At 36.7% G+C, this 72,089-nt stretch overlaps 1 protein-coding gene across 1 annotated transcript; it reads right to left on the bottom strand.

Moving 5' to 3' along the window:
- Positions 1–62,120: 62,120 nt before the first annotated feature.
- LOC131051068 (ethylene-responsive transcription factor 4) lies at positions 62,121–63,063 on the bottom strand. Its single transcript, XM_057985427.2, has one exon. It carries the CDS (start codon positions 62,887–62,889, stop codon positions 62,356–62,358), a length of 534 nt encoding a protein of 177 aa, XP_057841410.1. The 5' UTR covers positions 62,890–63,063; the 3' UTR covers positions 62,121–62,355.
- Between the last annotated feature and the right edge of the window lie 9,026 nt (positions 63,064–72,089).

Genomic DNA, 72,089 nt, shown 5'->3' with positions numbered 1-72,089 from the left:
ATCACTTGCAATGGAGGATAGGAAAGGTGATTTTTTTTACTAACTCCATTGCAACAACTCTTAACACTACCTATCACCTTTTCTACTCACCAGACAGTGCACTAAAGAAGACTGGGTGGTGGATGGCCAAAGGAATTAAAAAAAAAAACATTCTAACCCCCAAATCGACCCCCTGGATTCCCTATAGATTCAAATGGAGGCATGTATGATGAAAAGCGTGGAGGAGAGAGAGAGACTCCCTGCAATTGGTCTTCTAACCCACATCGCCTCCTTCTAATATGCTAATTCAAACCTTGCACTTAGCTAGGCCAGGCGTGGAAGGAAGGAAGGAAGGAAGGAAGGAGAGGAATAGAAACCGTGGAGGAGAAAGGCATGGGGGAAACCAACCACCGCTTCCCCCCTTCAAATTTGCCATTTCCAATTTTATTAGTAGAAAGGTATAAGGGAGAGGAGGCATCTGCAACCCATTATTGAGCCAAGACGTGGTGGAGGAGATGGGTGATTGTCTTTCATACAAACCCAAATAGTACTCCTTGTAGCGGAGGAAATTTGCTACCTCAAGGATGATGAATCCTCGAGAACAAATTATCCCTTCGATACCTCCTTGAATTGGCACTAAGATGAGCCAACGGATATCATAGTGTAGTGTCATAAAATTGTGACACCAACAATTTTTGACCATATTAGGGTCCTCATGCATGCAAAATCGAATCCCCTAGCCTGATCAAAGATCAGAGACTGGTCAACCCCCAAAAATTGCTTCTCCCTTGCCCTCTGCACCACCCTATCTACACTCTACCCTAAAGAAAAGGGTAGGACATGGGCATGGCGCCCCTATCCCTGCCCTATTTTGGGGCAGGACCCTTCCTAATTCTGCATTGAAGGTTGTGCAGTGAGTAGGAAAACTTCCCTGATGTCAAATTGTGACGAAAATCAATTTCATTAACCCTAATTGACAAGTATAAAAGTTGCATTTACCCTCTCATTTGCATAAGTTGGATGAGTGAGAAATTTACATGTGATCAAGCATTCAAGAGCATTCAAGCATTCCTTTCCAGCATTAAGCATTCTCAAGTCTCCCTTCATGGCTAGGTGTTTCATTCAAGTCAAGGATTCAACCATTGAAGAGGAAATTAATTCCAGCATTCAATTCCACACAAGAAAATATACCTACATTCTATCTACAAACTCCCTTGAGATGATTTACACTACAATCTTTCATTTAAATTTACTTGCAAGTACTTTCTTTCATCATTTGGTTAATTCCAAAACTGGGGTTTGACTCGAAGGTAAACCCCCAATCCCAACCCATTTTCCTCTCTTTTTTGTGTGTAGGTTGTAGGTGTGCAACTATACTTTTGGATTTGGGCTTCATTTGCAGAGGTAGAAAAACCCTTTTCATTTCACAGATTTTTCAGAGGATCGTGTACATTCCCACCACGGTTCGGGCAACTTTTCTTCAAATTCACAAGGCGGCTTCATCTCGATATGTTACTGCTAGATCTAGGTGCATATCTTCATCCCACACTTCACTCTCAAGTTATAATTAGTTCTTTGTCACTTTTAAACTTAGTCTCTATACATAATTCAATCAATTCATTTCCATTCCAAATAGAAGAGGGGGTTAACTTATCATTCCCATTTCATTCAGAATTCTATCTTCTTCTTTGGAGGTTGAATCTAGTGAATTCCCCCCCCCTCTTGCAATGTAATGCGTGAAAAGTGTTTGAAGGGAAATCCGTAGTGAAACTCTCATCTCTCCTTGGAGGGAAAGGGTAGCTTTCCTCTTGATCTCTCATTCACACATTTTTCACCCACCATTACACAGAGTTATGCTAAAGTGTTGGAAAGCCGAGAGGACTCTCTAGATGGTTCCGTTGAACCTCTGTCCCCAAGACGAGCACACAAAACTGGGACACCAGCATAACACACTATCGTCCTGTACGGACGAAGCGCATAGTCCAAGAAAAAATATTTGGGTGCACTGACAAAATGCATTAATTGATGAAAAGGTATTAAATTAAAGTGATAACATGAAACACAAGATTGAACCAAGAGATAAAAAGGAATGAGATAATGTTACATGTGGTCCACACTATGAAGCCTCTCGCAAGTCAATCTCTTCCTCACGATGATGTACCTACACACATGCAAGAGAGAAAATGTTGGGGGTTGTGTTTTGGAGCCTACCTAAGTCAGACCCCTATTTTGGTGTTTTCACCTCCACAGACAACCCAAGAATCCACAGGAATAATAAAGTGATAAATATAATTGAAAAGATGCAACAAGAGATTGGTAAAAGATATTGGAAAATGAAAGAGAGGGATCAAGGAAAGTCCCCTTCCATAAACGATTATTGGAAATGTTGGCATAGAGTGCTTGAAATGCTGCAACAATGGTAATGCTTGTAGAATGTTGTCAAAAGATATCCTCCAAGAGCTTCAACCTGCAAAGATCATCAACTTGCCAAGAGAAATCCCTCCAAATTCCTTTGAAATTTATAGATAAAGGTTCTGGAAGGAAACTTGACGTCAGTGGGTGCATACATAGGTGTTATGATTCCTTCTAGGAATAGGCGTAATGCTCAAATGGCCACCTATGGGTTGTCAGATTCACAGGATACTAGTGCATCACGCGGACGTCTTCGCGCCATGCCTGTGTCCCCAAAGATGACAGGTTGATGACGTTGGTGATACTTCAGCCAGAGATGACAAGGATGGTTTAAGTGGAAAAAAGGATAGGATGGCAAAGCCCAACCTCTGATGACATGGAGGAAGGCGCCATTTGTCACATTAATCACAAGGGATAAGATTTTTGACATTACATTTTAACCCCACTTTAGTGAGCATGCCCTTGCCGAGGGATGTGAAGCTAAAGTAGAGGAAGATACCGAGAAAGAAAAGTCACAAGAGGGAGGCAGATTTTTGTTGATCAGAGGAGGTTGCCCCCAACGAGATGATGCTAAGATTTGAAATAGATATTAGTACTTGGTACATCACAAACACGCCAGTTGCAGACTAGTCTGATGGATGGTAAGGTAAAGGAAAGGATAAGATAACGTAACAAAAACAAACCTCATCTTGGAGGAAAGCCCCTAGTTACGGAAAGATATGAGATAAGCGACCGCCATTGGTATAAGATACACTAGTATGGGTAGCAAGATGCATTATGCTGGATAGCCATACAATAGGGCGTGATATGCCGATATGGATAACCATACGATAGGGTGAGATGATTACCAACATGGATAGCGATATGGTAGATGACCATGCAATAGGGAAGATGGGAGATAAATTTGCGGGCATGGGTAGCAACATGCTAGATAGCCATGCAATAGGGTAGATAAATTTGGTAAGTAGTAGATTGGCCCCTACAAAGGAAACCAAGAGACAAAAATCAAGAATGGTTTGGCCCCCATGAAGGTAATCTTTGGAACAAATTCAGTGGCTTTTGCACCCACCTAGGCGATCTTGGAAAATAAAAAGATCAAGTGGTTTGGCCCCCACCTAGGCAAGCATGAAAAAGCAACTAGCAAAGGAAACAAATGCAAGAGCTAAAAGATAAAATGCAACTATGATGCCCCCCCTAGAATGATATGCCTAGAAAGGCATGTCATTCTAAGGAGAAGAGAAGTTGTGGTACATTAATAGAGCAAGATGTTTATGTGGAATGCCCCCAAGAGCAAGTGGCACATAGATATCCACAACATCAAAAGATGCAATGCAAGGGGACATGGGGATCTGATAGTCTGGCATTAGAACCCATAGTAGTGTCAAAAGGATATATAGTATCATTGCGAGTTTGGTGTATCATCATAGTGCCAAATTTCTTGGATTTGAAGAAGAGCACATGAAGACAAAGATAAAATAAAAATTCAGATCAACATGGAAGAAGGCAAAGAATGCCCCCAACGCTTTGCATTGTTCTTGAATGTCGAAAAGCAAGATACGATAAATAGGAGGAGATAGACAAATAGAGGAATGTCTATGACATAAAATCCCCTGTATCCGAGCACCTATGGATTAAAATAAGGTCATTTAGGGGAGCACAATGGATAAAGACATTCAACCTCCTGTATCCAAGTACCTATAGAGTAACTTGGTTCTTGCGGAAGGGAACAAACAGATAAAACAAGCACGTGGGAACACAGTTGATGAGCCTATAAATTGACCATATTATTTCATGTTTTATGATACTTTACCTCATGTTTATAATGTCCTTCCAAGTCATTTCCAAACATTACCTTGGTTTTGTGAAGCATTAACTAGGATTAATGGTGTTTGATATGCATATGTGCATCTAGCTAGTTGATGCTAAATGATGATAAAATATTATAATAAATGGTTATTATTGAATGTAAAGTAATTAATAAGGATTAAAATTTTGTTTTTAATTGATTTGATTCGTTCATATATCTAGAAGAAAGGAGGAGCAAGTTGACAATTGACAGATGTAGCAGTTGACTGAAAATGCAGAAAAAGTCAAAAAACCAGTTTCAGTAAAACGATCATATCTCACTTGTTTCTTAATAAAATTAATATTTGAAAAATTATTTGGAAATATTAAAAGGAGATCTAAAATGGGTTTAAACCATTTGATCTTATTCACAATATTTAATGAGAAGAATTCACCAGAAGTTGACTGAGACAAACTAGCAGATTTCCAGGCAGTAGTTAAAGATTGAGTTCTAGTTCAACTTGGACTCTTCTACCTCTTGACGAGCTCGTGTATTTGGATTTATTGAAGTCAAGAAACATTGGAGAAGATTGTGGAAACAATATTTGATGATTCATAAATAATTATAACATGTTTTGTACACGTGTTCAACCATGACTGTACTTTATACTTGTAGAGTTCGAAGAGGATTAGAACTCTCTCAGCTCTTGTTAGTTTAATCTTTATTATCAGTCATGAGTAGAATGAGACATCTCCTTGTTGTAATAGGATAAATTAAATTTGTAATAATTTGTTGAGTTTGTAATTACTTCAACTCTCAAGCCTTAAGCATAAATCTGAGATTTTGTTGAGTTGTGAGTAAGTAGTGTTGAAAGTAGTGTTGATAGTAGTGTTAAGAATAGTGTAGAGAGTATCTAGTTAGTGTTGAGTCTTGTTAATGGTGTCCAATTTCAATCAACAAGTCTGATACATGTTCATGTAATATTTGATTTACAATAAGAAGATTATTTGAGCATTGAAGCTTGTCTATTGAAGATGGAATGCTGATGACAAATTGAAGCAAATCAAGCAAGGGGCACTCAAGGAACTGTGATTTCATCATAGTTTAGATTTTTTTTCATTATTCTTTACTTTAATTAGTGTGTTGGTTATGATAGGTTTTGTTTTAAACATATTTGATTTCACTAGTTTTAGAACAGTCGTCCTGCAACCACTGTTGTTGCAAATAACCATTCATCTTGCAACCACTGTTGTTGAAAATAACCAGTCATCCTGCAGCCACTGTTGTTGCAAATAACTAGTCATCCTACAGCCACTACTATTGCAAATAACCAGTCTTCCTACAGTCACTTTTGTGTAGTTAGTTTTATTTCTAGCATTGTCATGTTTTCAATTCAGTTTATTATTCTGAGTTTATTTGCTATACACAATTGATACAATAGATTAGAAGGCTTCCATAGTGCATATACAATGTTGTCTCATTTCAAGTTCATGTCCCTGGGTTTATAATTAAATGTAGCTTCTAGCTCATGAAGGGTTACTTAGTGTGGATAAAATCTCTAAATAGTATTCCAACCTCGATTGCAATTAAAAAAGCTCAACATTTTTGGCACCGTTGTCAGGGATGAGTCAAGCTGTGAGAGTCATTAAGCTGTTTTAGAAGTCAATGAAGCATAATAACCAAGAGCCAATATCATTTGCAGCAAGTTTGGAAATCAATGAAGACATCTTCTCTAACATCATAGAGGAATTTTGTTCATCTATTGATGACAAGGTGCTTGTTTGTGAGAAGGTAAAGGAAGATAACCTTGTTTTGCAAAATGAAGAAGTTACCATACACAAGGTTGCTGAACGTGATGTCACATCAAAACTCTTACTTCAAGAAGAGAGCTGCCATAAAGCTAAATTCAATCCTCTAATGTTGAAAAGTAAAGAAGATATTGATGAAGACATTTTTTGGGATGACTTAGAGAATTTTTTCTTAAATTTGGATGCTAGACAAGTATCTTTTATAGAGCAAAATCATGAGTAGCAAGAGAAAAGTGCAGAAATTTCTATGTTTCAGTCAAATAAGTCACACAAAATGGAGTTTACAAATCAAGAAGAGGACAAAGAGGCAGCCCATCAACACAAAATCACTAAGGAGGGTTCTAAATTTGTGCTTTCATGAGGATGTCCCATCATACATCTAGCTAAGAAGGAGGCAAGAAAATCATCACAACTTATTGCATCCAAGCATGAAGTTGTAGTTGAAGATGAAGCTAAATTTCTAGTTGCAGCTGAAGAAGAATGGTTTCAACTCTCTTATTCACTTCAAAACAACAGTATGTATGGTCAATGTGAAGTTGTAAGAGAGTTTGTTAATATCTTTGAAAAGTCATTGCATCTGTTTGTTAAGTTTCTATTGATATTGCCTCTTTTTGGCTGCACATAAGCATGTGAAGCATTGCAAGTTGTTGAGAAAGGATAGCTATTTCATAGAACCAGTGAATGGTTTTATTTGATTGAGTTTTATTTGCTGGTTAGTGTAGGTTAGGATAGGCTAGGATAGGTTTTTCATTCAACAAGTTCTCTTGTACAATGTCTTAGATGTCTTTTTCTTCATTTGTTCATGCATAGTTAGTTAGGTGTTGTTTACTGCAGTTGTTTCCCCAAATTCTTCTTGTTTAAATGACTCTTTTAGAGGTGTATACAACTGGTTTGTTGGTCATATTTCAAGGTCACTTATTTTTGAAGGTTGTGAGTCAGTCATGTCTTCAATTTTGAAAAAATGTCTTTGCATATATTGTCAAAAAAAAGCTTCCATTAGGTTGTTGGGTCTTCATGGAATGAAAAATGTCTATCCAAATGGTGTAGTCTAGTTGATCTATTCACGTTCTAAGTTACTTGCAGTAGCTGTAGTGTGACTAAATAGTCAACCTATACAATATTTCAAGAAGTCTACAACAACTCTTAATGTCAAATATGCAGCACTCTTCAAGGGACCTATAAAATCAACTCTTTAGGGACCTATACTTTCAGCTCTTCACCAAATTTCCAGCTTTTCATATCACTAAAGGTACTTACATTTATGATTTCCATTTATTTGTAATATTTATCATTTTTAGTTAATTGGTTATCTATGCATTATAATGTGTTTGTCAAATTCTCATTTTTCTTGTTACATGCTTCATAGCTTATTTATTTTTCCACCATCATCCATTCATTGTCATTTGAGGACAAATGACCTTTCAGCTGGGGGGAAATATCCATGCCTTGTATTGTTGTCCTACACCATAGAGATGGTGGAACAAGATCAAGGAATGAATATAAATAGAAAAGCGTGGAAAAATATTTTTATATCCCTTGTAGCAGCAAATACAATGAGAAGAAAAGACAAGAGCCAAGGAAGAGGATATGATAGTCACAAAATTTCATGCATAAACAATGCCTACTTCTTGATTGAGGACAAGCAAGATTTCAGCTAGGGGGAATGATGAGCCTATAAATTGACCATATTATTTCATGTTTTATGATACTTTACCTCATGTTTATAATTTCCTTCCAAGTCATTTCCAAACATTACCTTGGTTTTGTGAAGCATTAACTAGGATTAATGGTGTTTGATATGCATATGTGTGTCTAGCTAGTTGATGCTAAATGATGATACAATATTATAATAAATGGTTATTATTGAATTTAAATTACTTAAGAAGGATTAAATTTTTTTTAAAAAGTGATTTGAGTCGTTCATACAGATAGAAGAAAGGAGGAGCAAGTTGACAATTGACAGATGTAGCAGTTGACTGAAAGTGCAGAAAAAGTCAAAAGACTAGTTTCAGTAAAATGAACACATCTCACTCATTTCTTAATGAAATTAATATTTTAAAAATTCTATAGAAATATTAAAAGGAGATATAAAATGGGTTTAAACCGTTTGAGCTGATTCATAGTAGTTAATGCGAAGCATTCACTAGACGTTGGCTGAGACAAACTAGCAGATTTCCAAGAAGCAGTTAAAGATTGAGTTCTAGTTCAACTTGGACTCTTCTACCTTTTTATGAGTTCATGTATTTGGAGTTATTGAAGTCAAGAAACATTGGAAAATATTTTGGAAACAATATTTGACGATTCATAAATAATTATAACATTTTTTGTACACAAGTTCAACCATGACTGTACTTTATAGTTGTAGAGTTCGAAGAGGATTAGAACTCTCTCAACTCTTGTTAGTTTAATCTTTATTATCAGTTATGAGTAGAATAAATCATCTCCTTTTTGTCACAGGAGAAATGAAATTTTTAATAAGTTGTTGAGTTTGTAATTACTTCAACTCTCAAGCCTCAAGCATAAATTTGAGATTTTGTTAAGAATAGTGTAGAGAGTATCTGGTTAGTGTTGAGTCTTGTTAATGGTGTCCAATTTCAATCAACAAGTCTAATACATGTCCATGTAATATTTGATTTACAATAAGAAGATTATTTGAGCATTGAAGCTTTTCTATTGAAGATGAAATGTTAATGACAAATTGAAGCAACTCAAGCAAGGGTCACTTGAGGAGCTGTGATTTCATCATAGTTTAGATTTGCAATAGTTTATATTTTTATTCATTATGCTTTAATTTAATTAGTGAGTTGGTTATGATAGGTTTTATTTTTAGCATATTTGATTTCACTAGTTTTAGAATAGTCGTCCTACAGCAACTACTGTTGCAAATAACTAGTCATCTTGCAACCACTGTTGTTGCAAATAACCAGTCATCCTGCAACCACTATTGTTGCAAATAACCAGTCATCCTGCAACCACTGCTATTGAAAATAACCAGTCTTCCTAAAACCACTGATGTGTAGTTAGTTTTATTTCCAACATTGTCATGTTTTCAATTTAATTTATTATTCTAAGTTTATTTTCTATACACAACTGATACAATAGCTTAGAAGGCTTCCATAGTGCATATACAATATTGTCTCATTTCAAGTTCACGTCCTTGGGTTGATTATTAAATGTAGCTTCTAGTTCATGAAGGGTTTCTTAGTGTGGATAAAATCCCTAAGTTGTGAATTAGTATTCCAATCTTGTTTGTAATTAAAAAATCTCAACAACAGTCATGCATACATGCAAAAAAATGTAGAGAAAAGATAAAAATCCTAATGAACAATGCTTAGGAGGTGATCGTACCATAGGAGATCATCGTCCTTGAGGAGAGCCTCGTCCTCCCAATCTAAATAATAGGGAGAAGGGGGCATGATCAGAGAGGGACTATTGCAAGGGCCACTCTGGGTGACTCACCAGTAGTGAGAGCAAGAGATGAAGCAACAGTGACGTCTTCGCCTACAAGATTAGAGGAGGCAAGTGTGAATGATCGCGTGAAGATCGTAGACATGGTTGGGATGTCCTCCAAAGAGGTAAACATGCAGGCTTCCATGGAGGAATTAGGTGACTCACTTGGAGAAGATGAAACAAGAATAAGACTGATAGCCTCTAGAAGAGGGGTAGTAACAAATTCGGGAGAAGGCAGGGCCTTCTTGATCATGCACACAAAGATAGGCAAAACAACAGGCACTGAGATAGGTAGAGGAAGGGGTGAGAAACATACCTGCAGAGAGTTGCATCGTCAGAAATCCGGGACATGGCCTTGTTCAAATTTGTGCTTACATAGGATTAGAGTGTCAGACCTCCTATCAACCATAGCAGGTTGAAGGATCCCAGGAAAAATTGGATGCTGGAGCAGTGGCGAAATAGGTGGGGCAGACAAAACTAGGCTGGGAACCACCTACATGTGCAACATATTAAGTGGCCGATACAAGGGAGGTATGTCCAACAAAGAAGTGATAAGATGAGGCTCTAGGGAATGAGTGATGAAGACCTGCACTTTCTTAGGGGGAGGTTGATCAAAATCCCCTGAAGTGGCAAGGAGTGAGACCAAAACAGATGCAGAGACGAGAGCAACCGAAGGGATAGACTCTGAAGCAGCAACACTGGGTGTCGGGGCCACACTAGTAGACTACAAGGCAACATCACACTCTCGAGCTCAGGCCCATCAAAAATGTTTATGCTTGCGTGCATGTTGGTTTTGATAGAGGTGATAACCACCAATCAAAGTTGAGGAGGATTCAGGAGCATCGTGCTCGATAGGAGAGGTCTCCGGAATTGTGTCAAGGATGGGAGAAGGCCTAGCTGACGAAATAGGAGGTGCATCCTGGAGAGGCACCACATGCAAAAAAATAGGTGCCCGACCTTGTTTTGATCAAGGAGCAGTCAGAGGAACAGAGGGTGTTGACGTGGGCTATGAGGAAGGTGCAAGCGGAGACGAAGAAACACGAGAAGAACGCTTCCCTTTCTCGTATCAAGAGGGCCAAGGAATATCGACCATGGTTGGGAGCTCAAAGGTGTTGGGAAAATGGTGTCTCAACCTTGCAATTACATGAGGTTACTATTTATAGTAAGTTTTCATTTGAGCAAGAAATGGTGCGAAATTCTCCTCAAATCTTCTGGTTGGCTAGATAAGCATTTCGGTAAAGTTACGTCGCAAGATCACATCTAGTTTTGAAGATATTGAATTTTACATTTTGGAGGGGTCCAATGCAATGTTTAAATTTGATTTTGAGGACTTTAGAGGCCCTGAAACACCTTGAAAAGTGGGCATAAATGGTGTAGTGTTTTACGATCTTTCTGACGCTTCAAATGGTTCGTGAATAGGACACACGATTCTCAAGTTATGGCCACCGGAAGTTTGTACTCCTGAAATAGGAAATATAAAATACATTGGACACATAAATGAGTTGTAAAAAGGGAGGGACATGTCATAGGGAATCTAGAAGGGAGATAAGGTCAGCTACACCTTATTGGATGGTTTTAGCCCATCGTTTTGTAATATTGTTTGATGATTTCTTGTATTGTATCTCCTATATATGAGGCGCGTGAGATAGAGGTTGTGTGTAGGAGTCTTATGGCTATTGAGTTTCCTCTGAATCTCTGATTAGTGGTACTCCTATGAAGAGATTTCTCTGCAAGTATATTGTAATCTATTTTTTATTGCAGAATAATATATTGGGTGGCTTTTGGAGTGTGGGGTTTTTCTCCCAAAAGGGTTTTCCCCATGTAAATCACTGTGTTATGGTTTGAATGTTATTATATCTATTTCTATTTTCTGTAACTATTGTGATGATCTGTAAAAGTTTTTGCATTACCCTCCTCTCAAGGTTAGTGTAGGAATTTGTTCTGCTACTTAACTTCCTTACAAGTGGTATCAGAGCTTGATCACCTTTGGTTTCAGTTGTGGGTTGTTGGGTTTTATGAAATAATCCAGATTTGAGTGGGAGCTTTTGTAGAAGACACTTTTTGATCTTGTTGCAAGAATTTTCAGATGGCAAGTTCGTAAGGAAAAATAGAGGTGGAGAAAGTTAATGTAATTAATTTTGAGATGTCGAAACTGAAGATGGAAGATCTGCTAATATATCAAGATCTATGGGATGCTATTGATGTGAATGTCCAAAAGCCCTTAGATCCTACTGCGGTGGCTTAGTATGATGTTATGGACTGAAAAGCCAAGGGTCTAATCAGATTATGCCTGGAAGAATCTGTTCTTATCAATGTCCACGAAGAAAATATTGCAAAGAAGCTATGGACTAAGCTTGGTGAAATGTATCAAGCGAAATCATTATTAAATCAGATTTTCTTGAGGAAGAAATTATATTCCTTGAAGATGGAAGAGGGTAGATGAGTTGCAGACCACCTGGAAGCATTCAATATGTTGGTGTCTCAATTAGTATTTGTCAGTGTTAAGATGAACGAAGAGGAGAAATTTCAGATCTTTGTTTGTTCTTTGCCTGATTCATGGGATTCTCTTGTTATGGATATTGGTAGTACTTCTATTGTTTTGAAGTCTGAAGATGTGGTGGGTGCCCTACTTGGTGAAGAGATGCAAAGGAAGGTATCCCACAGTTCGAAGGAAGCCCTAACTGTTTGTGGAAGACCTAAGGAGAAAGCAAGAAGAATGAGAAGCGCGATAAGTCCAAATCGAAAGGGAGATCGAAATCTCCTAGAAAGTCCAAAGTTATTTGCTAGAATTGTGGTAAACTAGGTCACATACATAAGGATTGTAAAAAAGAAAAGAAGAAGATTGATTCCGATTCTGAGTCCGAGAAGGAAGATGGTGATGCATTTATTTCAGCTTTGGTGACTCATGCAAGTAATGATTCCTGGTTAATTGACTCAGGTGCATCTTTTCATATGACTGCCAATAGAGATTGGTTTTCTGAATATAAAGAATTTAATGGAGTTAGGTGTACTTGGGTGATGATTCACATTTAGACATTGCTGGTTGAGTTAAAGTTAGAATCAGGTTTTCTGATGGTAGAATAAAAAGGATTAATGGTGTGCTACATATCCTTGGTTTAAAATGAAATCTATTATCTGTAAGCAAATTGATAGATGTGGGTGTGTAGGTAGTCTTTTCTGAAGAAGGATTTAAGATGATTAAGGGTGCTATGGTAATTGCTAGAGGTGCCAGGTTTGACACTTTGTATAAGCAAGACACATACATTGTTGAGTGTAATAACACTTCTGTAAAAAGTAAATCTGTGGAAGATTTGAGGGTTTCACCTTCAGCAGATGGAAATGGTTTTTGGGTACCTAAGGGTGCTCTTCCTTATGAAGAAAAGTTACCTGCAAAGAAGACTATGTTATGGCACTAGAGGCTTGGCCACATTGGAGAAAAGGGTCTAAGGACCTTGAAAAATAAAACCCTTGTTGAAGGTTTGAATGATTGTAATCTTGACTTTGATTTCTGTGAGCATCACATTTATGGAAAACAAAACCGCATTCAGTTTTACTCGAGTTCTCATAAAACTTGTGGTGTTTTGGATCTTATTCATTCTAATGTGTTTGGTCCTATAGATGTTCCTTTGATTGGAAGATCCACATATTATTTTTTATTTATTGATGATTTAGTAGAAGGACATGGGTATATTTTTTAAAGAGTAAAACTGAAGTTTTAAATCGATTTAAAGAATTTAAAGCAATGGTTGTGTTACAAATTGGAAAGAAAATTAAAAATTAAGGACTGATAATGGCAGTGAATTTTTCTCTAATGATTTTGATAGATTCTGTAAAGACTGTGGTATTAACAAACAGAAGACAACTCCGTATTCTCCACAACAGAATGGAGTTGCAGAAAGAATGAACATGACACTGATGGAAAAGGCTAGGAGTATGCTGAGTAGTGCTGGTCTAGAACAAAAGTTTTGGGCTGAAGCTGTTGCCACTGCTTGCTACTTGATTAACAGTTCTCCTACATCAACCCTTGTTGATAAAACATCTATGGAAGCATGGTCAGGTCAAAAGCCTTTATTAAGACATCTTAGAGTTTTTGGTTGTGAGGCATATGCACATGTGCCAAAGGAGAAGTAGACAAATTTGGAGAACAAGGTTGTGAAATGTATCTTCATTGGGTATAGTTATGGTGTGAAAGGATACAAGCTTTGGGACCCTGTTTCACAAAAAATAATTTATAGTGGAAGTGTTATTTTTTAGAGAAATTAATTCTCCTTCTGTTACATTATAGTCAAAATAGACTAAAAAGGAAGATGTGATTCAATTTTCTTCTACACCTAAAATAGTTAAATTGATACCCCTAGATAGGCAAGAAGTTGAGGAGAGCTCATTTAACTCCGAATCTTTAGAAGAGGAGGAAGAACCTCCAACTCAGCTTGTTCTAAGGTCTACAAGACATAGACAACCACCTGAAAGGTATTCACCTGATGTTTGGAGATGTATTTTTTATTTGAATACTAATGTGGATGGACTAAAATCTGTAGAAGAGGCATTAGGTATGAATGATGCAGAATCCTGGAAGATTGTTATGGAAGAAGAAATGACAGCTTTGAAAAAGAATGATACGTGGGATCTTGTACCATTTCCTGAAGGACGAAATCCCATTGGTTGCAAATGGGTGTTCAAGGAAAAGATTGGTTTAGATGGAAGCATTGAGAAGTATAAAGCAAGGTTGGTTGCAAAAGGCTACTCTCAGGTTGAGGGTGTTGATTATAGTGAGATATTTTCTCTTGTTGCCAAAATGACATCCATTAGATTTTTGCTTTATATTGCTGCTGCTTATGATTTAGAGGTTGAGCAAATGGATGTGAAAACTTCTTCCTTCATGGTGATTTGGAGGAGGATATTATATGACATAGTCGAAGCACTATGTGGTGAAAGGTAAAAGTAATTTGGTCTATAAATTAAAGAAGTCTCCGTATGGCCTCAAACGGAGTCCTAAGATGTGATACCAAAAATTTGATACATATGTGTTGTTTGGGATTTGAGCGTTCTAAATCAGATCATTGTGTTTATTATAAAACTGACGATGATAATTTCCTATACATTGCATTGCATGTTGATGATATTTTATTCATTGGTAAAGGGAAAGGTGTGATTTCAAAACTAAAGTCTCAACTCTCTGCTAAATTTGAAATGAAAGAACTTGGTGCAATGAAACACATTCTTGGGATGGAAATTAGAAGAGATAGAGTGAAAAAAAAGGTATGGCTAGGCCAGAGTAAGTATGTGAATTTAGTGTTACAGAGGTTCAACATGCAGGATTGTAGACCATTGTGTTTTCCTTTTACAGTTGGAACGAAATTATCTGTTGCAGATTGTCCTACATCTATTGGTATTTTGAGTTTGTTGGTATTTTGCATAGAGACTGCATTAATGATATGTTGTCATTGATGTCAATTGAACCTATAATGGTATTCATGTTATTGCTGATATTGTTGTTTTTGATATTGGCTAGTAACCGGTAAAGAGAGCTTTGTGGAAGATGTTATAAACCTGTATGTAAAGTTTATGAGATAAACCGGTGTAAAGGTATAAAGGGTTAAACCTTTCTATGTATTGTGACCAGTAAACCCTATCAGTTGTTAAACCCTAACCAATCAAGTTTGATGGTTTATTATCTGATGAGCGGTAATGATGAAGACACATGTGATCATTGAATGAGGATATGTTCAAATTGTTTTGGTGTGTATGTTATTGTCTAGGGAAGGAGCAAAGTGGATTGCATCTAAAACACAACGTGTGATGAGTTACAAAGTCCAATGAAGTGGTGATGATGGAGTTGTTGGAATTTTCTTGAAGAATGTGAAGAGATTGTCATGATTTCTAACGGTCAAGATTATATCGACTTGTTTGTAACCTCGATGATGAGAATTAGGTTTTTGCTGTGTTACCAACCTAATTGATTTCTATTTAAGGTCGATGAAGTTGTGGTTGTTGGCAAGGTTGGTAGAAAACCTGTTGAGTGTATAGTTTCCCAACCAGTGAATGGATCTGCACTTTGAGTGAAGGTAGGTTGAAGCTTAGAAGGATCTGATCAAGCAAATATAGTGCTACTCAGATAGATCAAGAAAACCTGTTGTTTTCTAACAATTATAGTAGAAGTAAAATCCCTTAACTGGGTAAGCTCTAATAAGCTTGGTTATTCATTAAACACTCTAACGAGGTGGTCCATTAGCTTGGATTCTTAAATCCTCCAGCGAGGTTACTCCTAACAAGGTATTATGCTTTAAATCAAGGCATATTTGTAAATCCCTTAACCGGGTGATTCCTAACTGGAATTAGTTCTTAACAGGACTTATTGTAAAGCTTTAACAAGCTTGGCTCCTAACAGGGCGAACTTCAGAAGAGTTCAGATAGCTATCCTTGTGAGTCTCATCTCACTGTGGTTTTTACCTATTTGGGTTTTCCACGTATAAACATTTGTGTCAAGTGGTGAATGCTTTTGTGGCTGTGATCTTATTTGTTGATATGGTTAATTTCTGATAAGGCATGTTATGTAGAAGCATTGAGAGATGAATATGTTGAGTTATGATGAAGCATCGTTGATGTTTACAAGATTGAAGTTGTTTACTATTAAAGTTGTCATAATAGTTAAACCGGTTGATGTCAAGTATTCTTATGAATATTGATCTTGATTGAGATATGTTTACTTTGTTTGACTAAGTTTGAGTTTGGGAACTTTGTATCAGTTTTTCAATATATTGATTCACCCCCCCCTCTTAGTATTCTACCAGATACTTATTCTTTCATCATACCATCAACATCCCCATCAGAAATGGAAGACATGAGCATAGTGCCTTACCAAAGTGTAGTTGGAATTTTGATATATGCTATGGTATGTACTAGACTAGACATTGCCCAAGCAGTGGGAGTTCTATCCAGATATATGTCTACTCTTGGGTAGAGTTCATTGGGATGCAGTCAAAAGAGTCTTCAGATATTTGAAGGGTACCTCAGAGTATTCTTTGTGTTATCATGGTAATTTAGTTGGAGATGTGATTTCCCTTGATATTCATGGTTATGTGGATTCAGACTGGGCAAGTGATATTGATAGAAGAAGATCCACTAGTGCTTATGTGCTTACTTTATTTGGTGGTGCAATTGGTTGGATGAGTAAGCGGCAGGCTATGGTTGCTTTGTCCACTAGTGAAGTAGAGTATATGGTAGCTACTCATGCTTGTAAAGAGGCCATTTGGCTTAAGAGACCATGTTCAAACATTGGAATAAAACAAAGGAGCCATGACAATTTATTGTGACAGTCAGAGTGCGATATGCCTAGCTAAGAATAGCTAAGAAATTGACATTTCATGCCTAGACCAAGCACATTGATGTTTAGTATCATTTTGTCATAGATATGGTCGAAGATGGTAGGGTGAAGCTAGTTAAGGTATAAAATTAGATGAATGTTGCAATTTATTTAATTGAGGTTGTGAGCATAGAGAAGTTCAGATTGTGCTAGGAGTCTATGGGCCTCATGGCCCCTAGCAATTGATTTATTATGTTGATACACCCTTTTCTCTTGCAAGGTGTTCGACAAGTGGGAGACTTGTTGGGAAAATGGTGTCTCAACATTGCAATTACATGAGGTTACTATTTATAGTAAGTTTTCACAGTACGAAATGGTTTGAAATTCTCCCCGAAGCTTTTGGTTGGCTAGATAAGCATTTCGGTAAAGTTACGTCGCAAGATCACAACTAGTTTTGAAGATATTAAATTTTCCATTTTGGAGGGGTCTAATGAAAGGTTTAAATTTAATTTTGAGGACTTTAGAGGCCCCAAAATAACCTAAAAAGTGGGTATAAATGATGTAGAATTTTATGAGGCAATAGAGAACTTTGTGAGCATTCCGACGCTTCAAAAGATTCGTCAATAGGACACACAGTTCTCAAGTTATGGCCTTTGGAAGTTTGTAATCCTGAAATAAGAAATATAAAATACATCAGACACAAATGAGCTATAAAAAGGGAGGGCCATGTCATAGGGAATCTAGAAGGGGGATAAGGTCTGCTACACCTTATTGGGTGGTTTTAGCCCATGGTTTTGTAATACTGTTTGATAGTTTCTTGTATTGTATCTCCTATATATGAGGTGCGTGAGATAGAGGTTGTATAAGAGTCTTATAGCGATTGAGTTACCTCTGAATCTCTGGTTAGTGGTACTCCTGCAAAGAGATTTCTCTGCAAGTATATTATAGTCTATTTTTTATTGTGAAATAATATATTGGGCGGCTTTTGGAGTGTGGGGTTTTCCTCCTAAAAGGTTTTTCCCCATGTAAATCATTGTGTTATGGTTTGAATGTTATTATATCTATTTCTATTTTCTGTAACTATTGTGATGATTTATAATTTTTTTTGCATTACCCTCCTCTCAAGGTTAGTGTAGGAAGTTGTTTAGCTACTTAACTTCCTTACAAAAGGGAGGGCAGGTCATGGACCTTGATAGCACAAGTGCCTTTCTCTTGGCTACGCTAGGTGCAGTCGTAGGAACAATAGTTATCGTTGGAGGCTGTGCAGTCCTAGGTAGATGCAAAGGTTTGTTTGAGGGAGCAGGCTGAGCCCCGGCCCCTGATGATGAGGAGACATGAGGCACTAATCGCTCCAAGACCAGAATCAATGGAGGAGGGGTCGTTGTAGGAGGCGACAACAAAACACTAGGCTGTACAGATGTAGGAGCCAACTCCCTCACCTTATATTGATAGTAAGAACTATACATTAGATCACCATGGGGAAGCATGGGATGCAACGAAGTAGGCCAAAAAATCCCCATGGGCGATCAGGGGTTGATATCTAGTATCCTCGATGACATGCACAGTGCCCTCATGGGGGAACTTAAGACATTTATGGACAATTGAAGGGACTGCCTCCATGGAAATCAACCAAGGAATGCTGATCTTAACTTGGAAGAGGTCCAACCGGGGATGATCACAAACACAGAGGACACCGCCTTAGGCCCCATGAGGACTGTCAAGGTGATACTACCCATCATGCATCCTCAAGGTTGCACGACAGTCATCATACACCGACCTATGCCAACCATTCACAAAGAGAGTCTCCTCTATGATAAAATCTAATATACTCAATGGATCAACCATGACTCCTATGATAATTTGACCATTCAACTTGGCAGGGACATAAAGGGGAGCAGGCTCTCCGCAATTCGGGGCATCCATAGGGGTAAATGACAATGACAAATCAGATACCTTCCCCTTTTGGGCTAGGGGTGAGCTAATGGGAGTGATTGCGACCATGTTCACATACATACCATCATCCAAAGAAGGTTCAGATGCAGAGATGAAATCCACTGAATGTGGAGGGAATGGATCAGTGTAAATCTGCAAGTCACTATTGGTTTTATCAACAAACTTGTTTGATTTGTGATTTTGCGCATCCACCTTAATTGCACCACTACCAATGTGGTCTTGGACAACATGTCGAAGACGATAACACCGCTTAATGTCATGACCATGAACATAGTGATAATGGAAAAAATTCAATCCATCATACCAACGGGGGTAGGGTCAACTATCAGACAATGATTTAATTTCCGGAAGGGTGATGCGGTTGTCTTTCAACAACCGTTGCATTATGCTCAAGTAAGAGTCATTCAACTTGGTGAAGACTCTATTTTGTTGTGAGCTTTGTCTAGTAGTTGTTGGAGGAACAACCACAACATTAGCCATTGCTTTATTCTTTCTAGACCCTTCCATTGATGTACTTGCAAAGGACCCACCATGAGGGTTTGAAGTGGCATCTCCAAACTGTGACACTGTGTGCTAATAATCCGTATGAGTAGAGCACATGTTTGTAAAGTTATGATATAGGTCAAGGGATAGTTTTGCCCTTAATACCGACTACAGATTATCGATAAACATCCTCTGCAGATCACTATCTAGTAGGGCAAAGGGGATCTTAGTGGAGATAGATTGATACCTCAAAATGAGATCCATGATCTTCTCATTAGGCTTTTGTTTACAATGAACAAGGTCAGCAATAGTGACCCTACTATCAATGTTCACCTAAAACCACTCAAGAAAGAAATCCATAAGCTAATCGAAGGTATAAATAGAATGGTCAGGTAAGGAGCTATACCATCCTAACATTGTTCCCTTGAGGGAATGTGAGAACAACTTCAACAAAATGAAGTCCAGACTATGGTAGTTACTACATATATTCATGAAGGAATCTATATGCATGTTCGGGTCCCCATCACCATTGAACCTATCAAACTTCAAGGATTCAACAATAGTAGGAAGGATAGTGTTCAAAATGGTGAAATCCAGGGGCTCTTCCTATAATATGTAGGCATAGATGATTGGCTAGAAGCAAAGGCTAAGTTCGTTAGCTGCAACAACAACTGCCCCATGTTCTGCAAGATTACATTCAAAACAGGATTAGAAGGCAGAGGAAGTGGAGGTGGGCTAGATCCGCGACCACCTCCTTCAGAACCTCCAAAAGGACTAGTGCCACCGATAGATGTAGTGCTAGTGCTAACCATAGATATCTAAGCCATAGCGAAAGCGAAGGTTGAGCCACTAGACATACTCGTATAACCTAGCAGAGTAGTAGAGGCATTGATACCATGAATAATGGGCCTAGGGTTGACCATATGCGCTGACAAACTAGGTATGTTGACACTCAACTAGGAACCACAAACATTTGACTGACCATCCTGAGGAGATCAGGCATCTACTAGGGGTACATGACTTTTCGCAATCATGGACAACGCTCTTTGCATCTCTAGGCCTCTCTTATCCAAGATGAGCATATCCCTCAGGGTATTAACTACATTCCCCGCTTAGGGGAGAACATTCTCTTGATTAAGAAACCCTTCAAAGTCTCTTAGGTTCTCCTCTAAAGATTGAATTTGGTCAAAGTTGATAGTGACAGTGGAATCATGGTCAATAACAGGAGGAGAAGGTGACAGAGAGTTTGTTGGGGAATTATTTTGGGAACTAGCAGCTAAAGAACCACCCATGAAAGGGATCCTAAGAGTACGGGAAGTGAGAACTCATTCGGATCAGAGAGAGGATCCTTGTTCATCGTGTCAGGTAGAGGAGGACTGCAACGATCAGGGGGAAAATACTCCTAGAAGACCTCCTAACCACAACTCCTATCGTAGTCTGAGTCGTAAAGCTCATAGATGAGATACACAGCGTTGAAGACCACAACATAGGGGCATGAAAAAATTGGAATGATAAATCTTGTTTAAGTTAGATGCAAATGCCAAAAGAAAATGCAAATTATTTATTGGATGCAATTGCTTAATTTTTTTTAACTAAATTTTTAGATTTATGCAATACACTTGAATGATAAATGCATAATGTAAAAATAAAAATATTTCACGTCGGGTTCACCAAAATGTAGCAGAGGAAATTTGCTACCTCAAGGATGATGGATCCTCGAGAACAAACTATCTCTTCGATACCTCCTCGAAAAGGTGCTAAGATGAGCCAGGGGATATTAGAGTTACATGCTAAAGTGTTAGAAAGACAAGAGAACTCTCTGGACGGCTCCACTAAGCCTCTATGCCTAGAATGAGCGCATAGAGCTGGGACACCAGCATGATGCGCTATCATCCTGTATGGACGAAGTGCAAAGTCCGAGCAAAAAGATCTGGGCGCATTGAAAAAATGTATTAATTGATGAAAAGGTATTAAAATAAAGTGATAACATGAAACATGAGATTAAATGAAGAGATAAAAAGGAATGAGAGAATGTTACACGTGGTCCACGCTAAGAAGCCTCCCGCAAGTTAATCTCTTCCTCACGATGATGTACCTACACACATGCAAGAGAGAAAATGTTGGGGGTTGTGTTTTGGAGCCTGCCTAAGTTAGACCCTTGTTTTGGCATTTTCACCTCCACAGACAACCCAAGAAGCCACAGGAATAATAAAGTAAAAAGGATAATTGAAAAGATGCAACAAGAGATTGTTAAAAGATATTGGAAAATGAAAGAGAGGGATCAAGGAAACTCCCCTTCCATAAATGATTGTTGGAAATATTGGCGTAGAGTTCTTGAAATGCTGCAACAATGGTAATGCTTGTAGAATGCTATCCAAATATAACCTCCAATAGATTCAACTTGCAAAAGATCATCAACTTGCCAAGAGAAATCCCTCTAAATGCCTTTGAAATTGATAGATAAAGGTTCTGGAAGGAAACCCAACATCGGTGAATGCATACAGAGGCATTATTCTTTCCGAGCACATGCGTAATTCTCAAATGACCACCTGGAGACTGCCAATTTTGTGGGATGCTAGCACACTGCGTGAACATCTCCACGCTACGCTTGTGTCCCTGAAGATGACAGGTTGGTGGTGTTGGTGATACTTCGGCCAGTGTTGACAAATATGGTTTAAGTGGACAAAAGGATAGGATGACAAAGCTTGACCTCCGATGACATGGAGGAAGGTGCCATTTATTGCATTAATCACAAGGGATAAAATTTTTGACATTACACTCCTGAAGATTTGCTTTAGTCGCTGTTATTGAAGGGAGGGCGATTCTGCTAAATTCGACTCCAAAATTCTTAAAATTCTCTATCTTTCATATGACTAGGCAATACAATTTGAGAACAATTTGGGGTCTATTCTGAAGCATGCAACTCGATTTGGTGAAGGGATTCTAGAGAGAAGAAATTCGGGAAGGAGGGGGAGAGAATCAATTTAGGATAGGCAAAATTTATCAGCCTATCATCTACTGATACCCACAAGCACTTAGTCAAGCATGTAGACCATACATCATCCCCTACAATTATCTACAAGTTTCTCAATATGGAAGAGAAAAGGGCGATAAATAACAAGTGTACCAACCAACCTTGTAGAGTAGCTAAAATTAACCCAAATGAAATCGACATATTTCAAACTGCATATAAGAGATTGAAAGGGGTGTCAAATTTATCTACCCAATTACCTCAACCAAGTCGAAGTCGTGAGAAGGTCTATTTGTGGGAAAAGAGGAGAGGGCATGGAAGATGGGGGGAGGGAGGCGACCCTATATCACCTTCACCTTCACTCCAGCAAGGCATTCCTCCAAATTTCCTATTGGCTGATTCCTAGGCTCACTGAAAAAAAGGAGGGAGGTGTGGTCTCACTAATTCAACCCCCTCCACAATAGCTTTTTTTTTGGTCCATCAAAGAATAATAATACTTCCAACCAGTTCGATGTGTGATAAGTTAATCAAATTCCTAAATTTATAATTGATGTGTTGGAGTTTGATTCAATGCATGTAAAATTTCTTATCAAAATGCATTAATTATAATTATTTTATTAATTTAGGTAATAAGGTATTAAAAAATTTAGTAAAAAGGGAGCTTAACTGATTTTAATAATCAATAACGAATGCATGTTGTATGCATTCAAAGCATTATCTATTACATTTTTTTTTCTTTTATTAATTTTCATTTTTAATATCAAAATCACGCTTGATTACTATTATATTTTAATATCACACACACGCACACACACACACATATTATTCTTTTATTATTTTAATATTATTAATTATCCATGCATGATAATAATCCCCCTTTTTTAATATTTTAATTATGATTTACGAACTACAATCTTTAAGTTGATTTTATATAATTTAATTTTTGAATAAATTAAATATTAGATTTTATTTATTTAATTTAATTCTTCAATCGATTGATTGATTGATTTATTTTGACAAAAAGGGTTAAGAATTTATTCAAACAAAGAAAGAAACATATCAAAGGCCTCAGACCCACCAAGAAAAGAACACAACTGAGCATCTAAAAGACAACTACAACCAAGCCACTACATATACTTATCCTCCAAAACTAGCCTATCTCAGATCTCAAGATAACCAGAAGGTAAACCATCCCTCTACATTTTCAAAGGCCCACTTTGCTAGGCAGTTGGCCACTCTATTCCACTCTCTGGGAATATGACAAAAGGAAACAAAATCCAAGTATCTGCGGAGATGTAAAATCTGTCTAACCACAGAAGATAGTTGCTAACTAACATCCTCCAAGACCTAATTATTCAACATATCAACAATCACCTGAGAATCCAACTCACAAATAATCCTTCTCCATCCGAAAGAGATGCCTCTCTCAACAACAGTCTTGATAGCAAGGGCTTGCATCAAGTTGTTAGAATATTGTCCTTTATAAATAGAAAAGAGAAAAACAACACATCCATCAACACCTCTGCCAACACCTCCAATACCCACATGCCTTGGATTTCCACGAGAAGAGCCATCTGTGTTAATTTTAAATACCCCCATAGGAGGAGGTAACTACTTTCCCTCTCTACTGATTCACTGCTTAACATGTTTGGATCTATTGCCAGTAGTACTACCCAATTTATTGCTCCCTGGTTGCAGGTTCCTAACAATAGCATAATCACTAGGATCAACATTTTCAGACATGTCACACCTTGCCGAGATAGTCTCTTGAAGCCTATTGACAGTCTTCTGCCACACCTGAGAACTCCCAACTTGTGAATCACAAAAGACCCTACGATTCCTTTCCAACCACATGTTCCATATAATAAGAGCAAGCCCAATAGTCCACACCACCTAAAGGAAGGAAGTCTTTGCTGGAGGTTTTCCTAGACTCTCCCAAAAATCAATTAAAGAGGAAGCATGAATACAAGCATGTTTCCAAGACTCCCACCACCTGTGCCAAATCTCCCTAGAAAAAAGGGCATAGAAAAAACAAATGGGAGAAACACTCCTCATTGTGCTTACAAAAGAAACAAATAGAGGGACCCTGAAAACCTCTCTTACGAAGATACTCCCAAGTGAGGTATTTCCTCTGAGCAACCAGCCAAAGGAAGAAGTTACATTTAGGCCAAGAATAGCTATTCCATACCTTTTTCCACCAAGGAATATCTGTCAGGTCATGCACTTGCCCATCTAACTTTGCATAACCTTCAGGTACAGTATATTTTCCTTTTGGGTTGGGACTCCAAGCCAAAATATCTTTATCTTTGAGAGAGCTACATAACCTACCTTCCAAGATTTTAGCCAACATAGCATGGTCCTCATCAGACCCACCCAAGGGCCACTCCCGGGGATCCTTCCAACAAAACATCTCCATTTGGCTTATACACCTAACCCTTTTAAAATTCTCCACCTTAATCCATCCTGCCTCAGTGAAAATATTGCAAAGAGACTGAAGCTGTGGATGACTAGAAAGAATAGGAGGATGACCATCCCAAGAGTCCTACCAAAAGAGAGCTTCAAAAACTCTATTACAAATCCAAAAAAGGCCATCTTTAATAAGCCAAGCCCCCTTTTTAAGAGTGTCCCAGATACATGATCCCCTACCCAGCAAACCAAAGCGAGGCATCTCCTGGCCAACAACATCTGAAATATACTTGTGTGTTAAAATCTTGGCCCAATCCTATCTTGATTGTTACACCACCTCCAATACAACTTTTCTGCTAAGGCATTGCAAACCAGAGCCATCAATCGAAGACCAAGTCCCCCAACATGCTTTGGTCTACAAACAGACTCCCATTTAACAAGGCTCCACTTAGAAGAGAGAAGACTTCTAGACCAAATAAATTGCCGAGAGAGAGCATCAAACTCTCACAAAGATGGAGGGGGGAGACTGCATTAAACACCTATACATAGGAAGAGCCTGCACCACTGTCTTCAAAAGAGTCACTCTCCCAGCCAAGGATAACCACCTACAAGTCCAATGACTAACCTTGCTACGAAATTTGTCCAAAACATCTTGACAAAAATCTCTACGCTGAGTTGTCACATCCCAAGGAATCCCAAGATACATCCAAGGAAGAGACCCAATCTGGAATCTAAGGATCTTGGAAATTCTACTTTGAATAAGTCGAGGAGCATTAAAGAAATATATGGAAGAATGATCCTCATTGATTTTCTGACCTGAGACCTTCAAGTAGATGTCCAAGGCTCTTCTAAACTTCACTGCCTCATTAACTCTGTTGGCATTTGCATGAAGATTGCATTAATGAATGTTATGTTGTCATTGATGTCAATTATAACCAGTAATGATGTTTTGCTACCGGTAAGTGAGCTTGTGAAGGAAACCGTTATTACTAGAGAAGAAGTGAGATCAATCGGTAAACCCTACCTATTGATATGATAAACCCTAGCCGATAAAGTTTGGTGAATTAATTGTATTGGTTTATGATCAAATGATGAGCGATAATGATTATGATACGTATGCATGTTGTATGAGATGAAGTTTCAAATGGTTTTTGGCGCGTAGAGATAACAGTTTTTGTCTTGGGAATGAGCAAGTTCATTGCATGTAATGTAAACCGCATGATGAGTTACAGTGTTCGATGAAGTGGTGATCAAGGAGCGGTCAAGGTTGTCTTGAATGATGTGCAGTGATTGTTATGTAATCCAATGGTCATACTTGAACCAATTTGTTTGTAATCTCTATGAGATCTTAGGTTTGTGATGTGTTACCGACCTATTGTTTTGTTTATAAGGTCGATGAGTTGTTTTGTTGTTGTGTTGAAAATTTGTAGTTAAGAGTAAGAGAGTGTGTTTTCTGAACTAGATGATGCATCTGCAGTATGTGTAAAGGTAGAGAGGAGCATGAAAAGGATTTGAACAAGCAAGTGTAGTGCTATTTAAACAGATCAACAAATCCCCGTTGTTTTCTAATAATTACAACAGTCAAATCCCCTAACCGGGTAAGCTCTAACAAGCTTAGTGTTATTCAAATCCTCTAACCAGGTGGTCCATTAGCTTGGATTTCAAATCCTCTACCGAGGTTACTCCTAACAGGGTATTGCTTCTAATAGGGCATTATAGTCAATCCCTTAACTGGGTGGTCCCTAATAGGATATGTTCTTAACACGACTTATTGTAAAGCTTTAATAGGCTTGGCTCCTAATAGGGCAAACTTCAGAAGAGTTCAAAATACTTGTGGGTATTCATCTCCACCATGGTTTTTCCCATTTGGGTTTCCACATCAAAAATATTGTGTCGAGTGGTGAATGTTTTTGTGGTTATGTTTATTATGATTAAATTGCTTAACTGCTAAATCCACTTTGATATGTCATGTTAACTGACAACAATCTGAAATATACTTTTACTATTGTTAGTAAAGTATTTTAATGATTCAGTTAAAAGATTTTGAGAGTTTCAAAGATGTTTTACTATTAGTCTGTTATAACAGTCAGCCGGTCTAACTTGTCAGTATTATTGCATTTGAAGTTCAATGTTTGAACTAGTCAGTTTAGAGTTTTCTTTTTCGAGGTTGTTTTTGTTTGGTGAAAAGTTTATGTCAGTTTCCTATCTACTGATTCACCCCCCGCTCTTAGTAGTTGAACTGATCCTTATTCTTTCATCATACCATCAATTGGTATCAAAGCTATTCAGGTCCTCTAAGGTCTAAGCCTAACAACTTGAGGTAAAGATCTTGAAGAACATGATGAAGAAAGAAGGTAGAAAGTCTAATAAAAAGAACTACAAGATATGGAGTGATAGAATGAAAATCTATATCAAGAGTCTAGGAAGTCAATATTGGGAACATGTTGGTACTCAATATGTTTCACCTAGTGGGATTATGATTGATGATTAGAAGAAAGAGAAAGAAGAAAACAATCAAGCATTGGAGGCCATTATCAGTTCTTTGTTTGATGTAGAGTATATTGATGTCCATGGTCTGGATATTGCTTATGAGGTATGGAAGAAACTTGAAGAGATCTATAACGGTGATGAGAATGTGAAGATTGTCAAAGAAGAGAGTCTAAGAGGAAAATTTGATGACATGCGGGTGGCTGAAGGCGAGAATATACAACAGTATGGTTAGAGGATCAAAGAGATAGTTGGTGAGATCAAGAGTGCTAGTGGTAAAGTGGAAGATGCCATAGTGATTAGTAAGGTGTTGAGAACCCTTCTACCGGTCTATGCTATTTGATTTGCAGCCAGTCAGGAGCTAAAGTCAATTGACAAAAATAAGGTAACCCTTGACTCCATCATTGGTAAGCTTACTGCTTTTGAATTAAATGGTTATGATGGTAGTGTTCAAAAATCTGAATCTACATTTAGAGCTTCAGTTTCTAACCCATCTATGAGGAAAAATAGAGATGTCAATCACAGTTATGAATCTAGATCCAGCAGAGAAGTTGATGATGAAGACAGTTTGGTTGAGCTTGAAGCATTGTTGGCCAAGTGGTTGTCCAAAAGTACCGGTAAGTACAAAGGTAAATTACCTTTGAAATATTTTGCATGAAACAAGATTGGAGACGTTGCAGCTAACTATCCTAATGGTGACAATGAGTACAAGCGTGAGAAGTTCAAGAAGTACAAAGGAAAAGGCAAAAGAGATTGTCTCATTGCAGTTGATGGTGGTATCACTAATGATGAATTTGAGGGAGATGCTAATGAAGACATTGTTTTTGTAGCCATTAAAGAGGAAACATTTGATCAGAAGGCATTAGTTAATCGCATGGATATTTCTGATGATTGGATCATTGATAGTGGTTGTTCACACCACATGACTAGTGACTGAAGAAAATTTCTTACCTTGAAGGAATTTGATGGAGGAGTTGTGAGATTTGGTCATGACTCACACTGCATGGTAAAAGGTAAGGGAACTATTTCTCTTAATGGAAAGAGAAGTGCAGATGATGTCTACTGGGTTGAAGGATTAAAGCATAATCTTTTGAGTGTTGCACAATGCAATGACAAAGGTTATCCATTTGAATTTAAGAATAGTATGTGCAAAATATATGGGAGCAAAGAAAAAATGATTACAACCGGCAAGCAGACTAAAGGTAATGTTACTATTTACTAAGTTGTCATTAGTTTTATGTCCAAAGTCATTCTATATACTTTAGTTAGTTATTACTACTGAAATATTCAGTCGGTAAGCACAGAGCTGTCAGTTACAGAAGTTACAAGTCACAAAGTTTAGTAAACAGCGAGATATCTATCGAGCATCAAAGATGGTATACCGAGTTAATACACACCGAGTGAAATGTGTTACCAGATTCATTGAACCTAGACACATATGGGAAACATGCTACAAAGATGAAGGAACAAGAAACCGTTAACACATTGGAAATTGCACTTATAGATTTTATATGATTTTGAGGACATCTATCCAATGAAATAATTTTGTATGGTTATTCATTTAATGAATCATGTTTGTAAGATTGAAGCATGAACAAGACCACCATTACAAGAGATCTATTTATACAACATGAATTGAGGATCAAATATGTGTGTGTGAAGCAAGACATATGTGAAAAGCAAAATCATGGGAAAGAACTGAGTGTTATGACTATTACGATTGATAGAGATACACAGAGGGGCACCAAGAAGGATTTCAGAGAACAGTCAAGGAACAAAGTAAACAGAAAGGTTTCCCAAGTTAATTTATGATTTACCGAGGTATGCTATAAGAAAGGTAATTTCATTTTGAACACATAGAATCTGCTATAATATTTCAGATGTGAAGTTGCAGATATTTTGTAAGATTTTGATGATAATATTTTGAGTTGTAAGAGAAACCTTTAATAGGGTAAAAGACTCTAACAAAGTCTATAAATTGTAAAGCCTTTAACCAGGTGCAACATATAGAATAAGTGTTGTAAAATTATTTAGCAAGGTAGATCTAAAGATCTTGATACTCCTAAGATGGTAAGCTATCAGAAATAGCTAAACATGTAGCTCTAACTGAGCAACCTTTATTATTGTAGTAGTGAAGTTGTGGGTGCCATCCCCACCACAATTTTTCTCTCTAACAAGGAGTTTCTGCGTAACCAAAATATATGTGTTATGGAGTGAATCATGTATGATTGTTATTTATTTGTTTTAGCATTATATTATGTTACATTAGTTTTTGGTTTATGCTTAACAGTAAAGTTATTGCTGAAGAAAAGATTTGAAGTACCGATTCACCCCTCCCCTCTCAGTACATTAGCTTTCCATATTGGGTCTAACAATTGGTATCAAAGCTTAAATCTTGGAAAAGGGTTTAACTGCCTAAAGAGAAAGATCTTATCAATGGAAGGCTACAAACAATCTTGGAGAATTGTGAATCTTCAAAATGAATTGGATCATGCTAATCAAGTAATTGTTGACATGCAGAAACAAATGCAAAAATCTCTGAAAGTTAGAAGAAGATTGTCTGATGATTTGCAAGACTCTCAAGAGCTGGTGGAACAAATTGAGACATCATCTGAGAACAGTATATCTGAAGAGATTGAAGAAATGATTGGAGCATTGAAAGAAAATAACAAAGCACTGACTGATCAGCTAAAAGAAATGAAAAGAGAACATGAACGTTTCAGCACACAGATGATTGAAAATCTTGATGCATTGAGGATAGCCGAAGATAAATTAAGAGATCTAGAAAGAGAAAAACAACAACTTGAAGCATTAGTATCTGAAAAGAATGTTGAAATCACAAGGTTGACTAGAATTCAATAAAATTTGTCAGATCAATTGGGTTATGCACATCATGAAGCAAATCTAAAAGATGATGAGAATCAAGCATTGAAACTTGAAGTATCAAGGTTGACCGATGAACTTGAAACAAAGAAGAAATCCAAAGAAACACTGCAGAAGAGTTATGAACCATCAAAGATGTTGGATGAGCAATTGAATACAAAAAGATCCAACAAAGTTGCAGGACTCGGTTACAAAGGAAAAGACTCTATCGAGAAGGGAATCCACACTACCAAGAGAGGAGAATCATCAAAGCAAGATGGAAACAAGAAGAACATCAAAGGAAAGAAGCCTCTTTGCAACTATTGTGGAAAACAAGGACATACTGCCAACATGTGCCAAATCAGAAAAGGTAAGCAACCGAATGTCACTAGATCCAATGGTTATTGTTATAATTGCAATAAATATGGTCACACATCTAGCCAATGTAGGACAAAGTCTGCTAGCAATTATCAGAAGGCAAAATTCAAAGGGTTTTGTAAAAACTACAATAGATATGGACACAGTACCGAGAAGTGTTGGTTTAAGCAGAAGAACTATATGTGGTCTGCACACCGAGCAAATACTAGAGGCTACCAAACTCACACAGATCTTAACCAACAATATACTGCAGTACCATGGGATTATAATACAAGGATATGGTGTGAATGTTGTGGAAGATATGGACATATAAGTGCCAACTGCTTTATAAGGTTTGGAGTGAACAACCAAAGATCATGGAGAAATCCTGGTATGGCATGTTTTCATTGTCACAAAGTTGGACACTTGGCTAGAGATTGCAAAGATCAACCTAGAAGAGATATTGAAGAAATAAAAAGCAAATTCCAGATGATTTGGAAAAAGAAGGAAATTGTGTCAAATGAAGAAAGAACCATACCTACCGAGTTAAGTGCATCTATTCCAAATTAATCAGTAAAGGTATGAAGGGACTGCATTCTCTTAAGGTTAAATCTTAACAATTCCTATTTTATCATGTACTTAATTCAAAATCTGCATAGCTAAGATGCATTAGCAAGTTTGAAATTTTATCAAGTCTTTTGGAGCACTAGTCAAGTCGGTAAATGCAGGAAGCCTGTCAAGTCAGTAAATGCAGGAAGCCTGTCAAGTCGGTAAATGCAGGAAGTTTGGCTACTTGGTAAAAGCATAAAAAGGAAGGTAAATCAGTTTTGTGGAACCGAGTGCATTTAATGTTTTCTGACCTAACTGCACAGAGCCCGATAAGGTAAAATGTGTACTTAAAGCTTTTGTGTGGTCATTTTACACTTACCAAGTTTTAAGCAGAGCGAAGCGATTCAAAGGCGATCAAATCTCTTACGAAGTGAAATTCAAGGTATTTATATCAATCACAATGCATTGTCAAGCAAGTTAACCGATCATATCAGTTATGAATATCTATTTTATATTTACTAAGTGGAAAGCATCTACTGGTTAAAAGTTTTCAAACCCTAAGGCTCTTTCGTTAGTGATTATCCAAAGCTTGAAATGGCTCCTAAGATTAAGAAACCTGTTGTTGTTGAAAACATTGAGAAGCCCTCACTGAAATACTCACTACCTCCCAAAGTAGCATCTGAATTGGATGATAAAACTGCATTTTCACTCTTTCCAGATACGGTTTTATTAGTTGAGGATGTCAGATTCTTCACTAAGTGTCGTGTTGAGGAACTAGGTCACACAGAGATCAAGGACACACATGATGAATTGTGTACCGATGGAAAACTGGATAGCAAGTTTTGAACATATTAAAGTCCAGGGATTGACCGAAGCCCTAACCTACCCACAAGTCTTCAAACCCCAATGGGTTAAATTTGTTTTGAGAAAAGTTCATGATGACTTTATGTGGTTAGAGGAGCAACCATTCAAGATCACCAAGTAAATCATCCACTTGATCACCGGTTACCCTATTTTTGACCATGCCCAAGCTCAAAAAATGATTTCACAGAAGGAATTGATCACTTTAACCGGAGTTGAATCTGATTGCAGAGGTCTGAAACTGAACAATGTCATAGATGCAGAGTTGAAGTTTGCAATTAGAGTCATAGGTTATTGTTTCTTTCAATCGACAAGGGAAAACAATGTACCCTGTGCTGCTGTTGATTTAGCCTATAAAATTGTGAAGAAAGGTATGAAGATTGATCTATGTGAAGTGTTGTTGAAAAATCTATTTGAAAATCTCAACACCGTAAGGAAGCCGAAGAAGAACAACTCGGAAAACACACTGAAGTTTGGATCACTTTTGGTATGCATGTTTTTCTGTTTTTAGAAATTCTTTGCATTAGTCGGTAATGTAGTTTGGGAGCTACACCGACCAATCACCCATCAAATCAATGACTTCATCAAACAACTAGGTGATAACTTCAATGAGATTATGGATGATTATTTTAGCAAGTTTCAGGAAAAGATGCATAACAAGCATAGGATACCACCCCAGTTAGTGGAAAAATATAAGGACAATATATGTTTTGAAGTGGACACCGACTACTGCTATGTCAATGCGGTAGAACCAAGAACTCAATCTTTGTCACCTATGGGTTATGAGATTGATTTTGACATTACACAACATCAGATAGATGCCTTTCTTGCACTACCAAGGCATGTTACCGAGATTAGATATGGTACATATGAAGAAGTTAAAGAAAAAGTCAAAATGAGCATTGTAGTACTAGAGGCTACAAGGAAAGCAACAAAAATGATTAAAGCATTAATGGAGAAATTTGAAGAAGGTTCTTCCTCCACTCCTGTCAAGAGCGTTCAAGTCATCACCGAGGAGGAATTTGAAGCCCAAGAAGTAGCTATTACATTGAGCACTGAGTTGCCAAAAGGGAAAATTTTGAAAAGGAAGAAACAGGATACATCACAGGTATCACCGACTCCTTCAGTAAAGCACCCAAAGAATAGATCATCTGTAGTGTCACTGAGCAAGAAACAAAAAAATGTTGTAGTTCCAAAGGTAACAAAATCTTATAAGAAATCTACTCAGAGACTCATTTTGAATAAAGAGTCCAGTGACACCGAATCTGAAGACGTAAGTAAATTTCAGATTGTTAAGAGTAAAAAGAAAGATGTACATAGTGTTGATAATTTTTGTAAAAGTCTGAATCAATATGGTGGATTTGGAGCATTTAGATATGTAAAATATGACTCCAGATCTAATGTAGAAAAGAGACAAATAGAAGAAGCTGTAATCCGCACTCTTCTGAAATTCTGATTGGTCCCATTGGAAGTAACTAATTCTCTTCCAAAAGAATTGTATTTACATATTGATAACAGGTGGAAATATGCTATGGACTCAGAAAAGAAGATGAGAGAAAGAAGTCTGGTACATCTCTTTCCAGACATGTCGGTAGATGAAGTAAGTGATAATCTAAAAAACTACCAGACTAACTTCCTCATCAAGCAAAGAGCCCTGAAATTGATGAATGGCCTCTATCTTGATGTAGAGAAGGAGACAAAAGAACAATGGCAAGAAATATTTCGAATCAAGATTACTGATGAGCAAAGTGAAGTTGAAATATTTGATATCACTGAGCAAGATCCCACTGAAACTATACAACTTGATGAGGATGTCATGGATACCGAGGTAGAGGAACAGGAAATGATAGAAGGGGATGCTTATGCCAAAATGGTATCAAGTAAGTCAGTTTTGGAACAAGTCAAGTCCTATCCTCTGATAAGTCAACATGTTTCAACTGAGACACCTCAGGATACTGAACAAGGAAAAGAGGGTCACCAGTCTACAGAAGGAGAAGCTACTTCTCAGGCCACCGGGGAACAGACTTCTCAAGCCCCTTCAAGTACTGACAATGTTACAACTGAGACCTCGAGCAAGGATTCACCGAAGAATACATCTGAGGCTAAAGAAATTGACAAAAGTGTTGCCTCTATCGAGCAACCTACCGAGGGTGATCAAGCCTCCCAAGCCATTGTATTAGTTCAACCAGTGAAAGCCTCCTCCTCTAAAGAAAAGAAAATGAAAAAGCATAGTTTCAAGTTAGATTTGTCAAAACCAATTGTGTTGCCGAATGTAGACATATCCAAATTAAATGGGCAAGCACTTATTGAATTCAGTGAACTATGCAAAGCCAAAGCAGAACAAGAGAAACAAATGGCTATACAAAAGAAAAACAGAGTACTTCAGAAGGTCAAAGCACTATTAAAAAAAATGCTACCTGAACCTACAGTGACAAAAGATGCAGCCATCCATATTCAATTGGATGAACTCCTTAATAAGATTGAGATATCTAGAGTAGACGCATCTAAATGCTTGAGCAAATTGAAGGACAAAGAGCTCACTGCAAAAATGATTGAAGAGGTACATAAAGCCATTGCTATCGGTAAAGTAAAACTTGTCAAATTTATTGCTGAGTTGTCCCCTCAACTCAAGCACATTCTTTATTCATTAAAGATATCAAGAATAAAACAGAAGTGATTGAGAAAGAGATCACTGATCTCTCCAATAAATTGACCATTGAGCCAAATTCTATTCAGAATTTCTATACCAAGTTACAAATGCTCATGGCTCAACAATTGGAACTTACGAATGAATAGCACAAAAAGGATGGACATTATGACTCTTCAAATCTTATTCATTCCACACTTGTCCTCCATCCAAGAACAGATCAACAAGACTACCTCCTTATCCACTCAGCTAGAGGGAAGCACTTTAGATGGTCTGATTTCACTGTTAGTTGATATTATAGCTTAGAATTCACTCATGGATAGTGTCAAGGATGCACTCTCTTCCACTCTCACCGATGCAAGAACAAAGTATAAATCCATTTTTGACTAGTTGCCTCCACCAAATGGTAACTAGTTTTGATGTTTGTCAAAAAGGGGGAGTATAGTGTATACAAGAGGAATATACCGAGTAGATCAACATATTCGAGTATACAGATAATTTGGACAGGGGGAGCAGTGATCACCGAGCAGTGAATACAAAATATTGATCACAACACATGCATAATCAGAGTTATGTACAATATATTGATAAGGGGAGTATATCTGAGTATACTATTTTATTGACAATTGTATATACTATCAGTTTAGTCAAATTTTGTAAGTATATAGATTTTTTGAGTTATGACTTTGAAAGAAGTTTTGTCAAACATTTCAAAACTAATGTCAAAAGGGGAGATTGTTACTATTTACTAAGTTGTCATTAGTTTTATGTGTTGGCATATGCACACTCCAATGAGACATTGTATGCGATTGAAGGTTTTGTCATTGATGGCAACCTTGCAATCCTATGGCACCAACAAAGGTATTATACCGACATCAATAGATCACACTCTACACCGACACTCAGGACACCGACACCGACACAGAAGAAAGGAAGTATACTGGCACAGAGGCCGACAAGATTTTGTTATATTATATTTTGTTTATTATTGAAAAACTTTGTAAGCCGACTTGGAAAATTGTAAAATGACTCTTATATATAAAAGAGATCATTGTAGACATTTGACATATGAGATGTAAGCATTAAGGAAAAATATTAGGCAGACCTATTATGCAAAATATAGGTTAAGGGGTTTATGTAAGCAGCAGAGCAGCCACCGGTACTGGATCAGGCATTGAAGATGCTATTGTAAAGTAGTACAAGATATTGGATTTGTATAATCCTCATTGTAAGTTAGTGAGACTTCCCATTGAGCAGTGAGCTCTAGGCAGTTGGCCTTCCTACATGTGCAGGCCCCTATTGTAAGTAATATTCTCTTATTGGCCAGTGAGTGAATATTGTGGGTCACAAATCCCACCGAGGTTTTTCTCACACCAGGTTTCCTTGTTAAAACCTTGTGTTATGGTGTGCTTTTCATGTGGATGTTCTTGATTCTGTTTATTGCATTATTTCTTGCATACCAGTACACTGTTATATTATGTTCTGCATGTTTTAAGTCAAGAAATTCTATGTACCGGTTAGATACTGATTCATCCCCCCTCTCAATATCTGTGGGATTCCTAACAATTGGTATCAGAGCCTGGTCCTCTATTTTCAGAAGCCTAACAACTTGAGGAAGATCTTGACACCGATAAAGATGAAAAACCTGATGAAGCAACGGGAAGGAGCTCTTTCAGACTATGATGCAGCGAAATTGAAAAATATCAAACTAGAAGATGATTTAAGGGCAACTTAGGATATCATTTAGGCACTTTAAGAAAATTTTACTGTTGCAAGAAATAAGAGAAGAGAGCTTTGTGAAAAATTGCAAAATGAGAATGATGAAAAGGAATCACTTAATGATATGATAAACAAGTTGAAACAAGAGAACATGACAACAAAGAATGAGATGCAGGATATGACTATGAGATTTTGCAAAGAGATTAAGGATAGGAAGAAGAATGAAGAAGAATTGACCAGAAGACTAAGTGATGCAGCAAATGAGAACACAAGACTTAGTAATGAAAATGACATGTTGAAGACAGATTTGATGCATACTCAGAATGACTCAAATGAATTGATGAGACAAAAAGAAGTCTTAGAAAGAGAACTAGAAACTGCAAATCAACATAAAGACAAATTCAAGAAAATCTTAGAGGAACTTGGCACCTTGCTGAAGAATAAAAAACCTAAAGGTGACACTTCTGGAATTGGCTTTGAAGTTGGTGAAAGCTCTGGCACTACAAATACTCAGGATCACAACAAACTGGTAAGACAACCTATTGCTTATAAATTCAATGGAAAATGCTTTAACTGTAATAAGTATGGTCATAGAGCAAATGAATGTAGATCTAGAAATTATTAGAATATCAACACACCCACTGGTCAATGTTCTAAATGTAACAAAGTAGGTCACAACTCTGAAAACTGCAGGATGAATGTGAGATGTTATGTTTGTGGAAGATTTGGACATTTATCTAATCAATGCAAAATACAAACTGACATAGGTTATGGGAAAGCTATTCAGAAGAATAATGTAACTTGTTATGCATGTAAAAAGAATGGGCATATTGCTAAATTCTGTAGAAGTAAAGGAACATCGGTAGACAACAAAAGTTATAGCTTGAAAGGTAAAGAAAAAGTTGAAGAGGTTAACCAAGAATTCTCAAAACAATGGATTAGAAAAGCTGATCTAAATATTAGGAATACTCCTCCACCGGTAGAACAAACCAATGCTTCATCGGCAGAACAGAGTGATGCTTCACCAGAAGGATAGAGCAGTTCTCCACCGGCAGGAAGTTCTTCATCTAATTGAAGAAAATTTCTTTGAGGGTTTGGCAATCTATTAACACATGTGCTATTATTCCCTCGGTTAGAGATAAGAAGTTGGAAATTACTTATTACCAGCAAACAATGTTAAGTGAATACTTAATTGGCATGCAATTAATGTGGTAGATGGTGAAAAGACACTATAAAATCAAGGTTTTGGCTCCATTTCATTTCACTGAGATTTCAAACCTACGAAGAGCGCTAAGTTTCCAAGCTAAGGCATTTCGAGCAAGAAGCAAGAACACTCCAAGCAATCATCCATCCTAAAGGCAGTAAAAGGTATTTAATCATGGCATCCACCTCTACAATTGAATATATAGCAAACCCTACTGTTGTTGAAGTGATAAAAAGACCTAGGCCCGTATTTTAGTTAGTTCCCGAGGTAGCAAAGAAAGATGATACCTTAGGTGCTTTTTCTCAAATTCCTAAGGGAGTTGTTTATGCTGAAGACCCCAGAATGTACATCCACTGCAACATTGAGGAACTAGGAGATGAAGAGATTAAAACCATGTTTAAAACTATGATATGTGATAAAACCGGCAATGTAAAAGATGAACACCAGATCATTGAGACCCTAGGATTTACAGAGATCCTTAGCATTCCTGAATTCCCCAAGGATGTGATTAGGATAGTCTTAAGCAGGGTACATGGTGAATTTTTCTGGTTAGATGCAGTCCACAAAATCACTAAGGAAGTTGTGAAAGCTGTCACAGGGTTACCAATCACCGACAAAAGGCCAGATAAAACCAAGAAGGTATCCAATGACCTAGTTACAAACCTAACTGGTGCAACATTTGACAAGAGGTCCCTAAGAGTTAATGATGTAACAGACATTAATGTGAGATTTATCAGCATGATATTAGGGTATAAAACTACTCATGCAAATAGACTCAATTCAGTTTCAAGTTTATGCATTAAGAGTGCTTATGATATGGTCACAGATAATGCAAAGATTGATATATGTGTGTGGTTAAATGATGAATTAATTGACAACCATGGAAAGATTAAGAAGGACAAGAAAGGAACTTTCAGGTTTGGAAATCTTTTAGTATGTCTGATGCTGCATATAACAAAATAGGTTCTCGGTATAGGCTACAAAGAACTTGGATATGATATACCGGTAGGCAAATAGTTAACATAACTATTCAATAACATGGGAGAAGACAAGGAAAACAATATTCATGACTTCTTTCAAGCATTCAAGGCCAAAATGAAGAAAAGAATCAGGTTATCACAAAAGATTGTCGACAAATACCAAGATGAAATATGCTTTGTAATCAAGAAAGATGAAATCTAGATGGAAGCAGTCATCCCTAGGACAATTTGGGTAACCGAGATGGGCTATGAAATAGATGATCATATAATTGAAACATATGCTAAAGCACTTCTGGAAGCCCCCAGAGAACCTAAGGAAGAAGTATTTGGTAGTGCAGAAACTATTGAAAGCCAAATACAATCAAAGAAAAGAGTGAAAAAGGTTGAGGTAGTTGTAAGGAAAGGTTCCAGACAAGCAAAAGCCATCAAAGAAGATGTGTTGAAGAAAACCAGTATAACAGAGGATGAGTTAGCAGCTCCACAACCTGAAACTCACCTATCACCAGTAGGTACTTCTTCGGAAGGTGACATGCCTGCAACTTTCAAAAGAGTTGTAAGAAAAAGAGATCCCTCACCGGCAACCACACCCTCACCTAGGAGGACAAGACAAAAACAACAAGTAGTGAGATCTCTAGTAAGAAAGGCTACACCAAAGAAGAAGAAACTGACACCCAAAAAGAAGAAGAGGACAAACAAAGACTTGGCCCCTCTTGATATACTGCTGAATGAAATTACAGAGGAAGATAAATTGAAGAACATAGAGAAAATATATGACACCTTAATAGTTGATGAAAAAGAACAAGTTGAAAATAGTGTTATATTGCATATGGATATGTATAAGAAGTTTTTGATGGAAGTAGTCAATGAAATTCCAGATGAACTATTTAAAAGACTAGAAGCAAGAAGACAAGCAGTAATAGAACTGGACAAGAAAATAAAGATTGAAAAGATACTTGCTGTATATCCGATAAACTCACCCAAAGAAATTGATGACCTAATTGCTCAAGCCAACATGATAGTATTTTCTACTGCACACCGGCACGTTGCTTTAATGGTTGGAAGAATTAATGAGGTGACTGAGGAGACAAAAAATGGATGGGATATATTCCTAGTTGAGAAAGAAAAACAAGAAGAGTACAAGAACCCCAAACCCATAAAATTTTATCAGAAAGATAGAGACAAGGGTAAAGGTAAAGTTGGTGGACCACCTAGTATCAAGGTTAGAGACAAATTACCCCCAACTCCTCTAATTACTCCACCAATAAAAACAACAGCTATAGAAAATCAACCGGCAGCTGAGAGTATGGATGTAGAGGATGATAATCCTAATCCTGAAGTCTTATATACTATGGATGTTGATACTCAAAAGATCAACATTGTGGTAGACAAAGATATAACTGATAAGACTGATATGGCTAGTGAGCCTCCGGTAGCCGAGGAAATTGATAACACACAGGAGAAACCAGTAGAAGACAAAGAGAAAAAGGTAGAGACTCAGACTCAGACTGAGGCAATACAACAAACAGAGAAACAAACAGAGCAAAAGGCTCCAGAATAGAAACAACAACAACAAGAACAGGTACATAAGGAAACAGTATCACCGGCAACTAGTGAAGTAGAAAAACCATTGCTTAAAGAAATGTAGACACAAACAGACCAACCAGAGGTCAATACAAGCTTGGTTACTTCCACCGGTACTCAGATTGTTGATTCATCATCAGGCTACAAATCAACTAATGTGATTGAGGTACTATTAGATTCAATCAAGAAGATAACCGACTACAACTCACAAGCTTACAAGGCAATTGATGATACCATACCAATTTTGAAGGTAATTGCTCCTAACTATAATATAGACAATAAAGATTCTTTAGGACAACTTGATACATCGCATAAATATATCATAGAAAACATTGAGAAAATAAAGGAAGAGTCATTGAAGGATAAAGTAGAAGTTGAAAAATAGAAATTCTTTGATGAGCAAATAAAGAAGTGTAACAGAGATTTTGACACACTTCTACTGGAATTATGTAATTTATTGAAAGAGTACAAAAATCTGTACAAAGATACCTGTAAAACGAAATTTTTGACTGTAGATATAGACAAGAAGATGAGCAAGGTACAGGATGAGATCAATAAACTTGCAGATAGTTTTGTCAACTCACCCAATACACTATCAGTTTTTGAGGAAAAGATAACAAATTTTGAAGAAGAATTACTTAAATTGGAAAGAGAGAAAGAAAGAATAGTGAATAAGGCAAAGCATTTGAGATCAAAACTAAGTCCAAGATTGGACTATCTAGAATCACTACAGAAGGAAGTATCTGAGGCACTAATATAGGGAAAGAAAACACTGACAGAGCATTTGCAGCATCTCACTGGTATAGTGAAGAGAACATAGACAACAATAAAGGATAGAAAAAAGTTTATGGATAGTATAAACTTGATTTTGGGAGATCTTTTTCAAATTGTAACCACCCAGTTACAAGGTTGAAACTTCAAACTCTACTGACATCTTGACAACCTTTGTCATTGATGCTAAAGGGGGAGTAGTGGGATGAGAAAATTCAAATCACAGGAATCATATGCTTAGGGGGAGCTCACACATTTTTGGTAACATTTTTGGACTTCACATTTTTTTGGATACATCGTTTGAAATTTCTCATGAGTGTTGCCATCAATGCCAAAGGGGGAGTTTGTTGGCATATGCACACTCCAATGAGACATTGTATGTGATTGAAGGTTTTGTCATTGATGGCAACCTTCCAATCCTATGGCACTGACAAAGGTATTATACCGACATCAGCAGATCACACTCTACACCAGCACTCAGGACATCGACACTGGCACAAAAGAAAGGAAGTATACCGACATAGAGGCTGATAGGATTTTGTTATATTATATTTTGCTTATTATTGAAAAACTTTGTAAGCCGACTTGGAAAATTGTAAAATGACTCTTATATATAAAAGAGATCATTGTAGACATTTGACATATGAGATGTAAGCATTAAGGAAAAATATTAGGCAGACCTATTATGCGAAATATAGGTTAAGGGGTTTATGTAAGCAGCAGAGCAGCAACCGGTACTGGATCAAGCATTGAAGATGCTATTGTAAAGCAGTACAAGATATTGGATTTGTATAATCCTCATTGTAAGTTAGTGAGACTTCCCATTGAGCAGTGAGCTCTAGGTAGTTGGCTTTCCTGCATGTGCAGGCCCCTATTGTAAGTAATATTCTCTTATTGGCCAGTGAGTGAATATTGTGGGTCACAAATCCCACTGAGGTTTTTCCCACACCAAGTTTCCTTGTTAAAACCTTGTGTTATGGTGTGCTTTTCATGTGGATGTTCTTGATTCTGTTTATTGCATTATTTCTTGCATACCAGTACACTGTTATATTATGTTCTGCATGTTTTAAGTCAAGAAATTCTATATACCGGTTAGATACTGATTCGCCCCCCCCTCTCAGTATCTGTGGGATTCCTAACATTATGTCCAAAGTCATTCTATATACTCTAGTCAGTTATTACTACCGAAATATTCAGTCGGTAAGCACAGAGCAGTCGGTTACAGAAGTTACAAGTCACAAAGTTTAGTATACACCGAGCTGTCTACCGAGTAACATTCTATGACTACCGAGCAGCAAAGATGGTATACTGAGTTAATACACACTGAGTGAAATGTGTTACCAGATTCATTGAACCTAGACACATATGGGAAACGTGTTACAAAGATCGAGGAAGAAGAAACCGTTAACACATTAGAAATTGCACTTATAGATTTTATATGATTTTGAGGACATCTATCCAATGAAATAATTTTGTATGGTTATTCATTTAATGAATCATGTTTGTAAGATTGAAGCATGAACAAGACCACCGTTACAAGAGATCTATTTATACAACATGAATTGAGGATCAAATATGTGTGTGTGAAGTAAGACATATGTGAAAAGAAAAATCATGGGAAAGCACTGAGTGTTATGACTGTTACGATTGACAAAGATACACAGAGGTCACTGAGAAGGATTGTAGAGAATAGTCAAGGAACAGAGTAAATAGAAAGGTTTACCGAGTTAATTTATGATTTACCGAGGTATGCTATAAGCAAGGTAATTTCATTTTGAGCACATAGAATCTTCTATAATATTTCAGATGTGAAGTTGCAGATATTTTGTAAGATTTTGATTGTAATATTTTGAGTTGTAAGAGAAACCTTTAATAGGGTAAAAGACTCTAACAAAGTCTATAAATTGTAAAGCCTTTAACTACGTGCAACATATAGAATAAGTGTTGTAAAATCCTTTAGCAAGGTAGATCTAAAGATCTTGATACTCCTAACAGGGTAAGCTATCAGAAATAGCTAAACATGTAGCTCTAACCGAGCAACCTTTATTATTGCAGTAGTGAAGTTGTGGGTGCCATCCCCACCGCAATTTTTCTCTCTAACAAGGAGTTCAGCGTAACCAAAATATATGTGTTATGGAGTGAATCATGTATGATTGTTATTTATTTGTTTTTGTAGCGTCCTAAAATTGCGACACTTGCAATTTCGACTGCATTTCGGTCTTCACGATGGCGACGCAACACGCAACCTGAATGGAGACCCCAAAACTTTCTCACGACACTGAAAACTGCATTTTTCATGCACCCTGGCCTGAACCTCCTTGCACCCTGCTGCCCCGGGAGGTGGGACCAGAGCGCCCAGCGCCCTGGTCCTCCAGGACCAGGGCGCCCAGCGCCCTGGTCCCTGGGTCCTATTTTGGGCCCGGTTTCCTAAGTGGTATCGGGTCTTTTCATTTGCAATTTGGAAAATTACATTCCCTGGTCGGCCTAAGGTCGGGAAAATCAGTCTATCAGCCCTAATTGACAAGTATATAAATGACATTTTCCTCTTTCATTCGATATGATGAAAAAGGTGTGGAAACTATACTCAAGCATTCAGACATTCAAGCATTCTTTCAAGCAATTGATCATTTCAAGTCTCCATTCAAGGCTAAGTGTTGCATTCAAGACAAGGATTCAACCATTGAAGAGGAGATCACATACTACATGCTACAACATACAACATACAACATACAACATACAACATACAACATACAACATACAACATACAACATACAACATCTAAACCTTCGCACATAAGGATACCAACATCCTTAGAACAAGGTATTAGTACTTGTTTTACAGTCATTTACATTTACAGCTCTTGCTCATTTCTTGGTTAATTCCAAAACCGGGGTTTGACCTAAAGGCAAACCCCTAATCCCTAACCCCCCAATCGTCTTCGCTTTTCTGTGTGTAGGTTGCAGGTACGCGGTTGAAATTGAAGATCTGGAATCCTTGTGCAGAGACGAACAGATCCCCCTTCGTTTCGCGGATTTTTCGGAGGACTGTGGTGTCGGGCGCCATCGTCCCGACAACTTTTTCTCAAATTTGCAGGACAGCGCCGTATCGACATTTTACTGCTAATTCCAGGTCCGCAGCTTCATCCTATAACCCGAACTCAGTTTATAAGCGAATCTTTATGACTTTCTATGCATCCTTAGCTTAATTTCCTTAATCAACATTCTTTACAAAAGAGGGTAGCCTTGCTTTCCTAACCCTTGAAATTCATTTAGCATCCAATCTTACATTGTGTGGGATTGAATCTTATGAGTTTCAACCCCTCTTTTGAATGTAAAGTCTTCCCCCTAAGTGAAAACCCATCGAATCCTAGCGAACCTCCCTTCTCTCTCCTTGGAGTTAGAAGAGGGGAGACCAACTAGGGTTCGACCGCGATTTTCCGCTTTACATTTTGGTGAACCCGACGTGAACATCCTTTCTGATTTTTCATGCTTAGATCTGAAAAAATTGATTACATTTCCATGTTTGATCTTTTGCAAAGTTTTAGAGGTGATTGCATTAAAACCCTAAAATTTCTTTTTAGTAATTAAACTTGCGAAATGTCTAAATGTTAATGCTTATTTCAGATCTGTCCTTCTATTACAAATTATCAATTCATATTTGTGCTTTAATTCTGAAAATTAAGTGGTTAAAAGTCAAAACCCTAATTTTTGAAACCCTCTTGATTCAACTTTTGTCCGACAATTTGACCGATCAAAACATCTCCAAATCAGCTGTAACTTTGGATTCCGCAATAAAATCACAATATCTTTCATCCCTGAAAATTTGGAAAAAAGTTGTGAGGACCGTGTTGCACTCCGAGCGCCATCGTCCCCGACATTTTTTCCAAAATTTCGGGAGCGAGATCTTGCTGTATTTTCCTGCTAAAATCCAGAATTTTGGCTGATTTTGTCAATTATAACACTTTCAAAATTACAGTCAAAGTTGGTCTTGTGATTGCTTGGTCTAAGGCTCCTAATCATTCAAAAATTATCGAAACTGAAATTTTGTGTCAAAATTGTGTTCTTACTGTCTTAAATTTGAAAAGTGTGTTTTTATTCATTCAAAATCTCAGTGCTTTATTCAAATTTTTGCAATTTGTGGCTTTTGAAATTAAGTGCTTAATTACAACAACTTTGATTTCCGCTTTCAAAATTGAATTTTGCGTGAAATTGAGTCAATTTTCAAATTTCAAAATTTGCATTGCTCTTGACATTCCCTCTAAAATCATAAAATTCAAAATTTCAGTTTCCCTTTCTTTTTCAAAATTCAAATTTTGCATTTTTCAACAATCTTGATAGGGTTCAATTTTGAAATTGCAACTTTAATTTGGCCTATCTATAGATCGTAAAATCCCTCAATTTTTTCAGATTAGCTCTAAAATCATCATACCTTTCATCCCTGCAAATTTCGAAAAAAGTTGCAAGGACCGTGTTGCACTCCGAGCGCCACGGTCCCGGACATTTTTTCCGAAATTTCGGGAGACTGTTGTGATTGCATTTAACAGCTTAAATCTGGAAGATTGGCTGGTTTTACTGAAAATTGCTACCTCTAAATTCAAAATCTTCTCTCTCTTTCTAGTGCATGAGTTTTACAACAATAAGCCCTACTTACACTATTCCCGTTAGACGAAGCCGTAGAATTAAGTCTTTCTGAGGTTTAACTACCGAGGAGATGGAACCTAATTTGAGTAGTCTTTTTAATGAGGACATGGGTAATTCCTCTAATCCTCCTAATGATGAAGAAGCTCCCCATGAAGTTTCTGTTGAACAACTTTCCAAATTGGATAACCAATTTGACGATTTTCACCAATGGATGTCTCATGAGTATCCCGATAGTCAAGCTCTTCCTTTAATTGAAGGTCTAAAACGTATGCTTCAAAGTGATAAGAATGGAATTGATGTTTTACGTGGTATCGCACACATTGTGGATTCGAATGTGATGCCTATGAAGAGTTGTGCTGAATCTTTAGGTTATACACAACCTCCTACACAAGTCAATCATTCTATTCCTTTGACCACTTCTATTGCTAGTATACCTACCTTTACATCGAACATCATGGCTACCTCTATACAAGACATTCCTCCTGTGATCACTAGTCATGGGGGCAATCCTCCTTCTTCAATTAACCCTATTCCTTCATTCAATCCGACTTCTTCATTCATTCCTCCAATAAGTGTTCCTATTATATCTTCACAAATGAACATGACACAAGGGGGCAATTCATTTAATCATTCCATTCCTTCTTGTAGTGTTCCTCCTATCCAATCATCTCCTATGGTTGACTATCATAGGGTCCCACCACCTTACTCTTTACCATCTTTCAATAACATCACACCTCCATCTCAATCTAACACACCTAATATGAACTCTTCGACTGAAGCTACCATTAATAATCTTGCACAAACTGTCTCTTCTTTACAGCAACAAATTGCCTCTATGAATCAATCTAAGTTTAGTGTGCCCACATTTGATGTTGCGAGCCCACTTTCTCTTGACATTGTTCAAGCTATTCCTCCTAAGCATGTTGAAATCCCGCATTTGGAACTTTATAATGGTAAAGGAGATCCTCTAACACATGTTAAGACTTTTCAAACAATATGTACTGATTTTGCTTATGACCAAAGGTTGCTTGCAAAACTATTTACTAGAACATTAAGAGACAAAGCCCTACAATGGTATTGCTCGTTGCCTTCTTATTCTATTACTTCTTTCGAACAACTTGCAAATGCTTTCATTCAACAATTTCAAAACAATATAAGTCCTAAAGTTACTTTGATTGATTTAATGCATTGTAAACAAGGTGTTAAAGAAAAAGTGACTGATTTCATTGGTAGATATAAGCATTTGTATGCTCAAATTTCTTTTCCAGTGCCTGATAATGATATTCAAAGAATCTTTATTTCTAATTTGCAAAAAGATATTCGAGACAAACTTCTATTTTCTGAGTTTACTTCTTTCCAACAGTTGTGCGCCACTCTTCACAATTATCAACTGACTGTGAGTCAAATGGAACAATCACATCCTATGGCTTCGAGTGATAAGGGTGATAGCAGTCAACAACCATTTGGGAAGTTTAAACCGAACAGAGATTCCATCAAATTCAATGAAAACATCATCAACAACAATGTGAATGCAGCATCAGGTGTGCCTCCTATTTCTAAATTTTTCAGGAAAGAAAGAAAGTATACTCCTTTGAATGAATCATTGCATGATATTATGAATAAATTATTGGAACAAAATGTGCTTACTCTTCCTCCTATAAGACAAATTGATCCTGCAAAGATTACTTCACCTTATTTTGATCATAAAGCTTTCTGTCATTTTCATCGTCAGCCTGGTCATGATACTGAAAAATGTTTTTCTTTAAAGGGTAAAATTCAAGATTTGATTGATAATAATACTATCTCTGTTTCTGGAGTGAATGATAAAGGCAACACATCTGTAGCTCCTCCTAACCAAAATCTTCAGATTTTTACTGATCCATTACCTTCTCATACTTCTCATACTTCTAATGTGATTGAGGCTAATGATTCCTCTTTCTCATCTGATGGTCTTGTGTCTATGACTCCGAATGTGATTAACTTTGTAGAGCAGCAAGAAAACCCTAAAGAACCTTCCATCACATTTGATTCTAGCGAAACCATTAGGGCACCTGATGGTCCTTTATACATAGTTGCAAAAGTCAAGAATATGCCTTGCCGTGGAGTGCTTATTGATCCTTCGTGCATGGTTAATGTTATTACTGAAGAATTTCTTTTTACTTTGCAATTGAATCAAGTGATCTATGACAAAACAGATGTGATTGTGAAACTATTTGATGCATTTTCTTCTACTACAATTGGTTCTATTACATTGCCTATTGAGGTCCATAACAAATCCCTTGATGTGAACTTTGCTATTATTCCTTCTTCCGAACAATTTCGTGTGAAGCTTGGCTATCCTTGGCTATCTTCCATGAAAGCTATTGCTTCTCCTATTCATAAGTGTTTAAAATTTCCCCATAATGGTGAAGTTGTTACTGTCAATCATAGTCTCTTTAAACCAGCCGAAAGAACCTCTAGTGTTCCTATTGATTACTTTTGGCCCAAACAATTCCAATCTCTTCCTCCGCGAAGTGATCATCTTTTCAAATCTTATCAAAAGTGGAAAACAGATATGATCCTATCTTTAAGTGAACCTAGAACACCTAAACTTGACATTCCTATCATTCTTGAGAAGGAAATTCTTCCTTTGAAAGACAAAACTAATGTCTTTCCCCAAGAAGATTCCCAACCCGTCCCTATGGATGCGACTATGTCTATGCCTAATAAATCTTCTAAAAATAGACCTATACCTCCTCGTCATGATGGACTTGGTCTTCTTCCTAAACCAAAAACTCCTCCTTTATATGGAGCAGTTCCTCCTCCTGCCTTCTATAGAGAGAAGAGACCTTCTTCTTCTCCTATTATCCAGCCTAAGAGACCACAACCTAAACACCCAAGTGATAGGGATGAGAACATTCCTCCTCCTCTATCTTCTACACTTCCTACTAAGACTAGACGTAATCGTTCTGCACGGGAACGTCGACGAAAGCGTCGTCTTAGGGCTCAAGCAGCTGCTTCTCAAACTTTGCAATCTCCAAAAACACCTTCAACAAGCATTATTCCATTTTCTCCTCAGCCGGATGTTGAGCCTAAATCTCCTAAACATAAGATGCATGATGGTCTTGATCCTGTGCGAGTTAAAGATCCTATTTTTATAAATCTTGATATAGATGAAAATGTTATGCATGATGAAAATGTTACTCCTCTTGCTTCTGATAGTGAATATGAACTTGTTGATGTTGATAACCATTTATCTAATGAATTTTCTAAAGCACTTATCCTAGCTCCTAGACAAGAACAATGTGGCTTGGAACATGAACATAGCCCTTGTTTGGATCTTGTGATAGCTCCATCTGCTGTGTTGGATGTTCCTCCTCTAGCGTGTTCCCTGCCTTCCCGAAACATTGATCAGCAAGATCGGGGGGTAGATGACATGCTAGACTAGTTACATTAGCATGGCAGATTCTCTCCCCCTCCCTTTGTTACTTCTTCTATATGTTATTCTCATTCTTCTATTTGTCGTCCTTAGTGTTGTCTACTTGAGGACGATGCAAAGCATTGAGATCTCTTGATCTCTCTCATGTTGACTCAAAAGACACATGTGTTCCCTTCTTCTAGGTGACCTTCCTTGATTGGGGAATGAAGAACAATTATGCATACATACATATGATATATATACATGACTTATCATACAGCATACTGACCCCGAGGAAAGCGAAGTCACCTCGTGCTTTGTGTTTTGTGTCTATTATCCTTGGGTTTATCTCACACTTGGGGGCTAAATCCTTGCGATAACGTGCTCCTTTTCCTTTCTCATTTCTTATGTGTATCACTATGTTAAAACAATCACCCCCGTTGAGGCGTGTGCGATCGCTTTAACGTAGGGGGGCATACACCCTGTCTATCCTTTCAAGATACTTGAAAATTTCTTGGCAAACTTAGCTTTGTCTTGAAGATTTTTGGTATTTCTTTTGCATGACTCATAGTGAGGGAACCTTACTATTGACAGTCATGGTTCTCCCTCGTGATCTTCCCTTTTACTTTGTCAATCGAAGTCATAAGATCCTTAGTCCACTGGGGGCTTGGTGTATCTTGCCTCCTTGACGCGGTGAAAGTCTTTCAACGTTGTTTCCTTGTACTTTACCGGAAGTATGAGCATACATACTCCCGCTAAAGTGGGGGCTAAATGTAGCGTCCTAAAATTGTGACACTTGCAATTTCGACTGCATTTCGGTCTTCACGATGGCGACGCAACACGCAACCTGAATGGAGACCCCAAAACTTGCTCACGACACTGAAAACTGCATTTTTCATCCACCCTGGCCTGAACCTCCTTGCACCCTGCTGCCCCGGGAGGTGGGACCAGAGCGCCCAGCGCCCTGGTCCTCCAGGACCAGGGCGCCCAGCGCCCTAGTCCCTGGGTCCTATTTTGGGCCCGGTTTCCTAAGTGGTATCGGGTCTTTTCGTTTGCAATTTGGAAAATTACATTCCCTGGTCGGCCTAAGGTCGGGAAAATCAGTCTATCAGCCCTAATTGACAAGTATATAAATGACATTTTCCTCTTTCATTCGATATGATGAAAAAGGCGTGGAAACTATACTCAAGCATTCAGACATTCAAGCATTCTTTCAAGCAATTGATCATTTCAAGTCTCCATTCAAGGCTAAGTGTTGCATTCAAGACAAGGATTCAACCATTGAAGAGGAGATCACATACTACATGCTACAACATACAACATACAACATACAACATACAACATCTAAACCTTCGCACATAAGGATACCAACATCCTTAGAACAAGGTATTAGTACTTGTTTTACAGTCATTTACATTTACAGCTCTTGCTCATTTCTTGGTTAATTCCAAAACCGGGGTTTGACCTAAAGGCAAACCCCTAATCCCTAACCCCCCAATCGTCTTCGCTTTTCTGTGTGTAGGTTGCAGGTACGCGGCTGAAATTGAAGATCTGGAATCCTTGTGCAGAGACGAACAGATCCCCCTTCGTTTCGCGGATTTTTCGGAGGTCCGTGGCGCCGGGCGCCATCGTCCCGACAACTTTTTCTCAAATTTGCAGGACAGCGCCGTATCGACATTTTACTGCTAATTCCAGGTCCGTAGCTTCATCCTATAACCCGAACTCAGTTTATAAGCGAATCTTTATGACTTTCTATGCATCCTTAGCTTAATTTCCTTAATCAACATTCTTTACAAAAGAGGGTAGCCTTGCTTTCCTAACCCTTGAAATTCATTTAGCATCCAATCTTACATTGTGTGGGATTGAATCTTATGAGTTTCAACCCCTCTTTTGAATGTAAAGTCTTCCCCCTAAGTGAAAACCCATCGAATCCTAGCGAACCTCCCTTCTCTCTCCTTGGAGTTAGAAGAGGGGAGACCAACTAGGGTTCGACCGCGATTTTCCGCTTTACAGTTTTAGCATTATATTATGTTACAATAGTTTTTGGTTTATGCTTAACAGTAAATTTATTCTTGAAGAAAAGATTTGAAGTACTGATTCACCCCTCCCCTCTCAGTACAGTAGCTTTCCATATTGGGCCTAACAGGTAACCCATTTCACCTGAATCCTAGAGTCAACAACTGTTTAATTGCTAAAGTAGATGATAGTTGGCTTTGGCATAGGAGATTTTGTCATATAAATTTTGATAACATTGTCAAAGTGAGTAAGTCCAAGTCAGTGAGAGGTTTGCCTCAGTTGGAAAAACTGATTAATGCTCTGTGTAAGGAATGTCAGTTGGGAAAGATGACATCTTCAACTTTCAAGAGCAAATCTTTTTCAACACAACATCTGTTAGATTTGGTTCATATAGACCTCTGTGGACCAATAAGGACCAAAAGTATTCAAGGTGACAAATATTTTATGATATTCACTAATGATTGCTCAAGAATGATGTGGGTCACATTCTTGAAGGATAAAATAGAAGCCTTTAGTAAGTTCAAGGCATTGAAGGCCTTAGCTAAAAAGGAAAGTGGCAAGAAGATAAAGTGTCCGAGGACTCATCAAGGAGGTGAATTCACTTCTATGGAATTCAGTAGATATTGTGAAGAAAATGGTATCAAAAGACAGTTTTTTGCATCGAGGACACCACAATAGAATGGTATTGCAGAGAGGAACAACCGCTTAGTTGTTGAAGCTGCTAGAACGATGTTGATACAAGGAGGTGTAGCAAAAACTTTATGGAGAGAAGCTATCAGCACAATTGTCTACACTATGAACCAGCTATTGGTAAAGAAAGGTAAGGATAGAACTCCTTATGAATACTAGTATGGTAGATCACCTAATGTCAGTTATTTTAAGATATTTGGTAGTAAATGTTTTATTAAGTGAGGTGACTATGTTAGCAAGTTTGAGGCTAAAAGTGATGAAGGCATATTTCTTGGTTACTCTACCAAGAGTAAGGCCTACAAATGTTATAACAATTGGACACAAAGAATCATTGAAAGTGATGATGTTTGAGTGGATGAGTATCTTGAAGTCTCAGGGGAAACCAGTGTGGAGAAAAAGGTGTTAATGCATGATAGCCTCGGTAAGATAAATGATTGAATGAGAGATAAATGAAGTCTCTCATTCAAACATATACCAAATGAAATGTGTGAGGATGGACATTGACATAAAAATGCTCCTCCTCTCCTACAACATAAAAGAAAACAATCAAATTTATGCAACAATTCAGTGATAGATAATACATAGAAGAAGATAAAATTTAATTCTGATCCACAAAACTTAACATGGTATCAGAGCCAGGTTTCCTTCTATAAATCCTAACCGCCTGAAGGAAGATCCGATTAAGATCAGATTGATATCTCCTTGAAAGTCTCGAATATGGCCACATTGCAAGAACTTGTCCTCTCAAACTTAAACTACAAGCGTCCCTTCTTGAAGTTAGAAATTCAGACGTATGTTTAGAAAAATATGTTCTCTAGAAGAAACCCAAGATACCTTGTGATTGAGAGGGAGCTTACTAATCAAGATTGAGCACTTATGAGGTAAAAATTGTAAATATTGATTATTATTATTAATACTAATAATTATTTTATGGGCCTTGTGTAAATCATAAGGATGTGACGACTTCCAAATGATTTCCACTTGTATTTTTGAGGTTATTGGAAGGTGACAATCTTACAATAATTCAAGATTGTGGATAGAATCACCGACTGAGGCAATCCATGTAAAAGCTTATGGATAGAATCACCGACAGAGGCAATCCACACAAGAGCTCATGGATAGAATCACCGACTGAGGCAATCCATGTAAGAGCTTGTGGATAGAATCGCCGACTGAGGCAATCCATGTAAGAGCTTGTGGATAGAATCGCCGACTGAGGCAATCCACACAAGAGCTCATGGATAGAATCGTCGATTGAGGCAATCCATGTAAGAGCTCATGAATAGAATCACTGACTGAGGAAATCCATGTGAGAGCTCATGGATAGAATCGCTGACTAAGGCAATCCACACAAGAGCTTGTGGATAGAATCACCGACTGAGGCAATCCACACAAGAGCTTATGGATAGAATCGCCGAAAGAGGCAATCCACTCAAGAGTTTGTGAATAGAATCACCGACAGAGGCAATTCACATCTTGAAACTATGGTCCCAAGATAAGCATCATACGATTTATGAATATTGCTCCCAATACCTTTTACATTTATCTTACCTAGCTAAGAGGGAGTGTTAATGCATGATAGCCTTAGTAAGATAAATGATTGAATGAGAGATAAATGAAGTCTCTCATTCAAACATCTATTATCGTGAGGGGGCACGATCAAGTTATGTCTTGATCGGCCACGTCCAAAAGACATGGCCGGTCAAGGCATCGCTTGACCGTACCCAACCCACTACATATACCAAATGAAATGTGTGAGAATGGACATTGAAATAAAAATGCTACTCCTCTCCTGCAACATAAAAGAAGACAATCAGATTTATACAACAATTCAGTGATAGATAATACATAGAAGAAGATAAATTTTAATTCTGATCCACAAAACTTAACAAAAGGAAGAAGATCCTTGCATTCTATTTTTGGAACTAGAACCGGTGAAACTTGAAACTGGTAAAGAGAATGCTATTGTACCAATTCAACTGGAATAGGTAGATTTTGAAGAAGAAGATGATAATGAAGAAGAAGAACCTGAAGATAATGATCATATTATTCTGAGTTATGTGAGACTCAATCACAATCCTGATAGATTATTGGAGATAAAGATGCTGGAGTGTTAACCAGAAGAAGAATTAGAGAGAATTCTTGCATGATCTCCACTATTGAGCCTAGAACTGCTAAGGAAGCATTTGGAGATGATCACTAGATTAAAGCTATGGAGGATGAACTTGATCAAATTGAGAAGAACAACACATGGACCCTAGTACCTAGATCGATGGATAAAAATGTGATAGGTACTAAGTGGTATTCATGAACAAACTGAATGAAGATGGTGTAGTAGTCTGAAACAAAGCTAGATTGGTTTGCAAAGGTTATGCACATGAAGAAGGAGAAGACTATGGTGATACTTTTGCACCAGTTGCTAGACTGGAAGGTGTCAGGACTTTACTTGCATTTTCAACACATAAGGGATTCAAAGTATATCAGATGGATGTGAAGTCAACATTTCTAAATGGAACACTAGAAGAAGAAGTATACATTGAGCAACTAGATGGTTATGCTTTGACTGATGCAAAGGACATGGTATGCAAATTTCATAAGGCACTATCTGGGTTAAAGCAAGCAACAAGAGAGTGGTATGAAAGGTTACATTCATACCTGATGAAGATAGGTTTTCAGAGAACCAGTGAAGACAACAACATATATCTCAAATCTGAAGGAGATACAATACTGGTTAGTGAAGTGTTTGTGGATGATATCATATTTGGAGGAAATTATGACATGAGTGATGACTTTGAAAATGAGATGAAAAGTGAGTTTGAAATGTCTCTAGTGGGAGGGATAAAATTCTTCATAGGTTTGCAAATACAACATATGAAGAGTGGCATTTTTATCACACAGTCTAAGTTTGTGAAAGAAGTATTGAAGACATTTGGAATGAGTGACTATAAAACAGTTGGGACACCAATGGTTACAGGTTGTAAGTTGTCTAAAGAGGATGAAGCCACATCTATTGATGAAAAGGAGTACAAGTCAATGATAGGGAAATTGCACTATGTTGTTCACAGCAGACTGAATATAGCTCATGCAGTTGGTTTAGTTGCCAGATTTCAGAAGAATCCAAAGGAAACACATTTGATAGCAACCAAGAGAATATTTAAATATTTGAAAGGTACTATTGACTATGGTTTATGACATCCATATGCAGGTAACTTTGATTTGAAGGTTTATATAGATGCAAACTGGGCAGGTAATGTTGATGATATGAAGAGCACAACCGGTGGAGCATTCTTTCTTGGAGGAATACTTGTATCTTGGAGTAGCAAGAAGCAGAGCTGTATATCATAGTCCACTACTAAAGCTGAGTATGTTGCAAATTATATGAATTGTACCTAGGCTATCTAGATGAAATACATTCTGGAAGGATTCAAGATGAAGTTTATAGAACTAGTAAAGATCTTATGCAACAACACTGATGCCATTAACATTTCAAAGAACCCTGTTTTGCTTGCACAAACCAAGCATATTGAATTGAAATATCATTTCTTGAGAGAAAAAGTGCAGAGTAAAGATGGGTCATTGGAGCATGTTTCTACCAAGGAGCAGCTAGCAGATATCTTTACAAAACCTCTGCCTAAGACTACTTTTGAGTATCTTAGAAGTCAGCTAGGGGTTGTACCCCTACATGAGGTTAATTGAGCATGATGTAAAATACATAAGTCCCGGAGCTACTTGCAGAATTTTACAGCAGGATTGGTGTAGAGTGGAGTTATTCCACAAGGGGAGCATCAAGTTGCAGGTTGATGATGCTGAATAGTGAAGTTTGACATCGCATGTTTTACTTTCACTTTGGCATTGTTGTCAAAGGGGGAGAATAACTATATGATTGGGGAGAAGAATTATATGATTGACAGAGAGAAGATCTATAGCCAGTTACCGACTGAAGACATGGAGACTCAGTTGAAGGTGAATACATAGTAAAATGTAAACTAGGATTCCTATTCACAATCATAGCAATCAAGGGTATTGATACTTGTATTGCCATCAATGCCAAAGGAGGAAATTGTTGCCATTTTCATGAAGATTGCATTAATGAAATGTTATGTTGTCATTGATGTCAATTATAATCAGTAATGATGTTGTAATAATATTGTTTTGCTACTGGTAAGTGAGCTTGTGAAGGAAACTGATATTACTAGAGAAGAAGTGAGATCAACCGGTAAACCCTACCTGTTGATATGATAAACCCTAACTGATGAAGTTTTGTGAATCAGTTGTATTGGTTTATGATCAAACCAATACAACTGATCATATGAAGAACTGATCAAATGATGAGCGGTAATGCTTATGAAACATATGCATGTTGTATGAGATGAAGTTTCAAATGGTTTTTGGCATGTAGAGATAATGGTTTTTGTCTTGGGAATGAGCAAGTTCACTGCATGTAATGTAAACCGCGTGATGAGTTACAATGTTCAATGAAGCGGTGATCAAGGAGCGGTCAAGGTTGACTTGAATGATGCGCAGTGATTGTTATGTAATCCAATGGTCATAATTGAACTGATTTGTTTGTAATCTCTATGAGATCTTAGGTTTGTGATGTGTTATCGACCTATTGTTTTGTTTATAAGGTTGATGAGTTGTTTTGTTGTTGTGTTGGCAATTTGTATTTGAGAGTAAGAGAGTGTGGTTGCCGAACCAGATGATCTATCTGCAGTATGTGTAAAGGCATATAGGAGCATAAAAAGGATCTGAACAAGCAAGTGTAGTGCTATTCAAACAGATCAACAAACCCTTGTTGTTTTCTAACAATTACAACAGTCAAATCCCCTAACTGGGTAAGCTCTAATAAGCTTAGTGTTATTCAAATCCTCTAACTAGGTGGTCCATTAGCTTGGATTTCAAATACTCTACCGAGGTTACTCCTAACAGGGTATTGCTTCTAATAGGGCATTATAGTCAATCCCTTAACTGGGTGGTCCCTAACAGGATATGTTCTTAACAGGACTTATTGTAAAGCTTTAACAGGCTCGGCTCCTAACAGGGCAAACTTCATAAGAGTTCAGAATACTTGTGGGTATTCATCCCCACCGTGGTTTTTCCCATTTGGGCTTCTAGGTCAAAAATATTGTGTCAAGTGATGAATGTTTTTGTGGTTATGTTTATTATGGTTAAATTGCTTAACTGCTAAATCCACTTTGATATGTCATGTTAACTGACAACAATCTGAAATATGATTTTACTATTGTCAGTAAAGTATTTGAATGATTCAGTTAAAAGTTTTTGAGAGTTCCAAAGATGTTTTACTGCTAGTTTGTTATAACCGTCAATCGGTTTAACTTGTCAGTATTATTGCATTTGAAGTTCAATGTTTGAACTAGTCAGTTTAGAGTTTCCTTTGAGAGGTTGTTTTTGTTTGGTGAAAATTTTATGTCAGTTTTCTATCTACTGATTCACCCCCCTCTCAGTATTTGATCGGATCCTTATTCTTTCATCATACCATCAGTCCAAGGCTCCTCTAAAGTTCATTGCCTCATTAACTCTAGCCTTGCCCATCAAGCTTGTGTCGTCCACAAAATGAAGATGAGAATAGGGAGATAGAGCATCACCCCAACTCCATCCTTGAATAAGACCCTATCTCACTTGGGAAGAGATCAATCTGCCAAGACCCTCAACCATGATAATGAATAAATAAGGAGATAGAGGATCCCCTTGCCGAAGTCCCCAAGAAGCACTAAACAATTCCAAAGGCTCTCCATTAATAAGAACTGAGAAAGAGGTAGAGATCACACAAACAAGCACCCAATTCACCCACTCATCTCGAAAACCAAAGGCCAAAAGGATTTTGTAAGAATTCCCAATTCACCCTATCATAGGCTTTGGCCATGTCAAGTTTAATGAACATCACTTTCTCTTTTGAGTTTTCCATTGAGTGGATCACCTCCATTGCTACCACAACACCATCCAGAATCTGTCTTCCCTCAACAAACCCACCTTGCTCCTTAGAGATCAGGGCACCAAGGAATAGTTTGAGCCTTTCAACAATCAATTTAGTAATTATCTTGTCGACCACATTACACATAGCTATAGGCCTGAACTAATCCAAACTATTAGCCCCCTCCTTAGGAATAAGAACCAAAAAGGTAGAATTCATAGATTTAAGCATTTGCTTATTCCTAACAGATTCTTGTACCACATCTAGAAGGTATACTTTATAATCTCCCAAAATTCCTGAAAAAACTCAATAGGAAACCCATCAGGGCTAGGAGACTTACCTTTTTCATATGAAACACAACTTCCTCCAATTCAGGTAACAAAATGGGACGCAAGAGAGCATCATTCATTTCAGCCGAGACCAGAGGGGGGATGCAATTCAAAATGGCCCTCTCTTCCTCCATAGCTTCAAAATCCTCTTTGGTGAACAAATTTGAGAAATACTTGATAGGGTCCCATTCCGTAAGTCACTACTAGCGAGCTAGAAGACCCCTCCTCGGTCATATGTTTGCCTTCAATGGTCAACCTGCAATCATCTCATGCTCGACAAAAAGACATCAGATCACGATACAAATGTATTATATACATCATTACATTAAAAAAAATCTTAAAAGTTATTAGTAGCATTAAACCTCACCATTTAATAACTAAACATCATAAATAACATTAAATATTACCGATATTATCTAACATCATTAATCACCTTAATAACCTAATTGAAGGCAGCACATTTATTAGCATAAAATGTCAACAGTCTAAGTATTTGGGATATAAAAGTAATCTAAATGTCAACAGTCTAAGTATTTGGGATATAAAAGTAATCTAACTAAGTGGCCTGAATCGGGTCGTGACAATCGAGACCTCCTTGCCTCTACACTCCATATGGAAGGCTTGGCATCATGTTTGTCATCTTTTGAAATGGAAAGAAAACTTAGTCCAACATGGATTCAATTTTTCCACCTCTTCTATTTGGTGGAGCAAACACATTCTTTATCAGAATCAATCCCTTGCCTTAATGTTTCTAAAATATTCTTATCATCTGTTATTTGCAAAGTTGGGGATCTTTGGGACTTTGGTTCAATGGAATGGTTACCATAGCACACCATTAAGGCTCAATTCATCTTGTGTAACAGTTATAGAGTGTTTCTAATTTTTGTGCAATCCTTGGTTCCCGTGGATATATCTATGAAACTATGCACTCCTATTCAATATAATTTCTTCAAAGATTGGCTATGGTTGTCTTCAATTCCTTTGTTATTTTTTCCTTTAAAGGTCTACTTGCAATTGATTCCTAATATGCATTTAAAATCCAAACTAAAATCCAAATGGAATTGTAGATTTAGTAATTTTTTTGGCTCAATTATGGAGAAATCAAAAGTTAGTTCAGATGGTCAATTGATCGCTTGGAAGATTCTACATTGCAAACTGCCCATTGCAGACATGCTGAAATGTATGATGGTCCAACCAGTCAATTGCCCATTCTATGATAAACAAGATAGCATAAGACATCTTTTGGGGTTGCTAATTTGCGAAAAACAATGGAATGTTGTGTTCAGTAACTTACCTGCTATATTTGATCATAAATTAAGCTAGAAAGAGACCCTTCTTGGGGTTGAATTACATACTAATATTATTGTTGATGGTGTTAGACATGTTATCTTGTTGCACATTTGGTGGAATAGGTGTAAGACTATCTTTAATGGCCACAATGATCACCAAGAATTTGTTTTTCTAAAGGTTTACTCTGACATTTTTAATTGTCTCGCTTCACGATTATCTCAATTATAGGCTGTGGCTAAAAAGATTTAGGTTGGTGTGGGAAGAAGTTTAAGGCATCTCTTACAAGATTGATATCTATTATGTTTCATTATGCTAAGGGCCAATCTTTGTTCTATAGAATTATGTTGAGGGTATTTTTGTACTGTTATTGGTGTCCATGTTGTTAATGTTACTTGATGATACGATAGTTGTTATGTCACATATTGTTGGCCTCTATGAACCAGATGTAATTTATTTTTGCTATCTTTATGATTGTCACATTGTTGATGGTGTCTATGTTTCTTGATGACTGCTTTTGTGGCACATTTTGTTGGTCTAGTTGGATTTGATGTAAAGTATTACTACTATCTTTATGATTGTCACATTGGTGGTCTATGATATAGGCTTCTTGTTGCTAGTCTTATCCTTGTAGTCTTTAATTGCATCTTTTTTGAAAATTGCATTTATTCAATACAAAAAACATAAAAAATAGGGAACCCCTTTTAATCATCTCACCACTTAAACTATAGAGAGTATACTTGACTTAATTTATCCCTTAAATTTTCATCAAAATTATGTTTCCAATATTCACTCAAGGGAAGGGTTTGTCTTGTTTAACATGTTATTTTTAACTCTTAATTAAACTATTAACTAATTAATAAGAGAGCAATAATTTATTATTTAAAATTCTTATATATTAATCATTTAAAATAGATATATGATTTTTTCCTTTGAATTAAAACCTCTTCCATGTCTCACAAAATAATTTTCTCAGTAGCTCACAAAACAATTTCTATATAATCTTAAAATTCTCTTTTCTATGAATTTAAGTGTTTAAAAATAAATAAATAAAATTAGATTAATAAAAAATTCATATATATCTATAATTTTGATGATGTCCATGTATTACTTTTTTTCCCTAAAAAATTAATATATCTATAATTTTGATAATGTCCATGTATTACTTTTTTTTTGAAAAAATAATATACATTTTACATATTTGATAATTTGAATATTTTATCAAGAAATAATTTTTTTTTAAAGTGATGACATGAAATCCAAACCCATCAAACATAATATATTGTCCATAATAATTAGGGAAAAATGCAAATGTTATGACCAAAATATCTATATGAAGACAAATATGATATGAAGAACAAAGATACACTAACTTACATTATCTTTGGCTTGAAATATTAAAAAATAAATAATAATAAATATATCATTTATACAACAAAATCATTAAATCACAAAAATATTTAATTTTTAAAAATATCAATTTTATCTGTATTTTTTTTATTGCAGAAATTATAAAAGTATTTTAATGATGATTCTTTTACTCATCGGAATAAACAACAGAAAATTAGCAGTAAGAAAAGATTAATTTACTGTATCAACTTTCCTTAACAACAATTTGACTTCGTAAACTTAAAATTCTAGTAACTTCTCCTTTGACTTACGTTACTACTTAGCACAGTACCATTGGCGTGCAAAGAAGGCTCATGGTTAAAATTTAATCAACATTGTATTTACTGCAAACTCTCTATTATTTGTATTTACTGTATAAAAAACATGACTGGTGTCAATGCTCACAATTTGTTGTCAAATTTAACTTGTACACACTCCAAGTTAAAAACCTTTTTTATTTTGTATTGAACAATGTAAAATTAGGAAGAAAAAACAAGACTTAGAAAAACAGCTGCAAAAGAAAAATATCCCTACGTAGTCGGTACTTCTACCTTTCCAAAACCTTTTTCCTTCTTCAATTAGCAAAATAACAAATGGAGGACTTTTTAGTGACTACAGCCTCAAGTTTAAAACGTAACGTACTCCGTACCACAGCCATCACTATCTTTGAATGAAAATGTTTCGTAATTATGCCTGCACACAAATTTCCACAACAACCTAAGTTAGACTATTAACAACGTAAGTGCGATCGGAATATGTGATAAGTCTTATTAACCCTAACGATAATTCATCCCTATTCTTAACAGCAAGAAGATCCTCTACTAAAAACCTTTGACACACAAATCCTGTTTTCCACAAGCACTCTGTTGGAATTTTTTTTCTTTATAAATAAATCATGCAAAATCTGAGTTAATAGTGGAAGTTGTGCAGATGAACATCTCAGATGCAAACCGTTGTTATTATGATGAAAATAAAATTCACTCCAAGATTTTGATGAAAAAAATTCACCAGTCAAATTCAGAAACATTTCAAATTATTATCAGACTGTAGAAATATTATGTCTTTTATCTATGATAATAGAGTGAAAAGATTATTGAAGTGGTAAAAGATAATATTTTGTTGTAAATTTAACAGAAGTCTATCTAAATTTATTTGTAATAATAAATAAAATCGTTAATGATTATTATTTAGGTTTGCAATTTAGGACAGAACTTTCCAAGTGCGAGGTTGATCTTTGAAGACCTGCCATTAATGAGAGTGTCTGGTTTGTAAATCTCCTGTTCTGAAAAAGCGGGGGGTTTGTGGTACACGAAAGAATTAGTATTTTATTTACAGTTAAAAGTAATAAAATATTTAAATAAATTATTATTCAAACAATAGACATCAAATCCCTAAGCCGTTCTAATCCAATGTTTAAGAAGCCACAGCTTGTGATCATGGCGAAACTGTTACGGCTGCCAACTTTAAGAGATGATCCTCAGCGAGTAGAAATATACGAATTTTGCTTTAAGCTATATTTCTCTTTCGTGAAGGTATCTGTACAGCAGGAAAATAAAGAATATTCGAAAGCTAAAAGATTGGCTGTTTCACCGGATGATATAAGATACCAGCTGCAATTTACGCAATCTCTCATTAAAGAGAGGGACGGTTTGCCTAAATTTTCCCGAGTAAATCATCAACGATGGACTGCGAAAGCTCTAAAATAATAATCCTGTAGGATTCGGCGCTGAATCTTAAAAATGCAAATATAGAGTAATCGGAAGTTTAAATATTTGCTGTTTCACCGGATGATTTAAGAGACCGCCTGCAATTTACATAAATTTCTTATATTTTAAAGAAAAGGACGGTTTGCCCCAAATTCCTCAAGTAGATCACTCAACGATGGCCTGCGAAGGCTTACATAATAATAATAATCCTACAGGATTCGGCGCTGAATCTAAAATGCAACACAGATCCAGTGATTAAATAATATCATAATCGAAGACCTTAGCATTTAATAGACTAGCAGACTCTAATTAATTTCAAAAATCTGTACATGTTAAAATTTCCCTTAGGCGTACAAAAGGCCAGCGAAGAAAACTAGTGTTAGAAAAAAACTAGCAAAAATTAAGCCACAGCCTCATTTTCTGCAGGGGAAAGATTTAGATCTGGCAAGAGAGGTGCTCTTTGAGGAGCAAGTGGAAGGGGAAACGGCTTCTGCTCGTCGGCAGCCGAATCAAAATGGACAAAGCGGCCGTAGCTTTCCGAGGGCATTCGGCGTCTCTTGTTGGATTCCATCTCGCTGAGAGAGCGATGGCGGGAGTCAAGATGCAGCAGAGGCAAAGCGTGCTGAGACCAGTGATGTTGCCGCGCCGATCCAGCAGCGTTCCAGCCGTAAGATTGAACGGCGGGGTTGTGATTATTACCATCATCTAGAGAAAAATTAGTCTTGGCTTTGGGGCCGCGGAGGGTTCTAGCGGCGGAATCGTAGGCTCTGGCGGCCTCCTCGGCGGTGTCAAAAGTGCCGAGCCACACTCTGCTCTTCTTCCACGGATCTCTGATTTCTGCCGCAAATCTCCCCCATGGCCGCTTCCTTACGCCCCTGAAATGTGCCTCCTTCACAAGCCCGCTCCTCGCTAAAGCCATGGTTTCTACAGACATTTCCGCTACCAGCAAATCTCCTTCTCCTTTTCTTCTTCTTCCTCTTCCTCTGAGTTCCGTGCCTCCTTCTACCCCTCCTTAACTCCACCAAACGAAGACAGCGAACATTTCTGCATTTCCTCTCGCGTTTTATAAGCTTTTATATCCGCGGATGCAGGCCTTCATGGATGCATGTCCATGTATATGGATGAATCATGGAATGAATGAAGGTTGTGGTCACCGCCGCCTCGGGTTAAATTTCATGGCCGTAGTATGTATGATCTCGTTCGTCTATTCGCGTTTTTCACGGGAAGGGCGAAACTGTAGGAACCTTAGGTTTCGTTTCCAAGTACGATATTGAACTAAATTACGACCGTCAGATTGGACCCCGAACGGAGCGTCAGTGCCACGCTCCACCGTCAGTTTGACACGACGTGAGGGCCGTTTCGCCGGCAGTGGCGGTAAACCAAAGCGTACCAATCAATCATTAATTAAGCGACTTCCGTATTCACGCGCACAACAGCGGCACGTCAACCGGTAGCCGGTCAACCGCCGTTATATTACAGCATTTTCCACGGGCCCTGACGCCTCGGGCGGGAAAAGCAACCGCTCCGCGTGGGCCCCGCTAAATTTACCCCGTCCGTCCGTCCGTCCCTGACCGTTAACAATGGGTTCATTGAGGGTTGCAACTTGCGTACAGGGAAGTCTTAGTCTGTCTTGTACGTTCGTTGGTTCCATTTCCACCTACGCCCGCCTTCTCAATGTAAATCTGATTCTCAGCTCACGTGCCCCGCCCGCCGGGGACGAAGAGCTGCCGGAGATTGTGCCGTGCCGGCGGCGGTACCGGCGGGACTTTGCCGGAGGAAACCAGTTTGTCTTTTCCACCACGTCATCTGTTCGTAATCCATAAATTGAGCGGCTATTTTTGACGTGGCGTTCAAGTATTGGGTGGAGCAGAGAACATTTCTGTGTTGGGTACACCTTTGCTCGGCAGCTGCGGTACATGACAAATTATAAGGTCAAGAGCAAAAGTGTCACATGTCGGCTGCCAGTCACAGCTTGCGGCCCTACTCTAGTTATTAGGAGGGACTCCGGGACTAAAAAGCCTAGGGAGTGCATTTTTGTTACTTATTTTATGTCACTTTAGGTATAATGATTTCCTAAATTCATGGTTTTAAAAATGATTTATTTGGCTGGAAAATCGGTTGTACCCCGTGTAGCCTACCCCTTCCTTTTTTAAAAATTCTATTTTGATTTACAACAAATCAAGTTATCTATGGTACTTTTTCTTTTTGTGTGATCTGAGGCTCATTTTTTTACATGTTGAAGTCTTGCATTCAGCAATACTTGACTCTTTGTGGGCTCATTAAGAACCTTTCAACTTCACCAATAGATCAAGGGTCCATCGACTCTATGGCACTTTTTGTTTTTTGTTTTGATGGAAGTCCAGATCTGCGAGCACGATAGCCCATCAAAGACATGAAGCCCGCACGTTGTCAGTTATCCATTCCACCAAATTCACCCGGGGCACAATCCCGACCTCATCCCTTATGATGTTGGAGCCTTGCACTCAGCAAGACTTGATCATTTGGAGCCATTCGACTTCACAAGTAGACCAAGGGCCCATTGACTCTATGGCACTTTTTTGTTGTGATGATAGATAGAAAAGTGGTGATAGATCATGTGTGATTTGAAATGTTGATGCAAAACAATTTAATAAAATTGAATTCATAAATGGCATGTGCTAGGCGAAGCATACCAATAGTCGTTATGGCTAACTTTTCTCACCCACATATCCTAAATGGTATTTCAACAATTTTTTGTCTTCGTATGTGACTGAACTGCTTATAGCTATTGTTTTGGCTTCGAGGTAGTAATGACATATGTTGTGGGATTTGTTATGCATGTAAGGGTCAAAAAGTGGTCATTTCAAGTCTTGCCTCGATACCTACTTAAAGATGCCCCGATAACCGTGCACTACAACCACCTCAAGAATGCCCAATACTTATGCATAAACACCCTAGTAGTCGTGTGCTATGGGTACCAATAAAGTTTCACAACTCCTCCAATTAAAGTCCAAAATTCTACCTATTGGAGGTAAAGTGAGCGGCTATTGGTACATGTGAAATTTATTAATGGGATTTTAGTTATCATATTTTTTATTCCTTTAAAGTTAGTAGTTGGGGGTTGGGTGAGCAAGGAGTCAACGATAATTGGAACATGGGTGGTAATTAGTGCTCTTCCCCTAGATTGGTTCTAACCTTAAACCCTCAATTTAAATCAATGTTATCTATTACTTTACTTAATTGAGTTTTTGTTATTTTCATTTAATTAAACACACAATTTTATTATTTGAATATGCTTATACTCTAATATAGTCTTATCAATTTAGATTCCATTTTCCTTATTCTTAAGTAGTTTTTTTTTTTTTTTTTTTTGAAAATGTCTAGGATAAGGACATCATTTTACATCTTTGATTATTGATAGCTTGCATACATACTTAAAGCATTTTAGTTTTAGTTACTCAAATTTTGATCTTCATGCCAATCTCATCTCATTACATCTACGTTAAATATAATTATTCTTAGACCTACATAGGTTTTGTGTAGGACAAGCTTTCTTTTTCCTACATTTTGGTGAGCCTATAAATTCCATACTTATCCTTTAAGATAGATTTTTTTTTTCCAATTTTCCATTTTCTTAAGACCCTTAGGTCTCCTTTGATGAAGTGTTAGATTGAACCATCACCTTGCCACTATAACTAACTGTATTCCTTTCCTTCTAATGACAATCATGTGCTATATTATAACGAGGAAAAAAAGATATTATGATCATATGATCCATTTCATTGAAAGTGTTGAAAATGAAAATAAACATAAAGAGTATGTGCATACAAATAAAAAAATAAAAGGTGGTCTTAAGTGTATGTGCATACAAATAAAAAAATAAAAGGTGGTCTTAAGTGGATACGGCTAAACTGACTCCAAAATGGGGTTATAAAACTCATGTTATTGACTTATTTAAAAAAAAATCGAAAAATCAAATCCGTAGAAAATTTTACTGATCATGATCAACAATCTGTGATTTTCGAAAAAATCAATAACATGAGTTTTATAACCAGTTTTTGGAGCCAATTTAGCCACAACCCTCTTAAGTGGTCATTTCTTCTTCTTTTGAAATCAATAAAATTTGATCCTAGATTGAGAAATTCAAGATAATTATGTTCAAAATTTAAAGATGTAGTAAGAATAAGATTCATAGTGCTTTAGATGTATTTTTCTAAACTATTATTTTTTTAAATGGTTGAGATTAAGAGATTAATAGAGGAAGCACAAAAAGAGCTCATGTTTTTGTTAAAAAAATATAACATAACATTGAGTTCCAACCCTTAAAATGTTAACTTGCTTATATATATGTGTGTGTGTGTGTGTGTGTGTATACATAATATATATATAGATTATGTATATACATGTATATATATATATATATATGCAAACAAATTAGGCATAAACAATTTTTAAAAATAAAAATTGAGTATATTACTTCTTTTTGTTTTTTGAAAACTAATCAAAAGTCATTCTTTCAATGTGTAGAATAGATTCTAGAATGTAATTTGTTTCAAATTTGAATAAATGGATTAAAATATAAAACAAAAGTACCATACATAGGTTTTTGACAAAAATGAAGACATTAGTAAAATAAATTAAGGATCAAAACTTTAACTAATCAAAATGTAGAAAAAATTACATTGTTTAAAAGATAAGAGAGAGCTTGACGATATTGTAGTTTTTAGCCCTCAAAATGGAAACACATGAAAACTTGATGGGGAGCACACTTGCGATTTAGTCTTTTTTTATTTATTTTTAATAATTTATAAGAAACATGTCTTTGTACTCTACATGTAATTCCAACCCTTTGGGTTTGGGGTCCAAGGAAAATCCAACTTAGAGGGTTGGTAATACCCAAGGTAGGTTATAGCGCAAGAACATTATAAAGTGTATAATTTTGAAGAAGAATTTTTTTTTAAAAAAAGGTAAAAATAAGCATGTTACAGATCTCATGATTTTGAACCTACATGCTCTATTTTGCTCTATATATTGTACATTATTTGACATGGAAACATAATCTTTTATTATTTTTATAAATTCATGGTTTTAAAATTGATTTATTTTGCTGGAAAATTGGCTGTACAACATGTAGCCTCCCCCTTCCTTTGTTTTTAATCTATTTTGGTTTGTAACAAATCAATTTTTCTATGACACTTTTTTATTGTGATGATAGATAGAAAAGTGGTGACAGATTAGGTAGTGTGTGTGATATGAAATGTTAATGCAAAATAATTTAATAAAGTTGAATAAAAAGTGACATTTGCTAGGAGAAGCATACTAGTTGTTGTTATAGCTAACTTTGTGCACCCACATATCTCAAACAATACATTGGATTTTGGCAATTTCGTATTAGTTGTCTTCATATGTGACTTAACTGCTTATAGCTATTGTTTTGGCTTATAACTAGTAATGATGCATGCAAAAGTGGTCATTTCATAGTATCACTCTAATACCTACTTAAAGATGCCCCATAACTATGCACTAAAACCATCTAAAAAATGGCCAATACTTTTGCACAAAAGCCCCACTAGTCGTGCGCTATGGATACCAATAAAGTTGCACAACTCCTCCAATTAAAGTCCAAAAATTCTAACTACTAGGGGTAAAGTGGGAGGCTATTGGTACATGTGAAATTTATTAATGGGCTTTTAGTTATCACATTTTTGGTTTCTTTAGAGTTAGTAATTGGGGGGTTGTGTGAGCAAAAAGTCAATGCCAATTGGTACATGGGAGGTAATTGGTATTCTTCCCTTTAAAAATTGAATTGAGAAATAACACACGATGAATCAATTCTAACTCTAAACCCTCCATTTACAAATCAATTCTAACTCTAAACCTCCACTTAATCAATTTTATCAATTACTTTAGTTAATTGGGTTTTTTTTGTTATTCTACATGAAATTGCATCAAAATTTTTATTATTTGAATATGGTTATGCTCTAATTTAGTCTTATCAATTTAGATTTCATTTCTCTTATTTCTCAAGTTGATTTTTCCAGAATGTTTAGTGTTGTGAGCATACTTTTCCCACATCAACATTTAGGACTTAAGGATATTATTTAGATCTTCAATTGTTAGCAATATGTATCTACATTTGGAATATTTTAGTCTTAATTATTCAAATTTTAAATTTCTATGTCAATCTCGTCTCATGACATCTAGGTTTAATCTAATATTGCTTAGATTGACAAATGCTATGTGTAGGGTAAGCTTTATTTTTTCATATATTTTGGTGAACCCGTAAATTTCACACTTATCCTTTAAAATATAATTTTTTCGATTTTCCGTTTTCATTTGGACATGCATTATTTTTCAAACCATTTTGTTTATTTTTTCATGTCTAAGAAAATTCTTAAGACCCTTAGGTCTCCTTTGATAAAGTGTTAGGTTGAACCCTCACCTTGCCACTATAACAACCTCTATTCCTTTCCTTCTAATGACAAGGAAAAATGATATTATCATCAGATAATCCATCCATTAAAAGTGTCAAAAATCAAAATAAACATAAGACTGTATATATAAATGAAAAACTAAAAGGTGGTCTTAAGTGGTCATTTTTTGTTCTCTTGAAATCAGCAAAACTTGATTCTAGATGAGAAATTCAAGATAATTATGTAGTAAGAATAATATTCATAGTGTTTTAGACGTATAACTTCTAAACTACTTTTTTAAAAAATGGCTAAGATTAAGAGGTTCAAATAGGGAAAGCACACAAAGTGCTCATATTTTTTATAAAAAATATAACGTAACATTGAGTGTGCTCCCTGTAAATGTTAACTTACTCTTTTTTTGGTAAAAAATTAGTTGGCATTATGTAGTTTATGCCTAATTTTTTTGTTAATTTTTAAATTAGTATATAATTTTTTACTATTTTTCAAGGAGGAAACAACTTTTAAAAAATAAAAAATTGAGTACGTTCCTCTTAATTTTTTGGAAAACTAATCAAAAGTTATTTTTAAATCTGTATAGAATAGATTCTAGAATGTAATTTGTTTCAAATTTAAATAAATTAATAAAAAATAAAACAAAAATAATATACATAGATTTTTGACAAAAAGGAAGGCACGTAAAATAAATTAAGGATCAAAACTTTAACTATTCAAAATGTAAAAAAAAATTACATTGTTTGAAAGATAAGAGAGAGCTTGACAATATTGTAGTTTTTAGCGCTCAACATGGAAAGGCATGCAAATTTGACGGAGAGCAAACTTGTGATATATATTTTTTTTATAATTTATAAAAAAATGTCTTTGGACATTGACATGTAATTCCAACCCTTTGGGTTTGGTGTCCAAAGAAAATCCAACTTGAAGGGTTGGTAATACCCAAGGCAGGTTATAGCTTATGAACATTATAACATGCTCATTATTGTAAAGAAGAAAAAGTAAAAAAAAGGTAAAATAAGCACGTAATTTGAACCTATATATTGTGTCTTATTTAACATAGAAACATAATTTTTTATTATTTTGACAAAAATTCTATCACTGTTTAACAAATATATTGCCTTATCTTGGTATTGATATAGAAGATTCAAATTGCATGTTTATAAATTGAATTGATAGTATTAGTTATTACTTTCATGTTATGAATATTTTGAATAATAAAATTTATAGCATGTAATCACTATTTTTATTATTCTGAATAATATTACATTGATAAGGAATTGAACATAATATCAAAAAAGTTGACAAAAAACTCAAATTTTGAAGGGGTGTGAAGCAAAAAATGAATGAGACAACATCATGCAATTAATAAATTGAAACCCAAAGCTCAAGGTACATCAGGTGTTTTCCATACAAATTTGATATTGATCAAATTATTCAAACATGGCATGAATTTATAAAACTACAAAGGTGGTGTTAGCACAGTTGGTTATATTTTGATATGTCATGATGTCAATACATGCATATGTTTGTAATTATAATTCTATATATGTGTAAGGGATAGAATATCATATCCAACATATTCAATTTTTTGAATCTTTTGTGTGTTTTACATATATGTGTAGTCTTAATCAACCCTAACCTAGAATTTGTCACCTAAATCTACAAGCTATACATTGCCTTAGAAAATGTCTAGTCCATTCTATTAGCCCTTATATCCTATCCATTATAATGGATTGCATCTAGTAGAATAAATGTTACAAATTGCATGCAAAAAATATCAATTATATACAAATAAATATTAAACAGAGGAATGAAAAACACATAAATAATAACAAAGAGGAGATAATTTTAACGTGGTTCACTTTGTTAGACAATTCAGATAACCAGAAGACAAATGAGAGGGGGGGGGTGTTGAATCAGTTGTCACAGATTGCTTAAAGCATTAGCAATTGAAACTTTAATACCGAAACCCAAAACATTAATACTAGAATAGCAGTTAAAATCCAATTAAGCATAAACAATAATCACTGAATAAATACCATCCACATGACACCAAGATTTGTACGTGGAAAACCCGGTAAAGGGAAAAACCATGGTGGGAAGCCTACCCACAGTTAGATAATACTTTGGCAGTAAGTATGTGAATTACAATCAAGGGGCCTGCACTTGCAGGAAGGCCAACAAACTAGAGCACACTACTCATCACAAAAGGAGTCTCACTGACTACATATAAATCCAGACTACAATTCAAAGAAGTGTTGAACTGCAAAAGATAACATCTCCTATGCCTGAGTATAGTTCCCGTTAAGCTCAATACCGAAGGACTAAATCCTCTTACACAAAACCAATTCGATCTCCAATGATCGACCAACTCCTCTGCTTGAATGATATTACATTATTCCCACTTTACATTCCTTGACTGTGACCTCTTATATTGACCATGATGATCTACAATGAGATCTTACATCTTATTTATATAGATCCTCGACCATAAACAACTAGGTCGGCCACCAGACAATAAACCAATTACATAATTACAAACCATGTCGGCCTTAGACCAAAACAAATAATATCAACACATAAGACATCCTGGAAATACATCAATAGGTCCTATCCACATGTTACATTAATGCCGGTCCATAACCTAGATCAACCGGGACCAAGTATAGGTCCACATGCTTCAACAATGATCTCCAAATGCCAAGTCTCGAACACGATCACCAACAATATCCTGAAACTCCATCAGAAGCTGTACCAACACCACTTATGCAATTCATCAAATATCTCCATCAAAAGCTCTGCCAGTGAAACCCTCACTGGAACCAGAAACCAATCATCTAAGCAAGCAAGATAGCATCCAATCACCAAACCAAAACCAACTGATAAAATAAGAGTATAAGTATCATGAACAAGCCAACTCCATCACCATATTATACCGAAGTCTACTGGATCATGCCGGGTCCAAGTTAACTAGAAACCACTCATCCTACCAGGACCAGAAGGGTGCTGGTAAAGCATCCAAATAGCTAGTGTTGACATCAATGACAAAACATCAATGCAACACATAATCAATTCCACCAAATGGCCAACAATCTCTCCCTTTGGCATTGATGACAACACTAGATGTGAAAAATATCTAAGTACCAAGAAATGCCAAACAAGTCTCCCCCTGTGGAAGACAACCAACAATCTCCTGCATATAGCTCTGAATATCAATATCTTTCCCTTTTCATATTTCTCCCCCTTTGACATTTACTTTTTCTTCCTTTATCTTTTTCACATCACTATCTCTCCCTCTTTGACATCAATGCCAGAAATCTGACATAAATATCAAAGCAAAAACATAAGCCTCTGAATCTCAAAGCTGACTACTCCCCCTGAGCAATAGCATCCCACATCAGTGCTAGAATGAATAGTATCTTTGGTAATGTATGCCAAACTGATGCCAAACCGCATCAATCAAGTCTCTACCGGAGGGGCAGAAACCCCCAATCCGTCTCTCAGGTACTCAAATGATTCCTTGGATAAAGGTTTAGTGAAAATATTTGCAATCTGTTCTTTAGTGTTCACATAAACCAGTTTAAATTCATTTGCTTCCACCTTCTCTTTCAAAAAGTTATACTTGATAGATATGTGCTTTGTCTTAGAATGAAATACTGAATTTTTTGATATATCAATAGCAACAGAGTTATCATAGTGAATAACTACCAATGCATCACAATCCACC

Source organism: Cryptomeria japonica, chromosome 6, assembly GCF_030272615.1.
Source record: "Cryptomeria japonica chromosome 6, Sugi_1.0, whole genome shotgun sequence".
NCBI classification, from domain to species: domain Eukaryota; kingdom Viridiplantae; phylum Streptophyta; class Pinopsida; order Cupressales; family Cupressaceae; genus Cryptomeria; species Cryptomeria japonica.
This window is presented reverse-complemented; position numbering and strand designations above follow the sequence as displayed.

Coding starts and splice junctions, on each gene's coding strand:
- LOC131051068 (XM_057985427.2), bottom strand. CDS start 62,889: ATGTCTGTAGAAACCATGGCTTTAGCGAGGAGCGGGCTTGTGAAGGAG.